At 35.0% G+C, this 72,089-nt stretch overlaps 3 protein-coding genes across 3 annotated transcripts; 2 read left to right on the forward strand and 1 right to left on the reverse strand.

Moving 5' to 3' along the window:
* Positions 1–12,709: 12,709 nt before the first annotated feature.
* Positions 12,710–29,180, reverse strand: LOC145064659 (uncharacterized). Its single transcript, XM_079012067.1, has 7 exons — positions 29,111–29,180; positions 28,496–28,610; positions 13,978–14,035; positions 13,781–13,906; positions 13,520–13,687; positions 13,192–13,242; positions 12,710–12,834 (listed from the first exon to the last, which is right to left on the reverse strand). The coding sequence occupies exons 1-7, from the start codon at positions 29,178–29,180 to the stop codon at positions 12,814–12,816; spliced, it is 609 nt and encodes a 202-aa protein (XP_078868193.1). The 3' UTR covers positions 12,710–12,813.
* Positions 29,181–29,361: 181 nt separating this feature from the next.
* Positions 29,362–30,456, forward strand: LOC145064660 (putative F-box protein At3g16210). The gene has a single exon (XM_079012068.1). The coding sequence runs from the start codon at positions 29,362–29,364 to the stop codon at positions 30,454–30,456; it is 1,095 nt and encodes a 364-aa protein (XP_078868194.1).
* Positions 30,457–46,196: 15,740 nt separating this feature from the next.
* LOC145064661 (putative F-box protein At3g16210) lies at positions 46,197–48,025 on the forward strand. The gene is made up of 2 exons (XM_079012069.1): positions 46,197–47,067; positions 48,015–48,025. The coding sequence occupies exons 1-2, from the start codon at positions 46,197–46,199 to the stop codon at positions 48,023–48,025; spliced, it is 882 nt and encodes a 293-aa protein (XP_078868195.1).
* Positions 48,026–72,089: the final 24,064 nt, after the last annotated feature.

Consider the following 72,089-nt stretch of genomic DNA (forward strand, 5'->3'; position numbering starts at 1 on the left):
TTTGATGCCCTGGGCCTAAGCCCAATTCACCCATGTATTGGGTCAGCCCTGCTCCTCACAGCCATTGAGTAGCCTGAAACTTCGACATCGACCTCTGCTAGTCCTTTGTCGGAGGGCTTTCTCCACCGTATGCCACACTGCATCTCGGGCCAGTGAGGCAACGACCTCCGTTGACATTGATTTCTATTGACATTGATCTGTAAGTTGCTCTTTTATCTCTATCTTTCTTTCCATTTCTTTCACTAACATGTTACAATATCTACGTTTTAAAGAGTACTCGTTATAAACCTGCACCACTTTTAAGAGAATTAGCTATTTAGCTAGTCTATTATGAGGCTTAAGTATTTTTATTATTATTTAGACAAAATGTAAAAATAGTTCATGTGGTATGCATTTTTATGGGGTTTTAGTCCAAACCCTGACTTTTTGGGCTTCGTGGTCATTTTGAACTAGTTTCATTGCGGATTTGGTCCCTCGGTAAACTGAAATGACTTTAATACCCTTGATTATTTATTTTGTATTTCTAAATTCATTTTTGTTAAGTTTCAATAATTATTTATTCATTTTAGTAATTAAAAAATGAAAAAACCTTGAGCTCGTCACCGCTACCAGGTCTACAAACAAGATACTCAGATTTGAAAATGAGGTCCTCAGATATGAAAGTTATCATCTCCTTGAGCTCGTCTCGGCTAAAAGAGAAGACGTACGGCGGCGGCGTTAGGGGTTGCTTTAACAGGAGGAGGAGGAGCAACACCTTCAAGAAGAAAAAATCAAATCGAGTGCATGGGTCTCCGGTCTCCTCCTCAGCTGATGAGCTCCTCCTCCTCAGATTTGATTCCGTGTGTGTGGAGAAGAAGGAGATGGTGGAGGTTACCAGAAAAATCAATTTAAAGAAAAAATGAGGTGAAGGACACGATGGTAGTGGGGGACAGTAGGTGGAGAGTGTATGTGTTCTTGAGTGTGTGTTCATGAATATGAATCTATGTTCTTGAGTTTTGTATTTGCAGAGAGAGAGAGAGAGAGAGAGAGAGAGAGAGAGAGAGAGAGAGAGAGAGAGAGAGAGAGAGAGAGAGAGAGAGAGAGAGAGAGAGAGAGAGAGAGAGAGAGAGAGAGAGAGAGAGAGAGAAGAGAGAGAGGTGGGCCCTCTTTTTATATTATTAAAAAAAATTATTAAAATAAATAAATAACTATTAGATTTTTAAAAAAATTGAAAGAAAAATGAAAAATAAATACCCCAAGCATATTAAAGTCATTTGAGTTTACCGATGGACCAAATAGGCAATAAACTAGCTCAAAATGATCACGAAGCCAAAAAAAAAAAAGTCAGAGTTTGAACTAAAACCCCCTAAAAAAAAACATACCACATGGACTATTGTTGCAATTTTGTCTATTATTTAATGTTTGTTAATCCTAAACTTATATTTATTTAAATAAAAGAATATTATAAAGTTTAAAGAAAAATTAACATTAACGAAAATAATTTGATCGGCTAATTGTCAATGTATAATTAGTAATTTTGTAAAATAATTTTTGTAAAGTTAAAATAATTAGTTGTACCGAAATATAATTATTGTTATTATATTTTACTACTTTGTTAACTATTAATAAATCATAGTCTGCGTCTAGATGGTAGAACAATGACTATTGGTTTCGGGCCTTTCAATTAAAGTGTCCATCCCGCCCACCCCTCCACCCCCCCTGCTAACTAACTACCATATGTAACCTGCTTAAGCGAACTGCCAATAAGTAGCCATGCTTATGATGACTCCAATAAGCAACTCAACCTTTACACTCAACAAATTTGTTCATTTTTACCCCTAGCCGGATTTTACATTTAAAAGACGGTCACACCTTAGCTGACGCACTCAACAAATTTGTTTATTTTTACCCCATATTAGGAGTTTACCTTTAAAGGTAGGTCACACCTTAGTTGATGCGATGAAGTTGTTAAGTTGGAAAGATGTTTTATTCAAGGGAGAAAAAACGCAAGTAATCGACGAGAAATGGAGGAAGGGCGTTCGAACTCATATATCCTCCCCAGAAAGCCAACACCTTTACTGCTAGACTAAAATAGTTTGTTTGAAAACTTTCTTAAAAGATTATACTTAATATCTAACATGCAGGTTTTATTATTATTATTATTATTATTATTATTATTATTTCATGAATTTATAAATGTATTTTTATATGTAAAAAAACGTATTTATTTATTTAAAATTGTATTTATACCTTTAAAAATAATTAAGGATACTTTATACCATATAAATAAGTTTGTAAAGGTATATAAATATAGGTATATGCTTTGTTTATTTTAAAATTGTGTACAAATATTTGTATGCTTTTTTATGTATTTATACATATTTATATGTATATATGTATATATAAATGCAATTTTATACGTATTTATATCTATAAATATGTATAAAACATTGTTACACGTATAAATATGTTAATAGGATTTTTATACGTTTTTACATCTAAATATAGATATATAACATTTTTATACGTACAATGGTACAAATACATGCACAACATTTTTATATGTGTTTTTAAAAGTTAATTATATATATATATATATATATATATATATATATATATATATATATATATATAACAAACGTTATATATGTATAAAAATATTTCTATATGTTAATTAAATATGTATAAGAATTTATTTGACAAAACTGTAAGATTGGTCCCTGTGGTATTCAAAAAACTTTGGATAGGGTACAAAAAGTTTCCATCTTGCATGGAAGGTCCAAAATCACAGTTTTTCTGGCTTTTTGGTCCTGAGACACTTGAAAAGTCGATTTTTCCCTTTTCGTTTCTTTTTTATATTTTCTTTATTTACTTTGGTATTTAAATAATTAAAAATAAAAAATAAAAATTAATCTCTCTCTCTCTCTCTCACAAAAACACAAATCGGTTTCTCTCTCAGTAAGATGCATTCCTCAACAAACTACTTGTCAGAGCTACTCTCAATACACCAGCGGTAACCACATTTCAAAATGGGAAAGAACTCGAAATTCTTCAAATCACTCCTCGGATTCAGGACCACCAAAGCCCCCACCACCCAATCTTCACGTTTAGAGCATAAATAGCCAAAGTGACGGTGGAGTTTTGCGAAATTGCACAAAGAGATTCCTCATCATCGACTCTGGGACACTTCCAAAAAAATTCCTTTTTTTTAGACCTCCGATGTTAGATCTGCGCGTTCTTGGGCCTCTCTGTAACTCAACTTTAGATTTCAACTTCTCCCATAGAGTTGCCCCGACGGATAGAATTTGGTTCAAAACTCGATTTCAGACGTTCAACCCTTCCGGATCAAAAATTGATTAAAAAAATAGATTGGAGATTTCAAGAAGATGATACTGTTGTATATTTGGCCATTGATGTTCCTAAATCGAGGTGGAGGTAGACAGAGACAAAGTTTTGTTGAGAAATCGATATCTTACCTTCAATTTTCATTTCGTTTTTAGGGTTTTGTTGAGATATAGGCTTCGCACCACCGCCTGCCATGGAGGTTATCTCCGGAATTGCAGAGCTAGGGTTTCCAGCGACGGTGAAATAGTTATGGTTTTTTTGCTTCATCTTTGTTTCCCAGTGCGGAATAAATGAACACGAGGACACCAAGGCAAAGGTTTGGATCGGAAGAGAGGAAGGTATCTTACAACCAATTACAAAGCAAATACTTACCTAAGCCGGAGTCGAGAGAGGATGTGAGCGAAGAAGATACAACAGTGTTCTTGAATGTTGAAGAGCAAAGCAATAAATGTGAGTGTTATTGGTTGCTGATGAGAGAGAGAGAGAGGGGGGGGGGTTACGGTGGGTGGAGTCAGAGGGGTAGGATGATATTTTTTATTTTTTATTTTTTTATAATTTTTTAAATTATAACACAATAAAAAATGGAAAAAAGAAATAATAAGGGTAAAACGGACATTTCAATATTTTCAGGACCAAAAGTAAAGAAAAAACCTTGATTTTGGATCATCCATGTAAGTTGGAAACTTTTGGACCCTATCCAAAGTTTTTTAAATACCACAAGGACCAATTTTACATTTCTTCAACTTTATTTGCATGTATAAAAACATTATATATATATATATATATATATATATATATATATATATATATATATATATACACACTATAGGTGACCAACCCTAGTAGGTAAAATTTGGCTAAGAGGCAAAACTAATCATATTTTCTAGCATTTGAGCATAAACGAACATTTTGTTAAGTATTAGAGGCTTTTATATCAATAACCCATAAACATAACTGAGTTTGTAGGGCCTTGAGTATAAATAGAGTTTGGGTTAGGCCTACATCCAAACATATTTAAGTCGTCTAAAGCTTTCTTCTTCGTCGTGTGATCCACAGTTGTCTTCTAATTGTTCCATGTTGAGTGGTTTTGTTAATAGTCAATTCCTCTTTAAGATTTTATTTTTTTCTCCTATTATTTTATGCGAGGATGGATACTAAAATGTTTAGATTAACCGACCTTATAATCTTGTAAGCTACATTTATTGAATATTTCTCTTTGAAATTGTATGTTATGATAACATAACTTTTTTATTACTAAAATTTAGTGTAAATATATGCAAATGTATTATTGTCTTGGATTTACTCATGCTCATGGTCGTAGCGGATGTTTATAAATTGTATTCAATGTTGAATTGAATGGTTCCAACTTCTTAATGATCGGGCTTACATCCAAACATAAAACCTATCTTTTTTGCTAAATCTTTCTCCTTCTCCATCGTGATTCGGTGCTCCTTCCTTTCTCGTATCTGTTGAGTTGTTTTCTTAATTTCCCTTTAAGATCTTTTTTTGCCTTACAGTTTATATGATTATGGCTGTAAGGATATCCAGATTCATCGACACTATAATCATGTATTGATGATATTTTTTGAAAATATATTAGATAATGTAGTTGAGCATAACGACCACCAAACTTTGGTTATTTGAATATCTATTTTGTATACATAGGACATGCGCAATTTGTTCATTGCATTTTAATAAGTTTATCCCTATCGCTTTCGTTCACAACCAATTACTTTTTTCATTATCTCAGTTTTAAGTTAATTTGTTAATTTAGATGCATGGCAATCGGAAGTACATCATATAACTGAGAACATAAATATTTTATAATTATTTTTTTTTATGTAAATATATTACTTCTATTGGAGTTGTTCATGCTCATTAGTTTCACCGTCAATCTTAGTTGATGAATATCTGGTGCATCCATGTACTTATGTAAACCATCAAGACATAAAACGGCTAGGGTTTTATATTATTATCAAATAAGATGTACAAGATACAATAAAAGGAAAATACATACTAGCTAATTACAGTTTTCTAGCTAATGGGCCAACATAAGACCCAATACAAAATAAAGTCCATAATCTTATTATCTTAATATCCCCTTCAAACTGACAATGCAACAAAGCAATATGCATTGAGAGTTTGTCATACATAAAATGAAATCGATGAACAGTCAATGGGTTTGCAAGAATATCAACAATCTGCAAAGTGGAGAGGAAACATAAGGAAGAGAGATAGTGCCATTCTGGAGACGATGTCGTGTGTAATGACAATCAATCTCAATTTGCTTTGTACGCGCATGAAACACTGAATTCTTGGCAATCATTATCACACTCTCGTTCTCATAATCCAAAGGGGTAGGCTGATAGATGTGAATGCTGATATCTGCAAGAAACCATCTCAACCAAACAATTTCTCAAGTAGCGATAGCCATGGCTCAATGCTCAAATTCTGTAGAAGATCGAGAGACAATATCTTGCTTCTTGCCTTTCCATGATATCAATGAATCTACTAGAAAAGCACAATACCCAGTAGTGGACTTACGATCATAAATATGACTATCCCAATTTGCATCACAATAGGCATATAAATCAAGAGAGGATGTTGATGGAAACACAAGAGTGGGGAACTGATTACCATGTAGATATCTCAAAATACAAAGAACGACTCCCCAATGAACAGTAGTAGGAGCAGTGACAAACTAGCTAACCACACGAACTGCATGAGCAATATCTGATCTAGTGACAGTCAGGTAAACCAAAATCCCTACAATGGCACGATAAAGGCTTGCATCTGATAATGGGACACAATCAGTTGGAGAGTACTTTGCATTACTCTATATAGGCATATCAACTGTCCGATTATCCGTGAGTCGTGCACGTTCAAACAAATCAGAAATATACTTCGTTTGAGATAAAAGATAACCATTTGGAGACTGAGCAACTTCAATCCCCCAAGAAATACCATAACAAACCCATGTTTTTCATAGCAAAATGGTGACCCAAATCACGCTTTAAAGACTTTATACTATCATGATCATCATCAGTAATAATCATGTCATCGACATATAATGAAAGAATAATCCGAACTGCATTTGTATATCGAACAAATAGAGCCGAGTCATTGTTACTTGGTTGAAAACCAAACGAAGTAATCACCATAGAAAATTTCTCAAACTAAGCACGAGGGGCTTGTTTGAGGCCATATAGTGTCTTCTGAAGCCGACAAACTTCTCCTGATTGGTAAGCAATACCAGGGGGGAGGAGACATGTATACTTTCTAATGAAAATCACCATTTTAGAACACATTCAACCATATATATGGTCTAGCTCTGCCATTGTTCACTACCTTTCATATCTGCATAAAAGTGAACCAAAGAGTAACAATCATGATAACACATAAATATTAAATATGTAACACAAGATGTGATTGAAACAAGTCGCATTAATTACTAGACAACCAAAATGTTGAAAATGTGCTAATTACATTAATATCAACCTACAATTTTGCATCTAATATGCAAGTCACGATAGCATCAACCAAAATGTAGGTATGATTATGATCAAGAAGTTTAAGCTTACAGTCTCATTGACCGAACCAACGTCTCATGTTGAACAAGGGTTTCCAAATAATTTGAAAATAATAAAATAAGTCATTTAAATACTGAATCATACTCGTCTTTTTCCTACGGAAACAAACAACAGATATTTTTCGCAAGTTGTCCCCGTGTCTATTAAATGAAGGCTTTCAACACATTTAAAATGTTTTGTATGTGAAAAGCATCATTAAAGTTCACTAGTCTTGATTATTGCACACCCGTCTTGGAATTATAAAATTGGACCCCCTCCTTATAAGTGTTGATCAACAAATCACCATTGTTGGTCAGTTGCAAAGCTCCTTTGATTGAAATCAAAGAACCATCTGTTTTCAATTTTAAAACCACAAACCAAGAAGCATCTCTCCATACCTAATTAAACAACTTTCACAAGAAATCAAAGCTAGAGAACCTTGGATGGTTGTTAGTTTGTTCAATACCCAACTCAAACCGGGTACATGCAATGTAATCATACCAAAAACATGAGTGTTCAAATCGAAGGTCAGTATACAAGAAATTCCTTTATCTTGTGATTCTGTATGATAAGCTTGTACCTCTCCAATGAAACACTCCACAGAAAGAATACGCGTGATATGACACATAAGTAGACTGAGGTTTAGGGAAGCAATTCCACACCAAATGCCACTCTTCACAGCCTAAATAAATGAATGGTCTTTGGCACACGATATCAAGACAATTTTGTAATCATTACTGATTGGATCGAATCCAAACCCAATCCCTGCCCAAGGGAGTTTGTGAACTCCGAGGACATTCAGGCACACTTAGTAAGAACCTAATTGAAGGGTTCCATAGACTCAAATGATTTTTAATCCGCAAACAGATGATTCCATTACATGAATCAACAATTCTGCCACTAGGAAACTGAACTAGTGTTATACCAATGTATCCACGTTTACTGCACAATGGTAACTGGTCTTCTCCATGTAATGTATAAAAATCTGCGTCTTCATTTCTGTAACTCTTTCCATGTCTGAATAGAATTTTTTGTGGGGATCGAAAAGTGTGCATGCCTAAGAAACTGGGGCTAGAATACAACTGCATAATGACTTAGAGAGTGACCTAAATCCGAGGAGGGATTTAGGCAGTAGTCTTGTAAATACTTGAATAATTAACTCTTCACATAGATAATCTGATATTGTTTAGTCCTGCATTTTTTTTAACAAGATAAAAATCAGCTGAAATATATCAAACTATTTGTGTTAGCTTTTCAATGAATCAAATTCTTGACTGAAATCAAACAAAATCAGTTAAGTTTAAATTTGGTTTTCCTTATTCCTTGTATAAATATGCCATATTCTTTATTGATGCAACAATACTGTTCATTTGCTACCTCTCCATGATAGAAGATAGAAAACTTGAAATTTTAGTAGCCATCATTGAATAAATTGATAGGGAAAAAGATAAGATCTTAAAAGGGGAATTGACTATTAACAAAACAAGTTACCAGAGAAACGGAAGAAGAGGAACGACGGATCATGATGAAGAAAAAAAGCTTAGACGCCTTAAATATGTTTGGATATAGGCCCAACCCAAATTTTATTAATTCTCAAACTCTTTAAAGTTTAAATTATTTTCTATCTGATATTTATTTCGTTTATAAAATTTAATTTTGTTTATTTTTTGAAGTGTTTATATATAGAATTAGTTATTTAACAGAATGATTAATGTTATTGCAAATAAGAAATTCTTATGAAATGTATATTTACTATTCAGTTTTTTCACCAAACACACATATATACTATTCCAACTTTTAAATTTAGTTAATTGTTTTAATTAATATATGTTTATTTTTTTTCTTTATTTTAGGAAAAGATTCAAAAGGAGAAGAGGAAGATGCAAGAAGAGCTCGGGAAGGGCAAACACTTAAATGAAGAACATTGTCTTCTTTGATGCCCTTGGTGAGAGCCGCGGACAAGTTCGTGGAGTTGGAAGGAAACCAAGTATCAACAATCATTTAATTCCAAATCAACATTACAAACCTTCCAAATCCAAATATCAAAATACGGATAATTCCCAAGTTGTTGGATTAACCCAACAAATGCAATTTCAAATGCAACAATACATGTAACAAATGCAACAAATGCAACAAACGTACAATAATTCATTCGTGTCCGTAATTCCTTACTTCCAACCACCAACCACCAACAGTGCCATAATTTTCATTTAATCCCAATATGTTTCAACAAAATACCTTTGAACCAACCAACGAGACCGATGAGAGCAATGAAGATTGTGATTAATCTTTTATGTTATTTTAAATAATGTTTGTTGTAGACTTTTTATTTTATTTTATTTTGTTATATAGTAGATCTTGAATTTAAACTTTGATGGTTTGTTATGTTTGTTTAGTGTTTGACATTATGTTGCATATATAATGGCTAGATTTGTTTTTAAAAATAGGTTTGGTATATATAACAAAATTTGTGAAAAACATTTAAAAAAAAGACTTTACCGACGACATGTCTTCGATATAAGTTATAAGTCAGAATTGTAAAACGATTATGACTTATACCGACGGCATGTCGTCGGTAAAGCTCAAATGAAAAAAACGGTTACCATCATTTCCCGACGATAAGTCGTTTGAATAGGTTGACCTTTCCCGATGACAAGTTGTCGATATAGGGTTGCCTCTGTATCGGCGACAAGTCGTCTGCTAAAGTATATAATAAAACTTTCTTTTTCTTGAAAATCACTTCCAACGACCATTTTCAGACGACAAGTCGTTGGGATTGATTGACCTATACCAACGACATATACCGACGATATTGTCCACTTATGTAGACGGAGCTGTATCGGCAACTTTTTCCAGAAGACTTGTCGTCGGAATAGGGTTTATCGACGACTTGTAGTCGGCATAGGGATAGAAAATATCATTGGTACAGGTTCATCCTTGTAGTTAAGTTTTAGCCAAACATGTTTTTTAAATTTTTTATTAGAAATGAAAACTTCACTCTATTTTCTTAAAACGTTTTCTAGAAAACCAGAAGTCCAAAAGTAGTTTTTAACAAACAAACACATCCTGGGTCTCTTACTTTAATTAGACGGAGACATTGAACAGTAATTAAGGAAAATTGCAAAGCCTTTTCTAATGCAAGATAAAAATACTCCGTTAATCCAAACAAAATCCACAGATCCTAAACATATCGAGATCTATCTAAAGATTTAAAAAAAAAATCTTAAAACCCTATTCTCCTTACAACGTCATGCCGTCAACACCAGACACCACCATTCCCCGTCACCGCTGCCCCTGCTATATGCAGTCCCCGGTCTTCAATGACAACGTTTGAAACCGCAATAGTCGATGCTGAATGCCATCCCTTAACTCATGCCTATCGTCAGGTTTTGTCGTCAGAACCTTAATATATCTCACGTCTTTTATTTGGCTATACGTAAAAAATTTTCATAATAAAGAGAAATGATTCTTATACAGTTCTACCCAATATCCAAATAGCCAAATAGGATACGCTAGATATGACTGAGAATTCTTCTTTTAGTTTGTTGTTATATATGTTTACTTGTATATATATCTTGTGTACTTGTTAATTATTTGGCATTGGGACCCGTAAATCTATAATGCAAAATATCTAAAATGTCATAAATTAATAGATATGATACTAACCTTAAAAATGAAATCACACCAAATGGCCTTTGAAGCCTTTTCTCATATATATGCCCTAGGCTTATATATGCCCTATGCAGACGACAATTATGAACTCTGTCCAGACGACATGTGGTCTGTAAAAAGTCGTCGGTACAGGTCCGTCGCTAAAAGTCGAAAATGTCGTCGGTACAGATGTCGTCGGTATAGCATAGCCAGTCCAGACGACACATCGTCTATAAAAGGTCGTCGGGATTGATTTTCGAGGAAATAAAGAAAAGTTTTATTCGGACCCTATACCGACTACGAGTCGTCGGTAAAAGTGCGACCCTATAGAGACGACTTGTCGTTTGGAAAAGTTGATCAATACAGACCACATGTCGTCTGCAATGGGAAAACCATTTTTACAGTTATAAAGCTATACAAACGACATGTCGTCTTTATAGCCCCTTTTTTTAAAAATATTTTCCACATGTTTTGTTATATATACCATTTAAAACAAATCCAAAAGAGATATTTGCAGAATAATATAAACATAACATAACATACCATTAAAATCCAAAAACACTTAATAAACATATCATTCATAACATACCATTAATTTAATTTGATTTTACAATTAAAAGAAATTCTTCAGTTGAATTACAACATTTGACTATTGTAGTGTTATTATGAACTACAAAATTCATACAGAAATAAAAGTGACCAAAGGGATGCTGACTAAATCCTCCAAAGGGTTGCTTTTTTTTAACCCATTTGCATTTATTATTGCTAATTGTCCAAAAGGCTGACACTTAGGAACATGGCTTCCTTCTGCAAGTCCTTCTTAGCCGATTATTATGATTACTGTTAAGAAGCATGAAAATATTAGTTAAATAGGTCAATATTGATCACTCTGTAGTTATACGGTTAGGTCTTTGGAAAAAAAATGAAAACAGATTACAAAAAAATAAGAAAAAAATGTGAAGATATAAAGTACATTGCTATTTACTGCATTTACCATCTAAATATGGAAAATGCACTAAATGGCAATGTACTTTTGCTTTTGAGTGAAGAGGTAGATAAGGTTAATAGCAGAAAATACAATAATCTTTGGGAGAGTACTGTGCCACATTCCATATTCGATTAATACTTTTTAAAGAATACTATACTATAATAAAACCAAATACACCCAACAAAAAATAAGCATATGATTTTGAAGAAAACATAATCTCAACTGACCTTCGGATCTTGTTCTCAAAGTATTTTGCTGCTTCATCATCTGGAACACCAGCAAGATTCCATTCCAAAGAACAACTGAAACATGGTATTGACTAGGGATGAGCATAACCGGATACCCGCCTATTTTAGCTGGAACCGGAACCACTCCCAGAACCGACAGTTCTGAAATTATTGGTTTTGGAACCGGAACCGCTTACAGCGGTTCCTAGAAATTTGGAACCGCTCCCGGAACCGCCAAGACCGGTTCCGGTTCCGGGTACCCGGTTTTTTGAATATTAAATTTCTTTATTTTATACATATGCCATTGAAACAAACTTATAAAAGCAATAGGAGTTCAAGATATAAACTAAATATATTAAAAAAAAAAACTTGATCTTAAAACAGAAACAAGTGGAATTTAACAAGTCAGCAATGTCTGTAGTTTCAATATGTGAAGGAAAAAGAAATTAAGAATTATCAAGAAACTAAGAATTGCAAACAAATTAACAATTGAATTAACTAACTACCTTTGCACCCTTCTCTTCATATCATCAATACTATTTCATATTCACAAAGAGACAATACCTTTAGACACTGACTGAAAATAAACCCAGGGAATATCCTTGTCACCATATCCAATTGAACGAGCAACTTTCTTAAAAGAGCAAAACTGCTTTTCAGGGACATAAATGTTTTCCTGATAAACCTGCATAATGTACATGAATGGTGTATGTCACCCTACTTAATCATGCTTTTACTAAAATGCCAATAAAAGTCTGGGGGGATTCATGTAACATTCTTTACCTCAGCTACTAGAAGAACCTGACCTTCTTTCTTGCAGAACTCAACAATGTCTCGTTGTTCTCTTCAGCAAGAACCTACACGTATTTAGAAAGAAAAAAAACTGGAAATTAATTATCATAGCATAGAGAAAACACATTTATTAGTGTTTAAAAACTAATATAGACTTACCTGGCCATTTGGGTTTCCTGGATTAATGAAAAAAAGGGCTCTCAGAGTAATACCCTTTTGTCTAGCAGTTGAGCTCAAAGACCTCAACTCCCTACCATGTTGCTTAATCAAGATAATAAGGAACCTGAAAAATCATTATGCATTGCTCTATTATCTTTCTTGTATCCAAAACGTTTTCAAAAAAGATACAGTGCATTTCCTTAAACCCTTAAACTGCACTTCCTGTTTTACCCCTGTGACTATATGTCTATATGCACCAGTAGCTCTACCAGGAGTTTGATCAAGAATCTGCCATGCTCGTTCGATGAAATCAGCATTGTAAGTTTTATATATGCAAATTAGTATACTTGAATGCATATATTGATTAAAAAGATGGAAAGTTTTCTATAAATATACTCATTATTAATTATTTCCCCGATATATACATCCCTGACATGCTTATTTAATAAGGTTTTTTAGTGAATCCAGTTCATTACATTACCTGAGCTAGAGAGACAATTTCACCACGTACAACATACTCACATTTCAAGACCTGGAAATTAAGGGGAAAAAATTAGTACAAAGGACATTCTAGCTAACCTTTCCTTGTTGGTGTTATAGAAACAGTAAAAGGGACTGGATCTACTTGAAATTAAAACCCCTAGATTAATCTTCAAAATCAAAAACAAAAATTAAACAGTTATCTTGTACCGAACTCCGATTCAGGCGTTAAGATTTAAACTGTATAAAGCTCAAGTAAGCGAACTAAAGCAAACAAGATCAAAGCGATGAACAAAGTGAAAAACATAAATGAGAAGCAAGGAAACGACCTTTGGGTTGAGGGAGTCGATAGTAAGCGGCGGTGTTGACTTGTCAGAAGCCATGGATGTGTCGGAAGGAAGAGATGTGAAGAATCGAGCAAGCCTAGCAGAAGTGTAGTACCGATTTGAAGAAGAAGACGATTGATGATGGGGATTGAGATTACAGATGAGTAGAACCTGGGAAAGGAATAGAGATTACAAGTTCCTGGTATAGAAGAAAAAACCGGACATCCAAAGAGTCGAAATCCAAAAGAGAAAGGGGGAGAAAACCTTTGTTGGGCAGCCGACTGGGATCGGCGAAGCAATTGAGAGGAAAATGTCTGGGCAGCGGACTGGAAAATGAAGACTGAAAGGGTTTTTGTTACGGTAAAACCCTATAGAGACGACATGTCGTCTCTATAGGTAAACGAAAACGGCATTAAAAAATAAAATAAAATAAAAAAACTGATCACGTGGATCGGTCCCACCTTTTCCAAACGACATGTCGTCTGGATAGCTTGACCAAAACGACATCGTATTCCATTTCTGCAAGACGGATAAAAAATATATCAAAATTAATTTTTAAGCACCCTATAGAGACGACATATCGTCTGCATAGGCTGACGAAAACGGCATCGTATTGCTTTTCTGCGACAAAGGATTAAAATAACTCGAAAATATGTTTTTAATTCCTCCTCACAACGACATGTCGTCGGTATTAAAATTCGATATACCCCCAATATTTTGCCCCTTCCCGCCGAGCCTATGCAGACGACTTGTCGTCTGTATAGCTTTTCTGGTCAACGACATATGGTCAACGTTTGAAAATTCTGTCCAGACGACATGTCGTCTCTATAGATCGATTTTTGCCGACGACATATGTCGTCTGGATAGGTGTCGTCTGCAAAGGGTTAGATCCTTGTCGTCACAACCGCAATAGTCGATGCTGAATGCCATCCCTTAACTCATGCCTATCGTCAGGTTTTGTCGTCACAACCTTAATATATCTCACGTCTTTTATTTGGCTATACGTAAAAATTTGTCATAATAAACAGAAATGATGCTTATACTGTTCTACCCAATATCCAAATAGCCAAATAGGATACGCTAGATATGACTGAGAATTCTTCTTTTAGTTTGCTGTTATATATGTTTACTTGTATATATATCTTGTGTACTTGTTAATTATTTGGCATTGGGACTCGTAAATCTATAATGCAAAATATCTAAAATGTCATAAATTAATAGATGTGATACTAACCTTAAAAATGAAATCACACCAAATAGCCTTTGAAGCCTTTTCTCATATATAGCAGATTAATTCCGGCTTTTTTATCTCTTCTCATTTGAAACCCATGGTTTGCCTGCCTGCCTGGCACCCATCTAAATTCCAATGCATCCCCTAATTAAGTGAATCAATATTCAAAGGAAGATCACAAAAGACAAAGTTGGAAGTATGGCTGTAAAGATATCCAGATTCATCAACATTATAATCATGTATTGATGATATCTTTTGAAAGTATATTAGATAATGTAGTTGATCATAACGAAGATCAAACTTTGATCATTTGAGTATCTGTTTTGTATACATAGGACATGCACAATCGGTTCATTGCATTTTAATAAGTTTATCGATTGCAAGTATGACAAACAGAACTAAATAGAATTGTATCACCAATATTTATACATAAATAAATAGGCTTATATATGCCCTATGGCTTTCATTCACAACCAATTACTTTTTTCATTTTATCTCAGTTTTGACTTTTGAGTTAATTTGTTAATTTAGATGCATGACAATTGGACCTAGATCATGTAACTGGGAACATAACTATTTTATTATAAATTTTTTGTGTAAATATATTAATTACTTCTGTTGGAGTTATTCTTGTTCATTAGTTACACCGTCAATCTTAGTTGATGAACATCTGATGCATCCATTTACAAAAAACATGAATATATATATATATATATATATATATATATATATATATATATATATATATATATATATATATATATATATATATATTGACAAGAATTCTAAACTTATTCAAACAGAGAAGAATTTTAATTGCACCCTATTACAACTGATTTTTATCTTGTTGGAAAAATGCAGATGTCAGAATATATATGCGAAGAGTTGATTGTTGAAATATTTACAAGACTACCACCCAAATCCCTCCTCGATTTAGATCACTCTCTAAATCGTTATATACTTGTATTTTTAGCCCTGGGTTCATGCGCATGCACACTTTCCGATCCCCACAAAAAATCCGCTTCACGCATGAAAATATTGACAATAATAAAATAGCAGAAGACGTTTATACATTACACGGAGAAGACGAATTGCCATTGTGTTTGTTTCCCAAACATGGATATATTGGTATAACAACAACAATTCCGTTTCCTTGTAGCAATAGGTTCAGAACTGTTGGTTCATGTAATGGAACTTTCTGTTTGAAGACTAAAAATGGTTTGACTCTATGGAACCCTTCAATCAGACGCAAAGTAAGAGTGCCTGAATGTCCTCGGAGTTCTGAACTCGCTTTGGGAGGTATTGGGTTTGGATTTGACCCAATCAGTGATGATTACAAAATTGTTTGGATATCATATGAAAAAGACACTTCATTTGTGTATGCAGTGAAAACGGGCACTTGGTGTGAAGTTGCTTCCCCTAAACCAGTTTACTTCTGTGTTATATGAGGCTTTTTTATTCAATGGAGTGTTGCATTGGGAAGTAACTCGTGATCATATCAAATCACAAGACATATACCTCCTTCCTATATACTGACATTCGATTTGAGTACTCATGTTTTTTGGTATGATTCCATTGCCTGGACCCACTTGGGATTGGTTAACAACACGAATAACAACCATCCAAGATTCTCTAGCTTTGATTTCTTATCGTATGGATGTTGATGATACTTGGATTCGGGTATGGAGAGATGCTTCTTGGTCTGTGGTTTTTAAATTGGGAACAGGTAAACTTCCAGTTGATGGAGCTTTTCAATTCCAACCACAACCGCAAACGACCAACGAGTGTAATTTGTTGCTCACTACTTATGGGGAAGGGTTCCAAATTTATAATCCCAAGACAGGGGTGCGATCAGGAGTACTTGGATTCAATGCTGCTTCTAGTTTAATAGACTTTCGGGAGTGTGTCGAAACACTTCATTTGTTAGACATAGGGGAGGTTGCTTGCAAAACAACTCAACTATGAGGAAAAAATTTACATCATATATTTGGGTTTTTGACGCATTTTGATTACCATTTTAGTCTTTATCATTGGTACAAAAGAGTTGATATTACTTACTGATTCCTTCATTCTATTAATAAAAAACCGAATATGTAATTTCCCACTTCTTTGCCAATAAAATGAGATCTTATTGGGGCTGTTTTAACGGCTAGACTTTATATAAATTGAACTTCAAGAAGCAGGAATTAAGTTGTACAATATAGAAGGTGTTGGTCCATGAGTTCCATATCAAATCCCTACACCATTTAGCTTTATTTTTAAGCCATAAAATGCTCAAAGTCTTGACCTCATAAGTTAGAGTAGACAATATCTTCACTTTGCTATTGAAAATCATACCGTGCCTGTACGTCCATATGGTAAATAATAGCACCCTTGAAATCGCTTCAAAAATATCTTGAGACCTGTTTTCACACCATAAGTAGAGTTTATCCCTAGGAAGGCATTAAATGAGTCGTTCAATATAGGAGTCCATGAAAGCATTGCAAAGCGGACACATGGTGCATGCGATGATTACCGCCTACGTGTGAGGTTGAACCAGGTGGACAATCTATCAAGTCTCAACCACTAAATGAGGACGTTTATTTTGTTGGAACTACCTTAGACCAATGAGGCTAACGTTTTTCATTGTCAACAGTCGAAAGGTAATAAAAATATGTTGCATTTGCTTATAATAATGTCTTTTTGTCATCTTGATTCTACATGCTGTTGGCCCTAATGATTTCTAAAGTATTGTGGAAATAATTGTAATTTTGCTACCTGTATTCTTGTAAATTAAATTACCAAAGAGCTTCTATCTCAACAATATCCCGTGTTGTCCTCTGTCCTTGAGGTTGAGTGTTCAAGTCTCGTTGTGGACATAGATAGAATTAAGGTGTATTTTAGGAGTAGACTTTTTTGCTACCTTAGATTTCCAACCATTAGACTTTTTTAATCCGGCCTTTCTCATTCAATTTAACGAGTACTTGATATGCATTAATGGTCTTGTTTTGATTGTATGTTATTCATGTAGGCAAGCTCGAATCTAATGTGCGTCATACAAATTAGAAATTGGATTCTCTAACTATATGACCACATGAATGACCAGTTATATCTATGACAAACATGAGAGAGAGACAGATTTATTACCTCTTGTCGTAGAAAGCTATTTCGTAAAATACATTAGGATTAAAATAAATGAGACTATTTATAGAGTGGTTGACCTAATAATAATGGGCAAAAAAATCATGGGCCGAAGTCAATGCTGGCAAAATTGGTCCTAGTGCGAGTCAAAATTTGCTCTCAAAGAAAACATGTTATGCTGCTTGAGCATTTGTTGCCCGCTTAAGGAATGTTGGCTGCTTACTCATAAATAGCCTACTCTTGCTAATAGGGGCGGAGCCTCTAAGCCAGGGGGCCATGACCCCCTGATTTTTGACCTCCTTAATACTGATTTTATATATAATAGATTGGTTTTATTTGTTGACTAAGCATTTGGCCCCATGTTCATGATATACGTATTTCTATATATTCATATAAATAACTAACTATAAAATAGAAACACAATCTTATTTGATGTTTGTTAGTTTCTAAGCTCATATTTATTTAAATAAAAGAATATTATAAAGATTTAAGAAAAATTAAAATTATTGAAAATAATTTGATCTGGTAATTGTCAATGTATAATTATTAATTCTGTAAAATAATTTTTTGTACCGAAATATAAATATTGTTATTATATTTTACTACTTTGCTAACTATTAGTAAATCATAGTCTACGTCTAAATGGTAAAACAATGACTATTGGTTTCAGCCCTTCCGATTGTCCGTGTTTCCCCGTGCTTGCTAATTGCCATACGCAACCTGCTTAAGCTGACTATCAATACGTAGCCATGCTTATGATAACTCCAATAAGCAACTCAAGCCTCTACACTCAACAAATTTGTTCATTTTTACCCCCTAGCTAGATTTTTCATTTAAAGGGAGGCCACACCTTAGCTGACACACTCAACAAGTTTGTTCATTTTTACCCTATAGCAAGAGTTTACCTTTAAAGAACGGTCACACCTTAGCTAATGGGATGAAGTTGTTGGGTCGGAGCGTTGCTTTATTCAAGGGAGAAAAACAAAAGTAATTGACTAGAAATGGAGGAGGGCGTAAAAGGTTGTTTGGCAGGATTTGAATTTATAAGAGTTGAATTTTTAAGTGGCCTGAATTTCTAAGAGGGTCTGAATTTTTAACATCTAAATTTTCAAATGTTGTTTGGTTGGAACCTCTGAATTGTAGTGCTGAATTATAAAATTGCCATTTTACCATTCTATGTTATTTTTTGCTAAATTTAACATTTTTTTTATAAAATAACTGAATAAACTTCTTGAATAATTATAAAAAATTTCCAAACACCATATAAAATCCAGATTAAACATAAATCCAAATCAAACATAACATTATCATTTCTTGATTATACCCAAAGCTCATGTTTCGTTGCTTTGTGAAATCTTTTTGAACCATCACCATCCATAACAAATCTAATGTTAATGAGCTCCGTAAACTTGTGGGTATGAAATCTCCTCTACTAATAGACACCACATTTTCAAGATATAACATTATACTTTCATTTAGTGAATCCATAACATGCTAATAATCAGATTTCATCAAGCAAAACATCAAAGCATATGATTTCATCAGCAAAATATTATCATATTTCAGAAGGAAAAAAAAAAAAGCAAAGCATATGATTTCACTAGCAACATTAACAAATTTCAAAGATCAACAACAGATGTCAACGACAATTCAACACATAATAACAAGATCCCCAACAAATTTTAGCAAATGAACAAAATCAGCAACTTATATTAGCAACAAGGAACACATTTTCAATAAAAAAAGAACAATGAGAAACTAGTAACATATTCTCAGCAATATATTTCACCAAATAAACACAATCAGAAATCAACCAATATATTTCAGAAATCAACACATTATCATAAATTAAAACTGAACCACAACTAACCTCAAAGTAAGGTTCTAGTTTGGTGGAACGACTTCAAAAGATGCTTTGAATTTAGAAAAAAAAAAAAAAAAAACTTTCACTGTAAAAAAAAAAGAGCAACAATTCTCTGATTCTCAAATTACAGGGGAAACATACTCGATTTTCAAGCATAAAACTTGAAATACATAACAATAGAAAAAGAAAATTTTACATGCAGAAGATTCCAGAGGCGAAGGCGACAAAGGTGAAGCCACCGGAGGTGGAGGCGGAGGCGGCACATGTGAAGCAACAACAAAATTTGCTTGAAAACATTCTAGAAAGATTATACTTAATATCTAACATGTTATTATGATTATAATTATTATTATTACTATTATTATTTCATGAATTTATAAATGTATTTTATATGTAAAAGAAACGCATTTGTTTATTTAAAATTGTATTTATACCTTTAAAAATAAATAAAGACACTTAATACTATATAAAAAAATTTGTAAAGGTATATAAATATAGGTATATGCATTTTTCATTTTAAAATTGTGTATAAATATTTGTATGCTTTTTATTTATATTACTTATTAATATGTATATATAATGCAATTTATACGTATTTGTATCTATAAATACGTATATAACATTTTTACATGTATAGAGATATTAATAGGATTTTTATACGTTTTTATATGTATATTTTTAGATATATAACATTTTTTTATGTATAAAGGTACAAATACATACACAATGTTTTCATCGGTAAATTATATATATATATATATATATATATATATATATATATATATATATATATATATATATATATATAGAATTTACCTACTAGGTGACCGACTCTAGCAGGTAAAATTTGGCTAATTCGACAATGCTGAGAATGAGTTTCGGAGATGAAGCTAACCTGATATCCATGCTTTCATTATTCGCGTTTTTTCGCTTCGCTCTTCAAAATATCATCGATTCATGATTTTGGAGGTTAGATTTTTGGTAGCAAAGAACACAATAACAAATATTATGAAAGGAAAAATTAGGAATCTTTTGAGCAATTCCTGAACGACATCTAGAATTTGAGCGGTAAAAGAAAAAAATGGTAGCCTAAGAAGATGACATTTCCGTATGCTAAGGAATTTCTCTTGACCGGAGTGTCGAGCCCCTGTGTCCCCTCTTTATGTGTTCCTAAAGTACTTCTCCATTGAGGTATGGGGTGTTTTATGATTGTAAACCAGCGATAGAGAGACCTACTATATGTAAGTCTTTAGTCGTCATAAATGGTGTTCTTTCGTTGTGATGCTACCATTTTCTTGAGAAGAGAAAAAGGTAGCAATGGTGGTTTTGACAAGAGAGAGAGAGAGAGAGAGGGCCAACGACTGAAGAGCGGCTGGATTAGGGTTTCAAATTGACGAGCTGCTGTCTCTCGACGATAACGAATGAATAAGAGGCACAAAGGGTTGTTTCGGAAAATTACATAAGTATTTTAGGTGGGATAAATTGTTGGGCAGGGGGGGGGGGGCTAATAAAATGCCATGTGACAAATTTGTTATTATTTATTAGAATAGGGGATAGGTTGGGAAAAATGAAAGCAATCGTTTATATACATATAATATTGGTCTTGGTGAAAAAATCAAGGGCTATGGCCCTTAAGAGGATCTGACACAATTAGCATTTAAACAAGTGTCATTGTATGTAATTATTTATTTTTGTCAAACATTCTTATAATAAATAAAAACTATAGCTTCCAACTACCTGTAACTTGCTACCTACTACCGGTTAGACGGAGACATGGAGCGGTAATTAATGAAAATTGCAAAGCCTTTTCCAATAATGCGAGATAAAAATACCCCTTTAATATAAAATTCACAAATCCTAAACCGTGATCTATCTAAAGTTTTATAAAATGCCACAAAAATAGAGGAAAGAGGAAAACATGTCTCAAAACTTACCAAAAAGAAAAGCCTTTTCTAATGCGAGATTAAAATACTCCTTTAATAGAAAATCCACAAATCCTAAACATTATCGTGTGATCTATCTAAAGGTTTATAAAATGCCACAAAAATATAGAAAAGGGGAAAACAAGTCTCAAAACTCACCAAAAAGATAAAAAAAACCTTTAAATCCTACTCTCCTTACAACGTCAGGCCGTCACCACCGGACACCACCATTCCCCGTCACCGTTGCCCCTGCTATGTGCAGCCTCCGGTCTTAGTTGACAACCGTTAAAACCCCAATAGTCGATGCTGAATGCCATCCCTGAACTTATGCCTATCGACAGGTTTCGTCTCACAACCTTAATCTATCTCACGTCTTCTATTTGGCCATACGTAAAAATTTGTGATAATAAAGAGAAATGATGCTTCTACAGTTCTACCCAATATCCAAATAGGATACGCTACATATGACTATGAGAACTCTTATCTTAGTTTGTTGTTATGTTTATTTGCATATATATCTTGTGAACTTGTTAATTATTTGGCATTGGGACTCTTAAATCTGTAATACAAAATATCTAAAATGTCATAAATAAATAGATATTCTTGTTCATTAGTTACACCGTCAATCTTAGTTGATGAACATCTGGTGCATCCATTTACAAAATAACATGAATATATATATTGACAAGAATTCTAAACTTATTCAAACAGAGAAGAATTTTAATTGCACCTTATTACAACTGACTTTTATATTGTTGGAAAAATGCAGATGTCAGATTATTTATGCCAAGAGTTGATTGTTGAAATTTTTACAAGACTACCACCCAAATCCCTCCTTCGATTTAGATCACTCTCTAAATCGTTATATACCTGTATTTCTAGTCCCGGGTTCATACGCTTGCACACATTCCGATCCCCACAAAAAAATCCGCTTCACGCATGAAAATATTGACAATAATAAAATAGCAGAAGTCGTTTATACATTACACGGAGAAGACGAATTGCCCTTGTGTTTGTGTCCCAAACGTGGATATATTGGTATAACAACAACAATTCCGTTTCCTTGTAGCAATAGGTTCGGAACTGTTGGTTCATGTAATGGAACTTTCTGTTTGAAGACTAAAAATGGTTTGACTCTATGGAACCCTTCAATCAGACGCAAAGTAAGAGTGCTTGAATGTCCTCGGAGTTCTGAACTCGCTTCGGGAGGTATTGGGTTTGGATTTGACCCAATCAGTGACGATTACAAAATTGTTTGGATATCATATGAAAAAGACACTTCATTTGTTTATGCGGTGAAGACGGGCACTTGGTGTGAGATTGCTTCCCCTAAACCTGAGTTTACTTATGTGCGACGTGAGGCCTTTTTATTCAAAGGAGTATTGCATTGCGAGGTAAATCGTTTTGACTTAGACTTTTCTTGTATACTGACATTCGATTTGAGCACTCATGTTTTTGGTATGATTCCATTTCCTGGATCGGCTCTGGACCGGTTGACAACAAGACTAACAACCATCCAAGATTCTCTAGCTTTGATTTCTTATCGTATGGATGTTGATGATACTTGGATTCGGGTATGGAGAGATGCTTCTTGGTCTGTGGTTTTTAAATTGGGAACAGGTAAACTTCCAGTTGATGGAGCTTTTCAATTCCAACCACAACCGCAAACGACCAACGAGTGTAATTTGTTGCTCATTACTTATGGGGATGGGTTCTAAATTTATAATTCCAAGACAGGGGTGCAATCAGGAGTACTTGGATTCAATGCTTCTGCTAGTTTAATAGACTTTCGGGAGTGTGTCGAAACAATTCATTTGTTAGACATGGGGGAGGCTGCTTGCGAAACAACTCAACTATGAGGAAAAAATTTACAACATTTGGGTTTTTGATGCTTTTTGATTACCATTTTAGTCTTTATCATTGGTACAAAAGAGTTGATGTTACTTACTAATTCCTTCATTCTATTAATAAAAAACCGAATATGTAATTTCCCACTTCTTTGCCAATAAAATGAGATCTTATTGAGGCTGTTTTAACGGCTAGACTTTATATAAATTGAACTTCAAGAAGCACGAATTACATTGTACAATATAGAAGGTTGTTGGCCCATGAGTTCCATATCAAATTCCTACACCTTTTAGCTTTATTTTTAAGCCATAAAATGCTCAAAGTCTTGACCTCATAACTTAGAGTAGACAATATCTACACTTTGCTATTGAAAATCATACCATGCCTATACGTCTATATGGTCAATAATAGCACCCTTGAAATCGCTTCAAAAATATATTGAGACCTGTTTTCACACCATAAGTAGAGTTTTCCCACACTATAAGTATATTATATCCCTAGGAAGACATCAAAGGAGTCGTTCAATATAAGAGTCCATGAAAGAATTGCAAAGCGGACACATGGTGCATGCGATGATTACCCCCTATGTGCGAGGTTGAACCTGGTGGACAATCTACCGAGTCCCAACCGCTAAATGAGGACATTTATTTTTTTCGGAAACTATCTTAGACCAATGAGGCAAAGTTGTTCATTGTTAACGGTCAAAAGGTAATAAAATTATGTTGCATTTGTTATAATAATGTCTTTTTGTCATCTTGATTCTAGGGGCCGTTGGCCCTAATGATTTCTAAAGTATTGTGGAAATAATTGTTTTTTTGCTACCTGTATTCTTGTAAATTAAATTACCAAATGGCTTCTAGCACAGCGGTATCCGGTATTCCCTCCCTCCTTGAGGTTAAATGTTCAAGTCTCGTCGTAGGCATAGATGGAATTAAGAGGTATTTTAGAAGTAGATAGGTTATATTATATTTTATGTTCAAAAAAGAAAAAGAAAAAAAAACTTAAAAGTAATGCAAATGATTTAGGATATTATTTCATTTTGCTACCTCATATTTCCAACCATTAGACTTTTTTAATCTGGCCTGTCTCATTCAATTTAACGAGTACTTGATGTGCATTAATGGTCTTATTTTGATTGTATGTTATTCATGCAGGCAAGCTCCAATCTAATGTGCGTCGTACAGATTAGAAGTTGGATTCTCTAACTATAGGACCACATGATTGATCGGTTATATCTATGACGAACATGAGAGAGAGATTTATTACTTCTTGTCATAAAAGGCTATTTCGTACAATACATTAGGATTACAATAAATGAGACTATTTATTGAGTGGTTGAGGGCAAAAAACGTCATGGGCCGAAGTTAGTGTTGGCAAAATTGGTCACAGTGCGAGTCAAAACTTGCTCTAAAAGAAAACATGCAATGCTGCTTGAGCATTTGTTGCACGCTTAAGGAATGTTAAGTTGGCTGCTGACTCATAAATAACCTACTCCTGCTAACAGGTGCGGAGCTTCTAAAGGGCCAGGGGGCCATGGCCCACTGATTTTGGACCTCCTTAATACTGATTTTATATATAAAAGATTGGTTTTATTTGTTGACTAACCATTTGACCCCATGTTCATGATATACGCATTTTTATATATGCATAAATAACTAATTGTAAAACAGAAACACCATCTATACAACAACGTATTTTTGCCCCAGAGACGCATCAATAATCAGAGACAAAAAATAGTAAGCTTATGTTATATTTTTTTTCAAGAATCTTTTCAAATTTCAAATTCGGGCCATATGATGTTTTTGAAAGTCAAGGGCATAATTGTAATTTGACAAATGTTAATTTTGGTTGTAGTAACGTGCAACTGACTGTTAAATCTAAATTCGAGTATAATAAAATCAAATTGTATGCTTTATTGTTATTATCCCTATTACTCTCAGTTTCTAATTGGAATTCCCCATCTTTGCAGTGAACTGATTGTGTCACATATAAATAAAAAGAAAGGTGTGTAATTTATTTGTAATTTTGATTAAATTTTCTTTTTTTATCCATTTTCGTGGAATCTCCATTGTAATTAAAGGTGTGTATTCTATTTGTAATTTTGATAAAAGTATCCTTTTAATCCATTCTAATATTAGATTTAAGTTCAGTTAATGTTTCAGGCATAAGAAACATGACATGTTTATTGAAGCCTATGGTTACATATGCTAGGTATTTTAAAAAAGAAAAAGGATTTGACGCATGACATTTTAGGGAGTAGGGTAACCCCACCATCTTGCTTTACTGTGGACATCATTTGTGGGCTGAAAGGTCAAAAGCCTTATATAAAAAAGTGTCATCCTAAAAAATAGTGGTTATGTATATCATCATTTATGTTGTTACTCTTAAAATTCGTTTATTTTTATGTAGTTTTTGTTTGTTTTCATTTAAAAAAAAAAATAGACAAATAAACATGATTCGAAGATTGATGTAATTATTGTTTTACCCTTCAAGGATGGTTCAAGGTCACACATTTTGAATCTCATTTTTTTTCAGTCTGCAACTGCTGTCGTAGGAGGTGGAATTTTGTGAAGATGGGCTAGCAATGACTATCGGTGATCTGCATATGCTGATCTTCAACATAAGCTTGTTAAGAGGTGATATTTTGAATGAACGACATGCTGCTTGAAGTGTAAGTACGTTTCCATTATCCGTAAATGAATATAAATATCTTTTTATTATGAGTAAAGAGTAAAGTAGATTGTCTATATTGGTAAAAGGAGTAAATCATGTTTTTATTTCTCACAATTTGCCCAATAGGAACTAATATTTAATGTTTGTAATTTACTGTTGAAAACATTATCATAAGTTGAAATGTTTTTTTGGGAAAGGATCCAACGATTCTTTTAGGATGAACTTCAAAATGTTTATTTTACCATTTTCTTTATTTTCTCTAGATTGCACAATAACCTTTTTGTGCCTCTTTTTGCATTTAAACGACTAAACTATTTTATGTTGTTATCAGTATCCTATTTGCTTCAAAAGTGAACATATTTTACTTTTAATTGAGGAACTAATGCATTGTTTTTCGGCTTCAAGGTATGATATTTAAAGTTGATTTTAAAAAAGACGAGAAATCCTTTCAACTTAAGGAAGGTCATTGGATGACCATAACCACAAATTACATAAATAAGGAGATGTAGAGACTGTATCAACGAGCTACAAAAAAAAGTTCAAGTGACTTTTAAAGCTAGGAAACAACATTGAACCATCCTCAAATGGTAGCCCTTCACTTGATTAGCGTTGCATTTTTCATCAAGATATGTGTAGTCAAGTAAAGATGGGTAGAGTTAGCATGATCCTTCATTTTCACTGCAAAATCAGTTGATTTTTGTTAACTTTCTTGAAAAATGTTAAGTTTATGATGTTGATCCTATGTGACAAAATGGAACAATTTAAAAAATTACTTCATGAGACTTTTATATTAGAATCTTAGCATATGTTTGGTTGATCATAATATCTCAATTGTCGCAAACAGGCTCAAGAGATCTCAACTGGTTTATGTCAACCTAATGTTTAGCATATGTAACTATGTCTAGGCATCTGAACATAGTTAAATTAATTTTCTCACTCCCATTAATTTTAAGACAATATGTATATGGTCATAGCATTTACATATAATTAAGCCATATATGTCCATATGCATATATGATGCATGCAGTTGCAATTATGAATATAATCCTGATTTATAAATCATATATGCTTCATTTAAAAGATAGCAAACAAGAAAATTGAATGGATTTTTATTTTTATTTTTATTTTTTGTTTTCATGTTAGTGTTAGGGTTGTATACTTCTAACCTAGCAGAACACAAAATCTAAAAATTATTGGCAAATGATGACATCAAATGGAATTTGACATTTCTTGTATTTAACCCATGATTTTTAGAAAATTCAACCAATGTTTTTTACACAACCTAAAAAGGTATGTACGATTCATTAGAATTGTGTAGACTTGCGTAAATATGGATGGTAGTTTAACTTTGTTATCTAACCATTTTTTATTTTTTATTTTTTATTTTTTTATTTTTTTTTATTTTTTTTGCTTTTTACTATTTTTTTAGAAATTTTAAAATACTTGAATTATTCCTTTATTTTTAGACAATATGATGTTTTTATATAGTTAACAAAATCAAAGACATTTTTGTAATTTTTAAAATTAACGACAATTTTTCATCTTTATAATAAAGGAAGCTCAATATGCGAAAAAGAAATTAGTGACCATTTCGTTTAAGATGAAAAAGAAGTTACATAACAATAAAATTTAGGCTTTAGTTATGTATTTATGCGACCTAACAATTTTTTATTAAGTTATATAAAAAAGTAGGGTTCTTAACAATTTATTCAGTCGTTCTAATTTGCTTTCCGTTTATACCATAAAAACATATTTCTTATAAAATAAAGATAACATCTTAACATAAATAAATTAATCTCAATAGTAAAAGCTAAAATATTTCAACTAACTCACATACCCCAACATATACGTCTACAATCCAAATATGTCAAAAAAAAAAAATACTGTTCAGCCTTAAAATCTCAAGATTCGCTTCATTTTATTACGTGTTTATATTTTCCGAATATGACATGTTTTTGAAAAAAAAAATGAATGAAAGAAAACTAATGGTCGTCCGCTGCTGTCCGTGAGTGTCCTGCTAGTGTGTGTGTATATATATATATATATATGTATATATATATATATATATATATATATATATATATATATATATATATATATATATATATATATATCATTTGCATTTAAAGCAAAATCATCTGTTATATAACTAATTTTAAATAACAAACGAAACAAAAATATATACGAAGTAAATATGAAATAGATACAAGTTATAGGGCCCTTGAGGAATTGGTCTTATATCCCTACATAAAACTAAAAATATATACGAAGGAAATATGAAATAGATACGAGTTATAGGGCCCTTGAGGAATTGGTCTTACATCCCAACATAAAACCTATCTTTTCTTGCTAAATCTTTTTCCTTCTTCGTCGTGATCCGGTGCTCCTCTTCTTCCTTTTCTCTGGTGAGTGGCTTTGTTAATTCCCCATTAAGATCTTTTTTTTTTTTTTTTTTTTTTTTTTTTTTTTTTTTGCTTTCAAGTTTATGTATTGATGGCTGTAAAGATATTCATATTTACCGACATTATGATCACATATGGAAGATATTTCTTTTGAAAGTTTATTAGATAATGTAGTTAATCATAACGACGATCAAAGTTTGGTAATTTGAATCTGTTTTGTATACATAGGACATGAGCAATCGGTTCATTGCATTTTAATAAATTTATCGATTGCAAATATGACGAACAAAATTAAATCGAATTGTATCTCGGTTATAAATACGACAAATCAAATTAAATCCAATATATATATATATATATACATAAATAAATATGCATATAATTGCCCTGTGGCTTTCCTTCACAACCAATTACTTTTTCCATTTTCTCTCAGTTTTGAGTGAGTTTGTTAATATAGATGCATGACAATTGGACCTAGATCATGTAACATAACTCTATTATTATTAATTTTTTTATTGTAAATATATTAATTACTTGTGATGGAGTTATTCTTGCTCATTAGTAACACCGTCAATCTTAGTTGATGAACATCTGGTGCATCCATTTACAAAAACATGAATATATATATATATATATATATATATATATATATATATATATATATATATATATATATATATATATATATATATATATTTATTGACAAGAATTCTAAACTTATTCAAACAGAGAAGAATTTTAATTAACTGCACCCTATTACAACTGACTTTTATATTGTTGGAAAAATGCAGATGACAGATTATCTATGCGAAGAGTTGATTGTTGAAATATTTACAAGACTACCACCCAAATCCCTCCTCCGATTTAGATCACTCTCTAAATCGTTATATACTTGTATTTCTAGTCCCCAGTTCATACGCTTGCACACATTCCGATCCCCACAAAAAATCCGCTTCACGCATGAAAATATTGACAATAATAAAATAGCAGAAGTCGTTTATACATTACACGGAGAAGACGAATTGCCATTGTGTTTGTGTCCCAAACGCGGATATATTGGTATAACAACAAGAATTCCGTTTCCTTGTAGCAATTGGTTCAGAACTGTTGGTTCATGTAATGGAACTTTCTGTTTGAAGACTAAAAATGGTTTGACTCTATGGAACCCTTCAATCAGACGCAAAGTAAGAGTGCCTGAATGTCCTCGGAGTTCTGAACTCGCTTTGGGAGGTATTGGGTTTGGATTTGACCCAATCAGTGATGATTACAAAATTGTTTGGATATCATATGAAAAAGACACTTCATTTGTTTATGCGGTGAAGACAGGCACTTGGTGTGAGATTGCTTCCCCTAAACCTGAGTTTACTTATGTGCGACGTGAGGCGTTTTTATTTAAAGGAGTATTGCATTGGGAGGTAAATCATTTTGACTTAGACTTTTCTTGTATACTGACATTCGATTTGAGCACTCATGTTTTTGGTATGATTCCATTTCCTGGATTGGCTCCGGACTGGTTGACGACAAGACTAACAACCATCCAAGATTCTCTAGCTTTGATTTGTTATCGCATGAATATTGATGATAGTTGGATTCTGGTATGGAGAGATGCTTCTTGGTCTGTGGTTTTTAAATTGGGAACAGGTAAACTTCCAGTTGATGGAGCTTTTCAATTCCAACCACAACCACAAACGACCAACGAGTGTAATTTGTTGCTCACTACTTATGGGGAAGGGTTCCAAATTTATAATCCCAAGACAGGGTTGCGATCAGGAGTACTTGGATTCAATGCTTCTTCTAGTTTAATAGACTTTTGGGAGTGTGTCGAAACACTTCATTTGTTAGACATGGGCGAGGCTGCTTGCGAAACAACTCAACTATGAGGAAATTTTTTACAACATTTGGGTTTTTGACGCATTTTGATTACCATTTTAGTCTTTATCATTGATACAAAAGAGTTGATGTTACTGATTCCTTCATTCTATTAATAAAAAACCGAATATGTAATTTCCCACTTCTTTGCCAATAAAATGAGATCTTATTGGGGCTGTTTTAACGGCTAGACTTTAATTAAATTGAACTTCAAGAAGCAGGAATTACATTGTACAATATAGAAGGTTGTTGGCCCATGAGTTCCATATCAAATTCCTACACCATTTAGCTTTACTTTTAAGCCATAAAATGCTCAAAGTCTTGACCTCATAAGTTAGAGTAGAAAATATCTTCACTTTGCTATTGAAAATCATACCGTGCTAGTACGTCTATATGGTCAATAATAGCACCCTTGAAATCTCTTCAAAAATATATTGAGACCTGTTTTCACACCATAAGTAGAGTTTATCCCTAGGAAGGCATTAAATGAGTCGTTCAATATAGGAGTCCATGAAAACATTGCAAAGCGGACACATGGTGCATGCGATGATGACCCCCTACGTGCGAGGTTGAACCAGGTGGACAATCTATCGAGTCTCAACTGCTAAATGAGGACGTTTATTTTGTTCATAACTACCTTAGACCAATGAGGCTAAAGTTATTCATTGTCAACAGTCGAAAGGTAATAAAATTATGCTGCATTTGTTTATAATAATGTCTTTTTGTCTTCTTGATTCCACGGGCTGTTGGCCCTAATGATTTCTAAAGTATTGTGGAAATAATATTAATTTTGCTACCTGTATTCTTGTAAATAATATTACTAAAAGGCTTCTATCTCAACGATATCCAGTGTTGTCCTTTCCTTGAGGTTGAGTGTTCATGTCTCGTCGTGGACATAGATGGAATTAAGGAGTATTTTAGGAGTAAAATAGAAACACAATCTTATTGTAAAATAGAAACACAATCCATGGAGGTTGAATGTTAACTAACAATTTGGCCCCATGTTCATGATATATGCATTTCTATTATTCTATATATGCATAAATATCTAATTGTAAACTAGAAACACAATCTTATTTGATATTTGATATTTGATAATCTTATAGAAATAGCAAGCCTAACAAACTTGGAAGGTAAATAAATAATTAACAGATTCCACTAAATACTAAAAACATCAAAAGGAATTATGAGTAAATTTAGGATTTTGATAAATTAGGAAACGAGAATTCTATAAAAAAAAAAAAAAAAAAAACATCCAATCTATTAACATATACCTTGGGATTTGAGAAGATACACAACCCTAGACTAAAACTCACCGCTGCCGGAAAAAAATAATTTCTCACTGGAAACATAACAACCGTCGGACTTCCAACTAGAATATATCGCCGCCGCCGGAGTGCTCACCACCATCTCTCTTGTGTCCGCCTCTATTGGTCCATGTCTCTCCTCTCAGCCATTGAGTAGCCTGAAACTTCGACATCGACCACCGCTAGTCCTTTGTCGGAGGGCTTTCTCCACCGTATGCCACACTGCATCTCGGACCAGTGAGGCAACGACCTCCGTTGACATTGATTTCTATTGACATTGATCTGTAAGTTGCTCTTTTGTCTCTATCTTTCTTTCCATTTATTTCACGAGCATGTTACAATATCTATGTTTTAAAGAGTACTCGTTATAAACCTGCATCATTTTTAAGAGAATTATCTATTTAGCTAGTCTATTATGAGGCTTAAGTATTTTTAATATTATTTAGACAAAATTGTAAAAATAGTTCATGTGGTATGCATTTTTTACGGGGTTTTAGTCCGAATCCCGACTTTTTGGGCTTCGTGGTCATTTTGAGCTAGTTTCATTGCGGATTTGGTCCTCGGTAAACTGAAATGACTTTAATACTCTTGATTATTTATTTTCTATTTCTAAATTCATCTTTGTTAAGTTTTAATAATTATTTATTCATTTTAGTAATAAAAAAATGAAAAAACCTTGAGCTCGTCACCGCTACCAGATCTGCAAACAGGATACTTGGATTTGAAAACGAGGTCCTCAGATATGAAAGTTATCATCTCCTTGAGCTCGTCTCGGCTAAAAGAGAAGACCTACGGCGGCGGCGTTAGGGCTTGCTTTAACTGGAGGAGGAGGAGCTCGTTAGCTGAGGAGGAGATCGGAGGCCCATGCACTCGATTTGATTTTTTCTTCTTGAAGGTGTTCATCCGAAATTCATTCATCGGATTTGAGTCCGTGTGTGTGGAGAAGAAGGAGATGGTGGAGGTTACCAGAAAAATCAATTTAAAGAAAAAATGAGGTGAAGGACACGGTGGTAGTGGGGGACGGTAGGTGGAGAGTGTATGTGTTCTTGAGTGTGTGTTCATGAATATGAATATATGTTCTTGAGTTTTGTATTGAGAGAGAGAGAGAGAGAGAGAGAGAGAAGAGAGAGAGAGAGAGAGAGAGAGAGAGGTGGGCCCCTCTTTTTATATTATTAAAAAATTATTAAAATAAATAAATAACAATTAGATTTTTAGAAAATTTGAAAGAAAAATGAAAAATAAATACCCCAAGCGTATTAAAGTCATTTCAGTTTACCGAGGGACCAAATAGGCAATAAAACTAGTTCAAAAGGACCACGAAGCCAAAAAAGTCAGAGTTTGGACTAAAACCCCCTAAAAAAAACCATACTACAGGGACCATTTTTACAATTTTGTCTATTATTTAATGTTTGTTAGTCCTAAACTCCTATTTATTTAAATAAAAGAATATTATAATGTTTAAAGAAAAATTAACATTAATGAAAATAATTTGATCGGCTAATTGTCAATGTATAATTAGTAATTTTGTAAAATAATTTTTCGTAAAGTTAAAATAATTAGTTGTACTGAAATATAATTATTGTTATTATATTTTACTACTTTGTTAACTATTAATAAATCATAGTCTGCGTCTATAAAGTGTCCATCCCGCCCTCCCCTCCCCCCCCCCCCACCCCCCGGTCTGCTAACTAACTAGCATATGTAACCTGCTTAAGCAAACTGCCAATAAGTAGCCATGCTTATGATGACTCCAATAAGCAACTCAGCCTTTACACTCAACAAATTTATTCATTTTTACCCCTAGCCGGATTTTACATTTAAAGGATGGTCACACCTTAGCTGACGCACTCAACAAATTTGTTCATTTTTACCCCATATTAGGAGTTTACCTTTAAAGGTAGGTCACACCTTAGTTGATGAGATGAAGTTGTTAGGTTGGAAAGATGCTTTATTCAAGGGAAAAAACGCAAGTAATCGACGAGAAATGGAGGAAGGGCGTTCGAACCCATATATCCTCCCCAGAAAGCCAACATCTTTACTGCTAGACTAAATGAGTTTGTTTGAAAATTTTCCTAAAAGATTATACTTAATATCTAACATGCAGGTTTATTATTATTATTATTATTATTATTATTATTATTATTATTATTATTATTATTATTATTATTTCATGAATTTATAAACGTATTTTTATATGTAAAAGAACGTATTTATTTATTTAAAATTGTATTTCTACCTTTAAAAATAATTAAAGATACTTTATACCATATAAATAAGTTTGTAAATGTATATAAATATAGGTATATGCTTTGTTTATTTTAAAATTGTGTAGAAATATTTGTATGCTTTTTTATGTATTTATACATATTTATATGTATATATGTATATATATAAATGCAATTTTATACGTATTTATATCTATAAATATGCATATAACATTTTTACATGTATAAATATATTAAAAGGATTTTTTTACGTTTTTATATCTAAAAATAGATATATAATATTTTTATACGTACAATGGTACAAATACATGCACAACATTTTTATATGTGTTTTGAAAGGTTAATTATATATATATATATATATATATATATATATATATATATATATATATATATATATATGTATAATAACGTTATATATGTATAAAAATATTTCTATATGTTAATTAAATATGTATAAGAATTTATTTGACAAAACTGTAAGATTGGTCCCTGTGGTATTCAAAAAATTTTGGATAGGATACAAAAAGTTTCCAACTTGCATGGAAGGTCTAAAATCAAAATTTTTATGGCTTTTTGGTCCTAAGACACTTGAAAAGGCGATTTTGCCCTTTTCGTTTCTTTTTTCTATTTTCTTTATTTACTTTGGTATTTAAATAATTAAAAATAAAAAATAAAAAGTAAAAAGTAATCTCTCTCTCTCACACAAAAACACAAATTGGTTTCTCTCTCAATAAGATGCATTCCTCAACAAACTACTTGTCGGAGCTACTCTCAATACACCACCGTTAACCACATTTCAAAATGGGAAAGAACTCGAAATTCTTCAAATCACTCCTCGGATTCAAGACCACCAAAGCCCCCCCCCCACCCAATCTTCACGTTCAGAGCATAAACAACCAAAGTGACGGTGGAGTTTTGCGAAATTGCACAAAGAGATTCCTCACCGTCGACTCTGGGACACTTCCAAAAAATTCCCTTTTTTTTTTTTACCTCCGATGTTAGATCTGCGCGTTCTTAGGCCTCTGATTGTGCTCTGTAACTCAACTTTAGATTTCATCTTCTCCCATAGAGTTGCCCCGACAGATAGAATTTGGTTCAAAACTCGATTTCAGACGTTCAACCCTTCCAGATCAAAAATTGATTAAAAAAATAGATTGGAGATTTCAAGAAGATGATACTGTTGTATATTTGCCCATTGATGTTCCTAAATCGAGGTGGAGGTAGATAGAGACAAAGTTTTGTTGAGAAATCGATATCTTACCTTCGATTTTCATTTCGTTTTTAGGGTTTTGTTGAGATATAGGCTTCGCACCGCCGCCTGCCATGGAGGTTTACTCCGGAATTGCAACGTTAGGGTTTCCAACGATGGTGAAATAGTTATGGTTTTTTTGCTTCATCTTTGTTTCCCAGTGCGAAATAAATGAACACGAGTACGACAAGGCAAAGGTGTGGATCGGAAGAGAGGAATGTATCTTACAACCAATTACAAAGCAAATACTTACCTGAGCTGGAGTCGAGAGAGAATGTGAGCGAAGAAGATACAACGGTGTTCTTGAATGTTGAAGAACAAAGCAATAAATGTGAGTGTTATTGGTTGCTGACGAGAGAGAGAGAGAGAGAGAGAGAGAGAGAGAGGGGTACGGTGGGTGGAGTCAGAGGGGTAGGATGATATTTTTTATTTTTTATTTTTTTATAATTTTTTAAATTATAACACAATAAAAAAATGGAAGAAAGAAATAATAAGGGTAAAACGGACATTTCAATATTTTCAGGACCAAAAGTAAAGAAAAAACCTTGATTTTGGACCATCCATGCAAGTTGGAAACTTTTTGGACCCTATCGAAAGTTTTTTGAATACCACAAGGACCAATTTTGCAGTTTTGTCACCTTTATTTTACATGTATAAAAACGTTATATATATATATATATATATATATATATATATATATATATATATATATATATATATATATAGACGTAGGTTCAAATATTTTCGCTATCTATTGTGTGCATATATGATTAATTCTAGACCAATCATTTTAGTTATTTTAAGAAAGTAATTAATGCATATTAAATGCTGAAGATGTAATTAATATCAATTATATCTTCAACATGTAATATGCATTAATTACTTTCTTAAAATAACTAAAATGATTGGTCCACAATCAATCATACATGCACACAATAGATAGTGAAAACAAAATAACTTAACCATATATATATATATATATATATATATATATATATATATAGGGTTAGGTTAAAGTGCTTCTTACATTTATTGTGTGTTAGAATACATCAATAGGAATTTAGTAAAATTATATTATTATTTAATAAAATAATTTATAGATATTAAATGGTTTCCATAATTGTATGTATATTAAATGGTATCCATAATTATAATTTTCTCTTTATGTAAACTAATTAAATTCGTCATTAATGTCAGCAATAATATTCTTTCAGAATGAATTCGTATCTAGGTTTTTATGTCAGCAATAACATTCTTTCAAGACTCACTCACTTAATATACAATAAAGTTGTATGGAATATGAAAAATGAGGGTGTATTCTAGTAGAATATACTCTCGTTCTGCTAGAATACACTCATTATTCTATATATGAATTCATTATGAAAGAATATTATTATTGACATTAACGACGAATTAAATTAGTTTCTATAAAAAAGAATTATAGTTATGGATATCATTTAATATACATTTAATGTTTACTCAATTCTTATTGGTGCATTCTAGCACACAATAGATGTGAAAAACATTTGAACCTACCTCTCAATATATATATATATATATATATATACACACACACACACACACACACACTAGGTGACCGACCCTAGTAGGTAAAATTTGGCTAAGAGTAATCATATTTTCTAGCATTTGAGACATTAACATACAAAAATCCAATTTTGGGCATAAACGAACATTTTGTTAAATATTAGAGGCTTTTATATCAATAACCCATATATATAACTGAGTTTGTAGGGCCTTGAGTATAAATAGAGTTTGGGTTAGGCCTACACCCAAACATATTTAAGTCGTCTAAAGCTTTCTTCTTCGTCGTGTGATCCACGGTTGTCTTTGATTGTTCTATGTTAGGTGGTTTTGTTAATAGTCAATTCCTCTCTAAGATTTTATTTTTTTCTCCTATTATTTTATGCGAGGATGGATACTAAAATGTTTAGATTAACCGACCTTATAATCTTGTAAGCTACATTTATTGAATATTTCTCTTTGAAATTATATGTTATGATAACATAACTTTTTTATTACTAAAATTTAGTGTAAATATATGCAAATGTATTATTGTCTTGGATTTACTCATGCTCATGGTCGTAGCGGATGTTTATAAATTGTATTCAATGTTGAATTGAATGGTTCCAACTTCTTAATGAATGGGCTTACATCCAAACATAAAACCTATCTTTTTTTGCTAAATCTTTCTCCTTCTCCATCGTGATTCAGTGCTCCTTCCTTTCTCTTATCTGTTGAGTTGTTTTCTTAATTTCCCTTTAAGATCTTTTTTTGCCTTATAGTTTATATGATTATGGCTGTAAAGATATCCAGATTCATCGACATTATAATCATTTATTGATGATATTTTTTGAAAATATATTAGATAATGTAGTTGAGCATAACGACCATCAAACTTTGGTTATTTAAATATCTATTTTGTATACATAGGACATGCGCAATTAGTTCATTGCATTTTAATAAGTTTATCCCTATCGCTTTCGTTCACAACCAATTACTTTTTTCATTATCTCAGTTTTGAGTTAATTTGTTAATTTAGATGCATGGCAATCGGAACTACATCATATAACTGACAACATAACTATTTTATTATTATTTTTTTATTTAAAGATGTTACTTCTATTGGAGTTGCTCATGCTCATTAGTTTCACCGTCAATCTTAGTTGATGAATATCTTGTGCATCCATTTACTTATGTAAACTATCAAGACATAAAACGGCTAGGGTTTTATATTATTATCAAATGAGAAATACAAGATATAATGAAATGAAAATACATACTAGCTAATTTCAGTTTTCTAGCTAATGGGCCAACATAAGACCCAACACAAAATAAAGTCCATAATCTTATTATCTTAATATCCCCTTCAAACTCACAATGTAACAAAGCAATATGCATTGAGAGTTTGTCAGATATAAAATGAAATCGATGAGCAGTCAATGGCTTTGCAAGAATATCAACAATCTGCAAAGTGGAGGAAACATAAGGAAGAGTGATAGTGCCATTCTGGAGACGATGTCGTGTGAAATGACAATCAATCTCAATTTGCTTTGTACGCGCATGAAACACTGAATTCTTGGCAATGATTATCGCACTCTCGTTGTCATAATACAAAGTGGTAGGCTGAGAGATGTGAATGCTGATATCTGCAAGAAACCATTTCAAACAATTTCTCAAGTAGCGATAGCCATAGCTCGATGCTCAAATTCTGTAGAAGATCGAGAGACAATATCTTGTTTCTTGCCTTTCCATGATATCAATGAATCTACAAGAAAAGCACAATACCCAGTAGTGGACTTACGATCATAAATATGACTATCCCAATTTGCATCACTATAGGCATATAAATCAAGAGAGGATGTAGATGGAAACACAAGAGTGCGGAATTGAGTACAACGTAGATATCTCAAAATACAAAGAACGATTCCCCAATGAACAGTAGTAGGAGCAGTGACAAACTAGCTAACCACACGAACTGCATGAGCAATATCTGATCTAGTGATAGTCAGGTAAACCAAAATCCCTACAATGGTACCATAAAGGCTTGGATCTGATAATGGGACACCATCAGTTGGAGAGTACTTTTCATTACTCTATATAGGCATATCAACTGTCCGATTATCCGTGAGTCGTGCACGTTCAAACAAATCAGAAATATACTTCGTCTGAGATAAAAGATAACCATTTGGAGACTGAGCAACTTCAATCCCCAAGAACTACCGTAGCAAACCCATGTTTTTCATAGCAAAACGGTGAGCCAAATCACGCTTTAAAGACTCTATACTATCATGATCATCATCAGTAATAATCATGTCATCGACATATAAGGAAAGAATAATCCGAACTGCATTCGTATATCGAACAAATAAAGCCGAGTCATTGTTACTTGGTTGAAAACCAAACGAAGTAATCACCATAGAAAATTTCTCAAACCAAGCACAAGGGGCTTGATTGAGGCCATATAATGTCTTCTGAAGCCGACAAACTTCACCTGATTGGTAAGCAATACCAGGGGGGAGGAGACATGTATACTTTCTAATGAAGATCACCATTTAAGAACACATTCAACCATATATATGGTCTAGCTCTGCCATTGTTCACTACCTTTCATATTTGCATAAAAGTGAACCAAAGAGTAACAATCATGATAAAACATAAATATTAAATATGTAACACAAGATGTGGCTGAAACAAGTCGCATTAATTACTAGACAAACAAAATGTTGAAAATGTGCTAATTACATTAATATAAACCTACAATTGTGCATCTAATATGTAAGTCACGATAGAATCAACCAAAATGTAGGTATGATTATGATCACGAAGTTTAAGCTTATAGTCTCATTGACCGAACCAACGTCTCATGGTGAACAAGGGTTTCCAAATAATTTGAAAATAATAAATATAAATCATTTAAATACTGAATCATACTCGTCTTTTTCCTACGGAAACAAACAACGGTTATTTTTCGAAAGCAGTCCCTGTGTCTATTAAATGAAGGCTTTCAACACATTTAAAAATGTTTTGTATGTGAAAAGCATCATTGAAGTTCACTAGTCTTGATTATTGCACACCCGTCTTGGAATTATAAACTTGGACCCCTCCTTATAAGTGTTGATCAACAAATCACCATTGTTGGTCAGTTGCACAGCTCCTTTGATTGAAATCAAAGAACCATTTGTTTTCAATTTTAAAACCACAAACCAAGAAGCATCTCTCCATACCTAATTAAACAACTTTCACAAGAAATCAAAGCTAGAGAACCATGGATGGTTGTTAGCCTGTTCACTACCCAACTCAAACCGGGTACAGGCAATGGAATCATACCAAAAACATGAGTGTTCAAATTGAAGGTCAGTATACAAGAAATGCCTTTGTCTTGTGATTCTGTATGATAACCTTGTAACTCCCAATGAAACTCTCCACAGAAAAAAATAGGCCTGATGTGACACATAAGTAGACTGAGGTTTAGGGGAAGCAATTCCACACCAAATGCCACTCTTCACAGCATAAACAAATGAATGGGCTTTGGCACATGATATCAAGACAATTTTTTTTATCATTACTGATTGGATCGAATCCAAACCCAATACCTCCCAAAGGGAGTTCAGAACTCCGAGGACATTCATGCATACTTAGTAAGAACCTAATTGAAGGGTTCCATAGACTCAAATGATTTTTAATCCGCAAACATATGATTCCATTACCTGAATCAACAATTCTGCCATTAGGAAACTGAACTGGTGTTATACCAATGTATCCACGTTTAGTGCACAATGGCAACTGGTCTTCTCCATGTAATGTATAAAAATATGTGTCTTCATTTCTGTAACTCTTTCCATGTCTGAATAGAATTTTTTGTGGGGATCGAAAAGTGTGCATGCCTAAGAAACTGGGGCTAGAATACAACTACATAACGACTTAGAGAGTGACCTAAATCCGAGGAGAGATTTAGGAAGTAGTCTTGTAAATACTTAAATAATTAACTCTTCACATAGATAATCTGACACTGTTTAGTCCTGCATTTTTTTTAACAAGATAAAACTCAGCTGAAATATATAAAACTATTTGTGTTAGCTTTTCAATGAATCAAATTCTTGACTGAAATCAAACAAAATCAGTTAAGTTTAAATTTGGTTTTCCTTATTCCTTGTATAAATATGCCATATTCTTTATTGATGCAACAATACTGTTCATTTGCTACCTCTCCATGACAGAAGATAGAAAACTTGAAATTTTAATAGCCATCATCGAATAAATTGATATGGAAAAAGCTAAGATCTTAAAAGGGGAATTGACTATTAACAAAAGAAGTTACCAGAGAAACGGAAGAAGAGGAACGTCAGATCATGATGAAGAAAAAAAGCTTAGACGCCTTAAATATGTTTGGATATAGGCCCAACCCAAATTTTATTAATTCTTAAACTCTTTAAAGTTTAAATTATTTTCTATCTGATATTTATTTCGTTTATAAAATTTAATTTTGTTTATTTTTTGAAGTGTTTATATATAGAATTACTTATTTAAGAGAATGATTAATGTTATTGCAAATAAGAAATTCTTATGAAATGTATATTTACTATTTAGTTTTTCACCAAACACACATATATACTATTCCAACGTTTAAATTTAGTTAATTGTTTTAATTAATATATGTTTATTTTTTTTCTTTATTTTAGGAAAAGATTCAAAGGGAGAAGAGGAAGACGCAAGAAGCGCTCGGGAAGGGCAAACACTTAAATGAAGAACATTGTTTCCTTCATGCCCTTAGTGAGAGTCGCGTACAAGTTCGTGGAGTTGGAAGGAAACCAAGCATCAACAATCATTTAATTCCAAATCCACATTACAAACCTTTTATAACACCCCAAATTCTAGTATGTTATTTAAATAATTATTTTTCAAGTTTTCAAGTGGAACTCAACGAGTCAGTAGCCAGACTCGTCGAGTAGAGTCGGGATATTGAGCACGTTTAAGTTGGCTACTCGGCGAGTCCTTATTCTGGACTCGGCGAGTCCGCCAGTCTGGATGAAACCCTAATTTCAAGGGTTTGCACCCTATTTAAACAACTTTTTAGGACCCCAAGTCAGCCCCCAACACCCCCAGAGCATCCTTCTCGAAACCCTAGAACTCTCTTAGCATTTTTGTGTGTTTTGGTGTGATTCTTTGAAGATCTTGAGAGAAGAAGGAAGGTAGATCAAGAGGAGAAGAAGGAGATCCAAGATCTTTGTGGCATTTCAGAGTATAGTGAGGTATAACTCGACCCTTTTCTGTCGCTATGCTTTAATCCCCTTTGGAACGCCATTAAAGCTATTCTTGAACCATTTCTTGGCTTGGTAGTAGCATAGAGGACTCATTGAGATGAATAGCCTTCGGATTTAGCTAGGTTTGAGTTCCAGAAGCTTAGATCTAGTAACTTTATGGAGCCATTTTGCATGAAAGCTCTAGATCTACTCTTATAGTGTGCTTTGAGCCTTAAAACCTTCATTTGATGTTATTTACACGTAAAGTTGGAAACTTTACGTGTTAATCAAGCCCTAAGAACCCATATCTATGAATGGAATGAACTGGGTTCAAGCAGAATCGAGTATATAGTGTTTGCATGTATACGACTCGGCGAGTCGTTCTTCAAACTCGGCGAGTCGAGTCGCGAGTCCCCTGTTTTCCCCATTTTCGAGTTATTCTGAGTGGAACCAGTGAGTGAGAGATGGAATCAGTGAGCTAGAGGTTAGACTCATTCGTGGAAGAACTCGACGAGTCAATTCCCTGACTCGGCGAGTCCAAGGCAATCTGCATGCCTCAAGAACAGACTCGACGAGTTGTTCATACAACTCGGTGAGTCACAGTCAGAGTGTTCATATGTTGAAGGAGAACTCGACGAGTTGTTCATACAACTCGGCGAGTCGGATGCAGATTGACTGAGTGTTAGTTTCGAAGAGGAACTCGTCGAGTCTATGCTAAACTCGACGAGTAGTAACGGGCTGAAGCAAGAAAGTGAGAGTAAGGACTCGACGAGTTGGTGACCCAACTCGACGAGTCAGATCAACTGAATGTTGACTTTGACCGATAGGTTGACTTTGACTGAGGGTAAGATAGCCTTTTCACCCTCAGTATTATTATCAGTATTTGATTGAGGGTACTTATGGAAATTGTAGCCGGGGTGAAGCCGGAGCCGCAGCCGACAGATTCCGGAGTAGTTCTTTCAGCAGCTAGGCTACGAGGTGAGTTTCCTTCCAGTTGGAACGAGTCTAAGGCCATAATTCCGGCCCGATTAATTAGTAGTAGTTTCCGGACTTCGGTCCGATGCAGTAGTTAGAATGTTTGATGCCTTCGTGGCCCAGACAGGTTTTGTGTGTTATGTGTTTCGGGTATGGCCCGACTCAATATGTAGTCCATGTTGTTATGCTAGTTGATATGTGCGTGCTATGTTATGTTCAGTAGTTCCGGACTTCAGTCCGATGCAGTCAAATCCGAGCTTAGGCCTGATGCAGTTAGTTCCAGACTTCGGTCCGATGCAGCTAGTTCCGGACTTTGGTCCGAGGCAGTTAGTTCCGAACTTAGGTCCGATGCAGAGGGTAGGGCCCTGGTTAGTTACTGACTTCGGTCCGATGCAGTTTCCGGGCTTCGGTCCGATGCAGTGGGCGGGGGCCCAGTAGTTGTTTATATGTTTGTTTGGTATGAGGTAGTTTGGGGGAGCTCACTAAGCTTTGTGCTTACAGTTTCAGTTTTGGTTTCAGGTACTTCCGCAAGTAAAAGGAAGAGCTCGGGATGATGGCATCGCACACACCACAGCTTCAGCTTTATTCCTAGGAGTTTTGTTCAGATACTTAGACATGATTTGAGACAGTTTTTGATATGACATTTTATTATGTCTTTTGAGATACCCGACGTATGGTTTTTATTATATGACATTTAGTGTTATGACGTTATTATATGTAAAAACAAAAAAAAAAAAATTGGGTCGTGTTTTTGGGATGTTTCACCTTCCAAATCCAAATATCAAAATACGGATAATTCCCAAGTTGTTGGATTAACCCAACAAATGCAATTTCAAATGCAACAATACATGTAACAAATGCAACAAACGTACAATAATTCATTCGTGTCCGTAATTCCTTACTTCCAACCACCAACCACCAACAGTGCCATAATTTTCATTTAATCCCAATATGTTTCAACAAATTACCTTTGAACCAACCAACAAGACCGATGAGAGCAATGAAGATTGTGATTAATCTTTTATGTTATTTTAAATAATGTTTGTTGTAGACTTTTTATTTTATTTTATTTTGTTATATAGTAGATCTTGAATTTAAACTTTGATGGTTTGTTATGTTTGTTTAGTGTTTGACATTATGTTGCATATATAATGGCTAGATTTGTTTTTAAAAATAGGTTTGGTATATATAACAATATTTGTGAAAAACATTTAAAAAAAAAGACTTTACCGACGACATGTCTTCGGTATAAGTTATAAGTCAGAATTGTAAAAACGATTATGACTTATACCGATGGCATGTCGTCGGTAAAGCTCAAATGAAAAAAAAACGGTTAGCATCATTTCCCGACGATAAGTCATCTGAATAGGTTGACCTTTCCCGATGACAAGTTGTCGATACAGGGTTGCCTATACCGGCGACAAGTCGTCTGCTAAAGTATATAATAAAACTTTCTTTGTCTTGAAAATCACTTCCAACGACCATTTTCAGACGACAAGTCGTTGGGATTGGTTGACCTATACCAACGACATCTATACCGACGATATTGTCCACTTATGTAGACGGAGTTGTACAGACAACTTTTTCCAGAAGACTTGTCGTCAGAATAGGGTTTACCGACGACTTGTAGTCGGCATAGGGATAGAAAATATCATTGGTACATGCTACATCCTTGTAGTTAAGTTTTAGCAAAACATGTTTTTAAAATTTTTTTTATTAAAAATAAAAGCTTCACTCTATTTTCTCTATTTTCTTAAAACGTTTTCTAGAAAACAAAAAGTACAAAAGTAATGTTTAACAAAAAGTACAAAAGTAATGTTTAACAAGCAAACACATCCTGGGTCTCTCACTTTAATTAGACGGAGACATTGAACAGTAATTAAGGAAAATTGCAAAGTCTTTTCTAATGCAAGATAAAAATACTCCGTTAATCCAAACAAAATCCACAGATCGTAAACATATCGAGATCTATCTAAAGATTAAAAAAAAAAAAATCTTAAAACCCTACTCTCCTTACAACGTCATGCCGTCAACACCAGACACCACCATTCCCCGTCACCGCTGCCCCTGCTATATGCAGTCCCCGGTCTTCGATGACAACGTTTGAAACCGCAATAGTCGATGCTGAATGCCATCCCTTAACTCATGCCTCTCGTCAGGTTTTGTCGTCACAACCTTAATCTATCTTATGTCTTTTATTTGGTTATACGTAAAAATCTGTGATAATAAAGAAAAATAATCCTTATACAGTTCTACCCAATATCCAAATAGCCAAATAGGATACGCTAGATATGACTGAGAATTCTTCTTTTAGTTTGCTGTTATATGTGTTTATTTGTATATATATCTTGTGAACTTGTTAATTATTTGGCATTGGGACTCATAAATCTATAATACAAAATATCTAAAATGTCATAAATAAATAGATATGATACTAACGTTAAAAATGAATTCACACCAAGTAGCCTTTGAAGCCTTTATTCATATATAGCAGATTCATTCCGGCTTTTTTTTATCTCTTCTCATTTGAAACCCATGGTTTGCCTGCCTGCCTGGCACCCATCTAAATCCCAATGCATCCCCTTATTAAGTGAATCGATCTAAGGAAGATCACAAAAGACAAAGTTGGGATTATGGCTGAAAAGATATTCAGATTCATCGACATTTTAATCATGTATTGATGATATGTTTTTGAAACGATATTAGATGATTTAGTTGATCAAAACGAAGATCAGACTTTGGTCATTTGAATATCTGTTTTGTATATATAGGACGAGTGCAATCGGTTCATTGCATTTGTTCATTGCATTTTAATAACTTTATCGATTGCAAATATCACAAAAGAAAACTAAATAAAATTGTATCACCAGTATATGTACATAAATAAATAGGAATATAAATGCCATATCGCTTTCATTCACAAGTCACAACCAATTACTTTTTTCATTTTATCTCAGTTTTGAGTTAATTTTTAATTTACAATTGGACCTAGATCATGTAACTTAGAACATAACTCTTTTATTATAATTTTTTTTTTTGTAAATATATTACTTGTGTTGGAGTTATTCTTGTTCACTAGTTACACCGTCAATCTTAGTTGATGAACATCTGGTGCATCCATTTACAAAAAACATGAATATATATTGACAAGAATTCTAAACTTATTCAAACAGAGAAGTATTTTAATTGCACCCTATTGCAACTGACTTTTATATTGTTGGAAAAATGCAGATGTCAGATTATCTATGCGAAGAGTTGATTGCTGAAATATTTACAAGACTACCACCGAAATCCCTCCTCCGATTTAGATCACTCTCTAAATCGTTATATACTTGTATTTCTAGTCCCCAGTTCATAGGCTTGCATACTTTCCGATCCCCACAAAAAATCCGCTTCACACATGAAAATAATGACAATAATAAAAATGCAAATGACTTTTATACATTACACGGAGAAGACGAATTGCCATTGTGTTTGTGTCCCAAACGTGGATATATTGGTATAACAACCAGAATTCCGTTTCCTTGTAGCAATAAATATTTCAGAACAGTTGGTTCATGTAATGGAACTTTCTGTTTGAAGACTAAAAATGTTTTGACTCTATGGAACCCTTCAATCAGACGCAAAGTAAGAGTGCTTGAATGTCCTCGGAGTTCTGAACTCCCTTTGGGAGGTATTGGGTTTGGATTTGACCCAATCAGTGATGATTACAAAATTGTCTGGATATCATGTGAAAAAGACACTTCATTTGTTTATGCGGTGAAGACGGGAACTTGGTGTGAGATTGCTTCCCCTAAACCTGAGTTTACTTCTGTGTTATATGAGGCTTTTTTATTCAATGGAGTGTTGCATTGGGAAGTAACTCGTGATAATATCAAATCACAAGACATATACCCTCCTTCCTATATACTGACATTCGATTTGAGTACTCATGTTTTTGGTATGATTCCATTGCCTGGACCCACTTGGGAATGGCTAACAACAAGAATAACAACCATCCAAGATTCTCTAGCTTTGATTTCTTATGGTATGGATGTTGATGATACTTGGATTCGGGTATGGAGAGATGCTTCTTGGTCTGTGGTTTTTAAATTGGGAACAGGTAAACTTCCAGTTGATGGAGCTTTGCAATTCCAACCACAACCGCAAACAACCAATGAGTGTAATTTGTTGCTCAGAACTTATGGGGAGGGGGTCCAAGTTTATAATCCCAAGACGGGGATGCGATCAAGAGTACCCGACTTCAATGTTGCTTCTAGTTTAATAGCCTTTCGGCAGTGTGTCGAAACACTTCATTTGTTAGACATGGGAGTGACTGCTTGTGAAACGAAACAACTATGAAGAAAAATAATAACATTTTGATTTTTGTCGCATTTTAATTACCATTTTCGTCTTTGTCATTGATACAAAAAAGTTGATGCTGTTAGATTCTTTTATTCTATTAATAAAAAAATTAAATATGTAATTTCCGGCTTGTTGGCCAATAAAAGGAGATCTTTTTGAGGCTAAAGTTGTTGATGGTCAATTGTCGAAAGGTAATAAAATGATGTTGCCTTTGACCTTTGTTTATAGTAATTTGTCTTTTCATCATCTTGATTCTACAGGTCTAACTCGGATTCCTTGGCCCAATGATTTCCAAAGTATAAAGTATAGTGGACATTATATTCTCATTTTGCTACCTGTGGTCTTGTAAATTAGTAGACCTGACAACTTAAAAATGATGTAATGATTTAGAAATCTTCTATTTATAATAAGACTAAATTACATAAATTGCCCTTTACAAAAATATCACAGATCTGAACCCCCTTGTTTTTTTTTTGGTGGTGCCTAAGTTCACGAGCAGTTAAGATGGCTTGGACTATCCAAGCTCCAGCCATGAGACCATTTGCTTGATCAAGGGTATCGCAAGCATTTGTAGTTGTTGGAGATTCAAAGATTCCTCAAATTTCCTCTCCAGCATCAAATTTTATTTTAATTCTTGTAAGAGCATCTACAAGAATCTACTTTTTTTTTTTTTTTTTTTTTTTTTTTTTTTTTTTTTTTTTTAAGTTTTTTACTAATTGAATAAATGGAAAAACATTTTTTGATGTAGGCGTAATTCAGGGAAAAGCCCACAGAGGCATTTTAGGAAAGTTGCCTTTATTAATTTTGGTTCCCAGTTTTAGAGTATGAATCAAAGTCTTTTTGTTTTAGTATAAATATGTTATTCAGAATCAAGTATTCAGCAATAAAAGTTTCTTTTCCAGCAACTAATTCACAGCTTTCGTTTTTCTTTCTCCCCTTGTTACTTCTTCACTGTGCTGATTTTTTCTTTCATCCTTTCTGTGTTGTTTTTCTTAAGCACCAATATATCATCCAATAGATACCTTACACTTGGTATCAAAGCTTAGAAAAAGCCAATCGATCACAGCCCCACCATGGAAGGACCGAAGATGCAAATATGCAATATCATGTCTTGACCAGAACCATCTAGTTGCCTGGGTGATTAAGTAGAAGGTGTTCATGCAAGCACAAGAGGTTTCAGATACTATTGAACCTAAGAATCCCCACAAAGTGGTTGGTGTCAAGAAGGATAATATGGCTATGGCAGTGATTTACCAAGCCATCCCGAAAGAAATCCTTTTGTCGATAGTGGAGAAGCAAACCGCAAAAAAAAGTATGGGAAACACTCAAGACTATGTATATGGGTGCAGATCGAGTTCAAACACCAAAGGTTCAGTCAATAGAGGCTAAATTCGAGATTCTTAGCATGAAAGAATCTGAGACGGTTGGTGATTTTTCAGCAAAAAAAGCAACATTGTGAGAAACATCCGGCCATTAGATGATATCATGAACGAAGTGTACGTGGTCAAGAACATTCTATGAGTCGTGCCCTCTAAGTTTGTTCAAATTGCATCGACAATCAAGCAACTTGATGATCTAGATACAATGATAGTTGAAGAAGTCGTTGGTAGGCTCAAAGCACATGAAGTGTGCATTCAAGCACATCAAGAAGTAGACGAGAAGAAATTGCTCTTAATCCATGAAGGTCAGAAAGAAACAAGAAGCGATCGAATGAGCAAGAGTCAAAGAACAATCAAGCAACCCTGAAGGACGAGGAAGAGGTCGTGGAAGAGGAAACCGGAAACCAGAACAATTCAGGTTGTGGAAGAGGCGGAAATCATCGGAATAGAGGACATCATGGGCAAAACCAAACTCAAAACCCCGACAAAAGCAAGATTCAATGCTATAATTGCCAAGACTACGAGCATTATGCTTCCGAATTCAAGAACCCACGGAGAGAAAGGAATCAAGAAGCAAATATAATTCGGGAAGTCAATGATGTCAAATTGTTACTTGCAGTCGTGAAGAGTAAAGACGATAAAGATGAGACCATGCTAAACGAAGAAAATGTAAATCCAACCCAAAGACATTAGTAATAAGTATACCATCAGTTACTTACAGTTGCGAAAGTGAAGATGATAAAGATGAGATCATGCTAAATGAAGAAAAAGTAAATCCAACCTTGACAATGGAGCTAGCAACCACATAACGACTGAAAGTGGTAAATTTCAAAAACTTGATACCTCGGTCAAAGGTTTTGTCAAATTTGGGGATGCATCTAGAGTTCGAATAGAAGGAAGGGTTCTATCATTTTTAAATGCAAGAATGGTGAACATCGAGAACTCAAGGAAGTATACTTTATACCAAGACTTTGTAACAACATTATTAGCTTAAGACTTTTGGCTCAAAATGGTGACATAATTGTTATGTATGGTACTTATATTTGGGTTGAAGATGAAAAAGGAAGATTATTAATAAAAGTATTGCAATCTAAAAATCGTGTGTGCAAAATCATGCTTGAAGAAGAAGAGACCATGTGTCTACTTGGCGAAACGATACAACCAACATGGTTATGGCATAATCACTTAGACCATGTAAGTTTTTCAGCCCTTAAACATATGTCTGATGCAAATATTATGGGATGATTACCCAATATCGATAACCCCACCGGCCCGTATGAAGGATGTTTGGCTAGAAAACAAACACGGAAACAGTACCCCACGCAAACAACCTTTAGATCAAAAATGAGACTTGAACTCATGCATGGTGATCTTTGTGGTCCCATCTCGCCACCTACACCACGCGGAAATAGGCATTTCATGTAGCTAGTTGATTATTGTACAAGAGTTATGTGAGCGTATTTAATGAAGAGTAAAGATGAGGCCTTGCAAGTATTTAAAGAATTTAACGTTAAAATTGAGGTGGAGACCGGTTAGAAGATTTTAACACTTCGTACGGATCGGGGTGAGTTTATTTAAAATCAATTCGCCTCTTTTTGCAAGGAAAATGGCATAAACATGCACTACACGACACTCTACTCTCCACAACAAAATGGGGTCATAGAAAGGCGTAATTACCCTGTTGTGGAGATGGTAATAAGTAATTTGAAAAACATGAAAGTACCTAATGTGTTATAGGGTGAGGCAGTGAGCCAAGCAATATACATTCTTAATCGTGTAACCACAAAGCTCTTAAGGATGTTACACCATACAAAGCTTGGACCGGTAGAAAACCACAAATTGATCATTTAAAAATTTTTGGCTGCATTGCACATATGTGAATAACTGGAAGGTATTTAAATAAATTAGAAGACCACAGCAAGAAACTAGTTCACTTGGGAGTAGAAATATGTACGCAAGGTTACAGAATCGTTGATCATGAAACTGGATCAATTCAAGTTACCAGAGATGTGAATTTCGAAATAGGAATGGGGAAAGCAATGATGTTCAAAGAAACATCAAACAAAATCTTCACCTTCGACATATTACATCTCAATGAAAACACCCCCCGTGATAACAAACAAAATGTTGAAAAATCAAATGAAGACAATGCAAATTGGGATAAATATGTACCTAAAGGCCCTCATAATATTACCTCAGATCTCATATCTTCTCATGAAAGTGCAACTAGCTCGACCTCATCTACAAGTGAAGCTCCACCTAAACTTCCCACCTTGGCTGATATATATGAAGATTGTAGTGAACTATTGTTCTTACAAGATGACAATGAACCCACATCTTATTCCACGGAAAAGGGAATTGTTGAATGGGGAGATGAAAAGAAGAGTGAGCTAAGCGTAATCGAGAAAAATAAAACCTTCCGGCAGAGTTGCTAAAAGGAAGAAAACCCATTGGGTAAGATATTCCAACCCGTTTAAATAAACGGATTGACACGACATGATACAAAAATGAAATAAGTAAGGTTAAGGTTGAAAATTTCAACTCAAATATGACCCGTTTATTTTTAAGCGAGTTTTTTGAATTCTTTAACTAAACTAGAAAGATCCAAAACCAAAAACAGAAGTAAAGAAAACCTTTGGATTGAATCGTTTTGTAATCTGTATATCACTTAGCCGTCTAGATTAAGACTTCATTTTAGTTTTTTCATTCTCTCCCAAACTACAAAATCTCATCCTCATGATTCTATCTTCTGCCACCTCATATCCTACTTTTTCCATTTTGTCACATGAAAGTTGCTATGACTTTATCTATTTCGCCTCCTAACTATTACTTTTTCCTATCATTTTGGATACCAAACTCCAACTCCTTAACATGTTTAGTGTTTCAACCTCAAATGACAGGACATATTTCAAGGTATACCACTAACACAAAAATAAACGGGTTGACTCAAAATGACACATCAATTAAACGGGTCGGGTTAGGTTGAAGCACTTTCAACCGGTTTACTATTTCGACACGACACGGTTGCCACTTCTAATTTAGGTTACCGGATAATGTACCAAGCTAAATGATTGTTACCCACTAACAAAAATGAAAAAGATAAATGCACAAAAGAATTGCAGTAACTTTGCTAACATTCTCATCCAAGGTCTTCTAGACAGTATATGCAATTTCCATACCAAATTTTCCATCAACCGAAGAAAAAAAAATGCAGTAACTTTGGTAACATTCTCATCCAAAATCTTCAAGGCTGTATAAGCAAGCAGTCTTCTTACCAAATTTTTCATCAAAAGAAAAAAAATAAAGGCAGCAACTCTCCTAGCATTCACATCTAAATTCTTCATGACTGTATTTGCAATTTTTCAAGGATTCTTTTTGTAAGAAAAACCGCAAGAGCTTTCCCTATGAGCTTTCCTTTTACTTTTCTCTTCCTCTGTTTCAGCAGGGTTGACCTCAGGAGCAACATCTATCTTGACTTCTCCTATCATTGCAGTGTCAGTTTTCTTTCCTTTTTGCTCCTCAGGAACCACATCCTTAGTATCTTCACCAACATCTATCTTAACTTCTCCTACCATTGCAATGTCAGTTTGCTTTCCTTTCTGCTCATAGCAACCACATCCTTTGTTCTTCATTAACATCTATCTTGACTTCCACCATTATAGTTTCAGTTTGCTTTCCTTTCTTCTCATCAGTAACCACATCCTTAGTTTCTTCACCAACATCTATCATGACTCTTACCATTGTAGTGTCAGTTTTCTTTCCTGTCTCGTCCTTAACAATCACATCCCTAGTTTCTTCACCAACATCCATCTTGACTTCTCTCACCATTGCAGTTTCAGTTTCATTCTCAACATCTTCATCCTCGGTTTCTTCAGTAGTCTTATCCTCAGCAGTTCCTTCAACTTTTCTTTTCTTATTTGAAGGCTCAACATCAACTACATCTACTGGTTTCTTTGGTGAGAAAGTCTCCACAAAAACACTATAGCATAACTTACGATGAAGTTGGAAAGCTTCTCCCTTAGTCTTGAAGCTTTCTTGCAGATATTTAAGGAGGTCCTCCAGCTTTGTATAGGAATATGGACATTTCTCATCCTCCATGCCCATACACTTACTTATTTGTGTTGCTATTGCAAACCAATGAGCATCTTTAAATGATTCCAGAAACACCTTAATTTTTGCCCTTACCATTATCACAAACTTGAGCAAGAACTCATCGTTGATTGGAGGAATGTCTACCATTTGAATTTGCCTACAAAAACACATCAAGTAGTATTACCTTTATGGTCCTCCGTGTTATATACTATTTTCTATTTTAACCCTTTCAGCAAGGGCAGTCCTTAACATTTAAAATGTGGTTAAACTAAACATATTCGATTCAGATTAATAGCATACACAAGCGAAATAAAATCAATTATGATTATGACAACTAAAATCCAGAAGCATACACCTAATACATGTGATTAGCTATTAATCTAATTACCTTCAAAACGTCAATGAGTTCTTACAACTCAAATCCAAATTGTGTTATATGTAATGTTAAAGATCATCACTAGCCCAATAGAGCCAATATTGTTATCTAGAAGAAGTTATCTTGTTTTAGAACAATCTGGAAGATTCTAGAGCATTATGAAAGAATATGGAAGACTCCGAAATATACCGGAAGAGCCTATAAAACTCTAGTACGACATGGAAGACCCTGGAAGATTATGGATCATTCTAGAAGACATTGGAGCATCCTAAACCTCTCCAAAACATGGTAGAACAATCTAGAAATATATGGAAACTGATAGAGTATGTTAGATAGTTCTAGAGTTATCTAGTAACTTGTAAGTGTATACTAGAATCTAGAACCTTTCTAAGAGGCCTATAAATAGGTGTGGAACTCATTTTCTCCAAACCATCCAAGAAAAGCCTCGAAGAAAGCAAAGAGTGTGGTAGTCTCTAAAATTGTAAGTTCTTCTTAAGTGTCTTAATAAAAGTATTGTTGTTTCCCATATAAAGAGTTGTGTTCAACATGTAAACCATCAACAAGAAAAAAACCTGGAAAAGAAACATATCAAGACTACATGCAAGGCTTTAGCAATTGTGCATTCAAATGGTTCAATGACATTAGAGCTATATTAGGCAATTAGGTTTATGCAATGAGAGTTAGGGCTTTACCAATTAGGCATTAGAATCATCAAATGGTTGAATCACATTACCGAATAGGCATTCAAATGGAGAGAAACATTACTAATTGGGCATTAGCAATTTTGAAGAATGAAAACTCACATTACCAAGCAATTTTGTCCAACTGTTTATTCTAAATTAAACTCAGATTAAGTATTAATCTGGCATAACAAGAAACTATTGCTTTCAGATTGATAACTTAGTGGTAGTTGTGTTGGATGAAGCTAAATCTGAAGCCATAAGCTAAATATAGACGAAGATGCAGCAGAAATCTTAGTAGAAACCGATTTACGCTCTACACAAGCAACATAGAGTCATAAACTGTTCTTGTGGTGTGTGAACTGTCTACATTGGAGATGCACTTTGTTACTCTAAAGATAGACGAAGATGGAGGTCGAGTACTCACTTGCGCGCTGTGAATGCTGACACGAAATTAAAAAGAGATGGAGATGTTGCAGATGAAACTCACTTCAATCTTCACTTCATGGATTCATCATAGAACACATAGCTTAATCGCATTCTTGCTTATGGTTCGCCGAGAGGGAGAAGACTAGGGCACTGTATCATGAAAGACACAAACAAAAGGGGATTCGGATCGGGTACTTGGGTTACTATCGGGCGTATAGCCATTCTTCTGTATTGTTAGGTGTTTAATTTTTGATAAAATTACAAAAATGTTCCTTGTGATTTGTCCAGAAATCTAAAAAATTCTAGACTTGAACCACTAGTCCAAAATAGGATATTTATCAAATTTGAAAGTGCTTGAAATCACATTTTTACCTTTTCTATTTTTTTTTCTTTTTATTTATTTTACTATTTATTTGAATAAAAAAAAAATAAAAGACAAAACAAAGCATACCCCACCCATATCACTCTTTTAACACACTTCATTCCTCTCCCCTTCTACATATGTCTGTCGGAGAATTCACTGGCCACCGACATCAACATGTGTGGATGTGTTTCATTTATTGTCGACAATCGTCGTTAGTCATATTCATATCTTCCTTATGATTATAAATTAATTCTATCCCTACCCTTGCTTTTATTCTTTGGTTTTTTTTTATTTAGAACATTTTTTCTTTGTACTTTTGATAGCTTTATCCATTTTCCCTTACATGGTTGTTCTTTTTACTTTTGATAGATTTATCTATTTTTATTTGAGATGTTTGGAATGTGGCTTAAGTTCCTCCTAGTTCGTTTTTCTTTGAAGTGTTATGTGTTTATGGCATTCATTTGACACAGTTGTGCCCTAACGTTGTATCAAAAATCGTTGTCTTTGAAGTCTTATGTGTATTGTCTAGTATTCCCCTTGATGTTTTTTTGGTACTTTTATCGTTTGAAGAAGTACTCTGATTGGTTTGCCTTTTCTAGTCATCATTTTCCTTTAGTGAACGATCTTCCCGATACGAACAATATTTGGAAGATCAAGTTTTGCTTTGTGGATGCATCAAGTCTTTGTTTGGCACTCGTATTTAACTCATTGTCGATTGTGGATGATGAACTCAAGTTAGATTCTTGTTTGCGTGTGTTTCTATGACGGTTCAACTGTTTATGTATTAAGACTTGTTGCTTTCCTGAGATAGTTCTTTCCATTTGCGATATGAGCCTTTATTGGAAAGCTAAATGTGAAGTTCCAATGGTGTCACTAGCTTCTCCGGGTGAAATGACTTTAGTTGTAACACGCACGAACTAGGGTTAGATTTGTAACACTTGGATTTTTAGGTATGTTCCTTTTAGCCCTTCTATATTTAATTAATCGTATTTTGGTCGTTGGAGTAGTACGCAGGGCGTACCACATGGTACGTTTCGCGTACTAGCTGAGAAGCTAGTACGCGAGGCGTACTACATGGTACGCTTAGCGTACTAAGGTGGTCTGATGGGTTTTGAGGAATACAACAATCCTATGGTGCACATGCAAACCCTAAAGTTTTGGATCTAGGTTTCTTTATTGTACATGAAAAATTATGCAAAGCTTTTAAACTCTAGATCTAGCATACCAAATCCGAAAATAACAAATAAAACAAGTTTAGATGATTACCTTTGATTGTTGCAAGAATCTTCAAGCTTTGAGAACCTAGTATCACAAATGTAATACCTTTAATCGATCATAAACACCTAGGCAAGAAGGATGATCTTGGAGAGAGAGGATGAGAGGCTCAAAAATCGGCTCTAAGACTTCTTACGGTTTCTGGGTGCCGATTTTTGAAGCCCTAGGGGTCCTTATATAGTTGTGCTGCTAAGGTTTCAGTCAAAACCCTAATTGGATAGCTTAGGCCTTAAGCAGTCCAAAGGAACCTTCTGGAATAAGGGCTTGGACGATTTCAAGGTGGCCTTCCACCCTAATTCGTCCACCCATTGATCCATAAGATCTACAACCCAAAATCCAATTATCTTATAATTGCAATTCTAGTCCCCTAAGTTTAATTAATATCTTTTGATCACAAAATCAATTTCTTAATTAATTCTTGACCAATATTAATTAATAAATATGATTTCTCTTTTAAAATATTATTCATATAATATATTAATAAAACATAATATCCTCTTTCTCTATTAATCATCCAGTCAAGTTGCTCTCGTGAAGGCAGCCCAAAAGGACCATACTACAACTGGGTCAAGTACATACCAAATATAGTTATGCTCTTAGACACTAATCCAACAGTGTCCCATTTGGATAAGTCTAATAACTATAAATGCAAGTATGACTTCAGGATTCGATTAGCAATCGTAGCTCTCAAAAGCCACTGTTGAACTCTGACTCGTCCTTTAGATAAGGGATCGTATAGTCCTTTGTTCTCAAGATATTGTGCGCACAATTACATGGAACATAGGCATACTAATTGTCCAATAGTTTGTTTCTCGATCTCTGATTTGTGTGACATAGAACTTAATTGAACACATCAACTTAGTCCTGACCGGGCCCGACACATAAGTCAAACCAAATCATCGAGGGCCCCATATATCGCTTTTACCCTCTTAGGATAAAAGGAACATATAAATTTCGACTTATATGCATTTACTATTCACTCATCAAATCATACACAACAATGCGTTTTATAACATAAGTTACTGATACGTTTACGCATTATCAATGCACAACCAACTCGCAAGCAATAAACCATATATCTAGGTTTAAAGACTATATGATATTATTGTCTTACGATCACTCGTGAATGAATCCCATGAAGTGATACAAGTAAGCGTGGGTTTAATCCAATGCTCAAATCTTATTTCATAAGCACTCATGAATGTTGCAACAAGCCTTTGCTATGTCTAATATAGTTTAGACAATCTACAACCCAATTCATGACAGTCTTCTTTCATATCTACTTCCAACATATGAACGAATGTGGACTGTTCGAATAATCTTATTATTCAGGAAGTCAAAACATGCAAAGTGAAATAATAGGTAAAAAATTAACACAAGACATTAACTTTACTTATAAATTAATAATACCCTTTTATTTAATCATCAAATGTTAATTACAATTTATCTATTACATGTTTCAAAACTATCTAATCACTAAAAATTATATTGTCCTTCAGCCCAATGCTCCTAGCATGCGGCAAGTGCTTAACCCTACTCAGTCCCTTCATAAGGGGATCTGCTGGGTTATCCTCTGACGATAACCTCTTCACTATGAGGAGTCCCTCTTCTACCTGATGTCTAATAAAGTGATATTCCCTGTGGATATGCCTGAATCTGCCATGATCCCTTGGTTCCTTAGTTAAGGCAACTGCACCTTTATTATCACAGAAAATCTCCATAGGCTCCTTTATGGCTGGTACAACTCCAAGGTCTCCGATGAAATTCTTTAACCATATCGCCTCCTTCGACGCTTCACTCTCTGCTATGTACTCTGATTCGCACGTTGAATCAGCCACGATCTCTTGCTTGGAACTTTTCCATGTCACTGCTCCTCCATTCAGGGTAAAGACCCAGCCTGACTGAGATCATCTCGGTCTGTCTGAAAACTAGCGTCACTATGCCTTCGTACCCTTAAGTCATCACTCCCACCGAGGATAACAAACCATTCCTTGGTCCTCCGAATGTACTTCAGAATATTCTTGACTATGGTCCAATGCACTCTACCAGGGTTCCCTTGATATCTGTTGAACATGCTCAAAGTGAAGGCCACATCAGGGCGAGTATAAGTCATAGCATACATGATCGAGCCGACTATGAAAACATAAGGTACTCGACTCATTTCTGCCATCTTGACCTTAGTACTCGGGCTTTGAGTCTTACTCAACTTGGTATTGCTTTGGATTGGTAACTCCCCTTTCTTGGAATTCTCCATACTAAAATGTTTTAGTACCTTATCCAAGTAAGTATTCTGACTAAGTCCTATTAGCCTTTTACTCCTGTTTCTCATTATCCTTATTCCCAGAATATAGGCATCCTCTCTAAGGTCCTTCATAGCGAAGCACTTCCCATGCCAGGACATAAACTTCTGCAGGGTCGGGATGTCGTTTTCTATGAGCAGTACGTCATCGACATACAATACAAGGAAGCTAACTATACTCCCACTGGCTTTGACATATACACATGACTTATCCTCGCTTCGCAGGAAGCCAAACTCTTTGACTTTCTCATCAAAACAAAGATTCCATTTGTGAGATGCTTGTTTCAATCCATAAATGGATTTCTCAAGCTTACACACTCTATTAGGCTGCTTCGCATCGACAAAACCCTCTAGCTGACTCATGTAAACATCCTCAGCCAACTTCCCATTAAGGAAAACGGTTTTGACATCCATTTGCTATATTTCACAGTCATGAAATGCAGCAATGGCTAGCACTACCCTAATAGACTTTATCTTCGCAACTAATGAGAAGGTCTCATCATATTCAAATCCAGGAGTTTGAATAAAGCCCTTCGCAACCAATCATGCCATATAAGTGTGTACCTTCCCATCCATGTCAGTCTTCTTCTTGAAGATCCATTTGCACCCGGCCGTCTTACAACCTGGTACATTGTCAACCAAATTCCAAACTTGGTTGTCATACATGGACTGAATCTCACTATCCATAGCCTCTTTCCGTTTGGCAGACTCCGGGCTTGCCATGGCTTCCTTGTAGCTGTTAGGTTCATCCAAATTTACTAGTGTACTATCACTAATAAACGTATCACCTTCAGTAGTAATATGAAAACCATAAAACTCCAGTGGAACACTAACTCTACTGGAACATCTAAGAGGGAGGGACTCATCAATCGGTTCAGCAGGAGTTTCCTCCTCCGGTTTACCACCTGTGTTAGAGGTTCCTTCATCGCTTGATTCTTGAATCTCTTCAAGATCAATTTGCCTCCCACTATCCTCTTGGCTTATGAGTTCTCTTTCTCGGAAAACCCCTCTCCTCGCAATGAAGACAACATTGTCCTTCAGTCCATTTAAAAGATATCCAAAAGACTTCTATGGGTAGCCGATAAAAATACATCGCTCACTACGAGGTTCGAGCTTGTCGTGAGTCTCTCGTCTTTTGAAAGCCTCACTACCCCAAACCTTTATATGTGCCAACGAGGGAGCTTTCCCTATCCACATCTCGTGAGGAGTTTTGGCAACCTTCTTGGTAGGGACTAGGTTAAGGATATGGGTGGCAGTCTCTAAGGCGTACCCCCAGAATGTGATAGACAACGAAGCCTGACTCATCATGGAACGAACCATGTCTAACAAGGTCCGATTGCGCCTTTCTGCCACACCATTTAATTGGGGTGTCCTAAGAGGCCTCAATTGTGAAACAATTCCACATTCCCTTAGATAGTCGTGGAATTCAGCATTAAGATACTCTCCTCCTTGATCAAATCTTAGCATCTTAATTTTCCTACCCAACTGATTCTTCACTTCTGACTTAAACTCCTTGAATTTTTCAAAGGTTTTTGACTTTTGCTTGATCAAGTAGATATACCCATATTTGCTATAATCATCAGTAAAAGTCACATAGATGCGATATGCATCCTTTGTGGTGGATCTAAAGGGTCCACATACATCAGTATGTATGAGATCCAATAAACCCTCGTCCCTTTCACAAGTACCAGTGAAGGGTGACTTGGTCATCTTTCCAAGTAAACAAGATTCGCACACGTCATCGTCCCTAAGGTCGAAAGACTCCAACACTCCACAATTTTGGAGTTGGGCTATGCATTTCTTGTTGACATGTCCAAGACGACAATGCCACAAACATGCTTTGTCCAAACTATTGGAAGAATCGATATGTAAAACATTATTTCCTAAATTATCAACAACCATCACAGTTTCATAGATTCCATTACAAGGCAATGCTTCAAAATAGAAAACACCATTAAAGAAAGCATTAATAGAACCCTTTTCATTATCAAACGAAAATCTAAATCCATGTTTATATAAACCATGAAAAGAAATGATGTTTCTTTCCATTTTTGGCGAATAGCAACAATTATTCAAATCTAGTCCTAACCCATTACTAAGCACTAAAGAGTAAAATCCAATCTTGGTGACATGCGCCGCTCTTTTGTTTCCCATGATCAAGTTTATCTTCGCATGCTCCACATCCCTACTTCTTCTTAGGCCCTGCAAATCAGAACAAATGTGAAAACCACACCCTGTATCGAGAACCTAAGAAATAGCATGTGATGGGTTATTAGATTAAATAGTATAAATACCTGCGAAGGATGGTTTTATCTTTCCATCATTGATGTCCTGCAGATACTTCGGCCAACTTCGTTTACAATTCCCTTTCTCGTGGCAGTAGTAGCACTCTGCATCCTTCAGGTTGGAGGAGGGTGCAATAGAACTAGCTTTGGTCCCACTTGAAGAGGTGCCATATCGGGACTTTCCTTTATGGTGGATCTTGGAAGGGCCCTTCCTCTTCTTACCCTTCCCCTGCCCAATTGCCAAGACTCGGGGCAGCAGTAGGAGTTGATGCAATGGATTTGTCCTTGAGGTTACTCTCAGCAGTCCTCAGTAGACCTTGAACCTTGCTCAAGGTGACCTCTTCCTTGTTCATGTGGTAGGTCATCCAGAATTGGTTGTAGCAAGGAGGCAAGGAGTGAAGAATGATATCAATCGTCGGCTCCTCATCGAAGTTAACATTTAACTTCAATAGGCGGTCTACATATCTCTGCATCTTCTGCAGATGGGCCACGACGGACTCTCCGTCCTTCATCTTGGTAGTGATCATCGAAGTGATGATCTTGTACCTCTCATGCCTGACACTTTGGTGGTACATGTCCAGTAAATCCTGATGCATCTCATAGGGGTAGTAGTCCTCGTAATACTTTTGGAGTTCGTCAATCATGGTTGCGAGCATGATGGAATGGACTTTTGTAGCATCTCGCTCGTGGGCCTCAAAGGCAGCGATCTCCTCGGGAGTAGAAGCGTTGACATTCACTTCTTTCATATCCTTGTCGAGGACATACTCCTTGTCCTCGTAGCGGGTAGCCATTCGAATGTTTTGGATCCAATCATTGAAATGGGACCCATCGAAAATCACCCTCCCACACAAATTCATGAGTGAGAATGAGCCGGAAGAGTTCGAGCCAGAAGCGTTGTTGTTGTTTGGCGTAGACATCTGAAAAGAAAAGAGACAAAGTTTGATTGGATAAGAATCCCCAATTAAACACCCAAATGAGAAATTAGGGCTAGGATCCAACAACATTATTCACAATTTAGAAGAGAGATGTTGTAATCTAAATCGCAAATAATTTGAAGGTAAGTGAATGACGATTCACTAATTTCCACCATGAAAAACAAAAAGAGATTAAGTTTTAGTTGTATTGAAACTCCTAGATATTTTGAGATTCATTGAACTTTTCAATGGCATATTTAAATCTCGATATGCCCTTCAAGTTTGTGACTGGGATACCGAGGATTACAAATAAGGTGTGAATAACCATGCAAATGTACTTGGTGCCCTCAATGTTACAGTCACCTAATCAGTGTGCCGATTAGCCCCACACGCTCCTTAGATCTATGACAAACATCAAGTCACCCTTTGTCACCTTTTCTAGACCCAAATTAGTGTGCCGGTTAACCACACACGCTCCACTAATGTCTTGGCAAGGCTACAAAGTGTAATTTCATGGAATAGCATCATTTTCGCATTTTTCCTAAAGTAACTAAGAATGAAAATTTTATAAAAAACATTTAGTTACTTTAATAAATTCATTAAACTTATTAATGAAGCAGTTGCCCTATCCTACCCGTTCGGCTAATGACCCTCCACCAATCAAGGAAGCGGTGGGTGAGAATGGACACCCATTAAACGACTATTTTATAGGTCATAACCTTATACCCCCCTTATAGACTGGATTCGTGAATGAGGCCTACTAACGGTAAGACTAGCCATGTTCTTATATATATATATATATATATATATATATATATATATATATATATATATATATATATATATATATATATATATATATATATATATATATATCTATATAATCATTATTCTTATAATATTGTAATAGGATAAGGTTTGAATTTTAAACTTGTAAAATTCTAGGGTTTAGAATTTAACTATTTCAAAATTAAACTTTTTAATCAAAATTTAAAATTTCAAAACTTGATGGCAAGTTTTGAAACTTTTCAAAACTATCTAGATCAAAATTCAAATAATTTAATTAAACAATTAATTGGTGATTATCTAATTTTGACCTAATCTAATTCCATGCAAGATATTTCAAACAAATAATTCAAATAATTAAAGATTATCATATAAGGCAATAATTATCTAATTAATTGAAAAATGTCTTTTATTTTGATAAGGATAATCACATCATATTAATAAAATTTCGATTTTATCAATCAAAAACATTTTTGGTGACTATCACAAGTCAAAATATGCCAAAATCCTGAAATTCCCTATGTCTGACTCTCCGACTCGCCGAGTAACCATCTGGACTCGTCGAGTTCATCTGACTCGTCGAGTTCATCAGGTGACTCGACGAGTTGGTCAGGCAGAGAGCAAAAATTTCGATTGTAAGAAATGAATAATCATACAATGCATCAAATACAATAGAAACCAAGCAAGGCTCTGATACCACTGATAGGTTTTGAGCAATACAACAATCATATGGTGCACATGTAAACCCTAAAGCTTCGGATATAGGTTTCTCTATTGTACATGCAAAATTATCCAAAGCTTATATACCCTAGATCTAGCATACCAAATCCGAAAATAACAAATAAAACAAGCTTAGATGATTACCTTTGATTGTTTCAAGAATCTTCAAGCTTTGAGAGCTTAGTATCCCAAATGTAATACCTCTAATCGATCACAAACACCAAGGCAAGAAGGATGATATTGGAGAGAGAGGATGAGAGGCTCAAAAATCGGCTCTAAAACTTCTTAGGGTTTCTAGGTGCCGATTTCTGAAACCCTAGATGTCCTTATATAGTTGTGCTGCTAGGGTTTCAGTCAAAACCCTAACTGGATAGTTTAGGCCTAAAGCAGTTCAAAGGAACCTTCTGGAATAAGGCCTTGGACGATTTCAACGTGGCCTTCCACCCTAATTTCGTCCACCCTTTGATCCATATGATCCTCAGCCCAAAATCCAAGAATCTTATAATTGCAATTCCAGTCCCCTAAGTTTAATTAATGTATTTTGATCACAAAATCAATTTATTAATTAATTCTTGACCAAGATTAATTATTCAAGATGATTTCTCTTTTAATATATTATTCATATAATATATTAATAAACCACAATATCCTATTTCTCTACTAATCATCCAGTCACGTTGCTCCGGTAAAGGAAACCCAAAAGGACCATACTACAACCGGGTTAAGTACATACCAAATATAGTTATGGACTTAGACACTAATCCAACAGTAGTGTCGCAGATCCGATGCCTCGTATGTTGGGCGTACGAGGAGTACGCTTGGCGTACGAGGAGATTAAGAAATCCTATTTTTAGGGTGTTGTAGCCTATATAAAGACCTTAAGTCCCTAGGGTTGGCCTCTTTTCCAGTCCCCATATCTTCTAAACCCTAAAATTGACCCATAAGACTTCATTGTGGTGTTTTTAAGCTCTTAAGAAGAATTTGGCGGTTATTTTGCTCTTTGTGAAGGAAGTAAAGAATATTGAAGGTGCTTTGCTTTGTGAGAAGTTTTAGATCTTGAATCCTTTGCAAGTCTTTTGAGGTATCAAGTTCATACATTGTCTTCTCCTTTCTTAGATCTATTCATATCTTGGTTTTGTTATGCTTTTTTTTTCCCTTTTTGGGTTAGTTAGCTTGATGGGTTAAGTAATTTGAGCGACTTATCCTTTTAGATCTGAGCATGTTATGAGGTTCTCAAGCATAAAGGTGCAAGATTTGTGGGGTTTATGGTCACATACATGAATTAAGTGTAACATCCATAAAATTCATGAAAATTTTAAACTTTTAAAACAACCCGAAAATCATCATTGTTTACAAATAGTTTCCAAAACAGGTTCAATATCAGAGTAGTCCCAAAATCATGAAACAAAATATGAGGAGGTGCACGGTCATGCCTTCACCTTCCCACGATCCTCTGAGCTACCAGAAACATAATCCAAAACTATAAGCCCAAAGCTTAGTGAGTTCCCCAAAGTACCAATACGCACAAATAACACAAATATAATGACAACATGAAATGGGTCCACAGCTAACAGACTGGATTACCCCTGAGGCGACATCATAAGTTTGGCTTACCCCTGGGCCCACAGCTTATGTCTGGCTTGCTCCCCGGTTGGTTCAGTCCTCAAACTGAATACCGCTAAGCCCTCGGTACGAGTCTGACATGCTCTTCCTAGCCGTCAACTCGTATCTAGAATGCTCATGAGCCCTCAGCATGAGTCTGGCATGCCCTCCCTGGCCCTCAGCTCATATCTGCTATGATACATGGTTTGTTAAGCCCAAACTTCAGATCCATGGTCCGAATTCACCTTAGAGTCATAAAGTATCTAACTTTATGACTTTAGACATCCAAAAAGTCCTTAATACATGGTCTTAATCCATTAAAATCTTCCATAAGAAGCATGGACCCAAACTAGCTAAAGGGACCTCATTTTTATGGCATAAAACCCTTTCTAGGGTCTGAAAGGACAGCCCAAAACGTCCAACACCAAGCATGTACAGCAATAGGAATTTTAGGACAAAAGAACACTATAAAGCTACCAAGATGAGATCTAAGAAACCAAGCATAAAGGTAGCAACTTTTTACCTCTTGGAGCTTCCTAAGAGGATGATGGTCCAACATCCATAGGCTTGTTTTCACTTCTAGACTCCTTGATGCACTTCCTTCTCCTTTAAGCACACAAATAACACACTTTAAGCTCAAAACACTCTCTTATGGGGTTAGGGTTTTCTAAGAACAACTCAAGGGCTTGGAGGCTGAAAGGGTGAGGCTAAATGATCCATAAAGGTGTTTAAATACTCCTCAAACCCTAAAAATTAGGGTTTCAACCGAACATTAGTACGCCGACCATAGATATGTGTACGTCCAGCGTACTAGGGGGCGCCCTAGTACGCTTAGCGTACTCACATGTACGCCCATCATACTACTCCTACTCTGAAAATTACCATTTTGCCACTATGGCATCTTAGGGCTACATCTTTACAATCCAAGGACCCAAAAATGACATATTTAAAAAACAAAGGAAAGGATTTGAAAATACCTGAAACCCGAGATGTTACAACTCTCCCCCACTTTAACTAGACTTCGTCCTCAAAGTATGCTATCGCGAACAAATCCAAATAATGCTCCTGCATCTCTGCCTCTGGCTCCGAGGTCAACTCGGAGCCCCTCCGATGCCGCCATCATACCTTTACCAAAGGTACTTCCTTGATGCACAAAACCTTCACCTTCCTCTCTAAAATAGCCATTGGCCTCTTAACATAGTTCAAGCGCTCATCAGTCCGAATATCATCCAAAGACACCACTACATCCCCATCCAATATACACTTTCGTAACTGTGAAACATGGAAAGTGTTGTGAATCTGGTTGAGCTCCTAAGGAAGATCCAACCTATACGCCACCTTGCCAACCCTGGCAATAATCCGGAATAACCCAATATATCGAGGACCCAACTTTCCCATCTTCTGGAATTTCTTTACACCTTTCCAAGGTGAGACCTTCAGTAACACCCTGTTGCCAACGTGAAACTCCAACTCAGATCGATGCCTGTCGGCATAGCTTTTCTGCCGACTCTAGGCAGTCTGCAATCTCTGCCTGATCTACTGAATCATCTTTATAGTCTGAAGGACTACCTCGATCCTCCCCATAACCCTGTGACCAACTTCTCCCCAACAGACTGGAGTACGACATCTCCGTCCATACAAGAGCTCAAAAGGCAGAGCACAAATGCTGGAGTGAAACATGTTGTTCTTGGAGAACTCCGCAAAAGGTAGGTAGGAGTCCCAGCTCCTACCAAAATGAATGAAACAGACCCGCAACATGTCCTCAAGGGTCTATATCGTCCGCTCACTCTGACCGTCGGTATGTGGATGATAAGTCGTGCTGAAGTGGAACCTCATGCCTAGTTCCTCATGGAACTTTTACAAAAGACGATAGGGTGAACCAAACATCATAGTCTGAAACAATCGAAACAAAAACCCCATGGCGACCAACTATCTCGCGAATATAAACATTAGCCAATTTCTCGGCTGAAGAACTCTCCCGAATTTCCAGGAAATGAGCACTCTTCTTCAAGCGATCCACGATGACCCAAATAGCATCGAAACCTTTTGCCGTCCTCGGCACATGGGAACCTCTAGAGGCTGCAGCTTGCCATACAGCCTCTAATGGTAAGCCTTGACCATCCTGTAGGTCATGCATCTCTCCACATACCATGCAATCTCCCTCTTCATACACGGCCACCAATAACTCAATCTCAAATCCCGATACATCTTAGTGGCCCCTGGATGGATAAAAATCAAGACTTATGATCCTCCTCCAACACAATTTATGTAACCTCACCAGACATAGGAACCCATACCCGACCACATCGGTTTAACAATCCATGGCTATCCGGAACAAATCTGGTGATGTCACCCCTTGTCCTCTCAATCTTCCAGTTCTCCTACCGAATACCCTCGGCGTGAGTCTTCGTAATCAATCCCAAAATCGGGGAATCCACTGATATCCTCATACATGATACCCCATCTGAATAATCAGCTAACTTGTGGCTCAAAGCATCCGTCACCACATTCGCTTTAAGTGGATGGTAAATGATCTCACAATAGAATAGCATACCTTTAGTTGTAGTTGAAGCCTTGAGTCTTTAAGAACCTAGCACCAATAATGCGAATGCCTCAAATGGAACCACAAATCACCACCAACAATTAGAAGACTAGAGAGAGGTTACTTTGCTCACAAAATTGACAATAGCTCTCACAAGAACACTTCGGTGCTGATTTCATGCACACATGGGTTCTTTATATAGTGTGGCTACATTTGGGTTACACCATGAAAGCCCTAATGTGCATGACTTTTCATTTCCCTCATGCTCCATGGGTTAAAACCTCCATGGAGTATCCATGGATCACACCATGTAAGGAATCATGAATCATTAGCCCATTATACAAGAATGAATGATTTCACCAATCAAGCCCATATATTTAATTAGTCTCTTTTGATCACAAAATTAATTCCAAATTAATTCTTGATCAGTACTAATTAAATAATATGCTTTCGTATTAATATATTAGAACTTGTAATATAGTAATAAATCATAAATAAACTCTTCTCAAAAGTCCATCCTACAAATTGTCCCAGTGAGCTGCAACCTAAATGTACCATGCTACTCTCGGGTCGAGTACATACCAAATATATTTATGGACTTAGACACCTTATCTAACAGTCTCCCACTTGGATAAGTCTAATAACTATAGTTGCAAGTATAACATCAGGACCCAACTAGCAATCGTGGCTCTTAAATTCCTTTGTCGAACTTAGACGTACCATTTTAGATAAGTGATCATGGAATCCTCTGTTTTCAATATATCAGCCGGACAGACACATGGAACACAGTCGATGTTATTGTCCAGCAGTTTGTTTTGCGATTTTTGATTTATTTGACATAGAGCTTAATCGAACACATCAATTTAGTTCTGACTGGGCCCGACACATAAGTGAAAAAAATCATTGAGGGGCCCAAGATATCACCTTTAATCCTCCAAGGACTAAAAGAAACAGATATACTTCGACAGTATATGCTTGTGCTAACTATTCATTAAGCCATACATAACAACACATTTTATAACATCGATTTACCGATGCGGTTTCGTACTATCAATGTACAACCAACTTATAGTCAACAACTCATCTATATAGGTTTTAAGATTATATGATATTATCGTCTCACGATCACTCAAGATAAATTCCATGAAGTGATGCAAGTGAGTGTGGGTTAAATCCAATACTCAGACCTTATGAACACTCATGAATGTTGTATAAATCTGTTGCTATGTCTAACCACCTTAGACAATCTACAAGCCCAATTCATGACACAATACCTACTTCCAAAGTATGATTGACTGTGGATAGTTTGAATAATTGAATTATTCTGGAAGTCAAAGCATGCAAAATGATATAATAGTAAACAACTGACATAAGACAGTACCATACTAGTAAATAAAAACACCGTTTATTTAATCATTAAATGTCAATTAAAAATTATCTATTACAAGCTTCCATAAGCTATCTAATCACTAAAAAATAATATCATCCCTCAGCCCAATGCGCATCGCATGATGTAAATGCTTAACCCTACTCAGTCCCTTCGTGAGGGGATCTGTCGGGTTCTCATATGATGATACCCTCCTTTATAGTTGGTATAAATCCAAGGTCTCCGATGAAGTTCTTTAGCCATATCACCTCCTTTATTGCTTCGCTCGCTGCTATGTACTCTGATTCGCACATTGAATCAGCTATTGTCTCCTGCTTGGAACTTTTCCAAGTAATTGCTCCTCCATTCAGGGTAAACACCCAACCTGACTGAGAGCGGAAATTATCCCTGTCGATCTGAAAGCTGGCATCGCTATACCCCACTACTCTTAAGTCATCACTCCCACCGAGGGTAAGGACCCAGTCCTTAGTCTTCCGTAGGTACTTGAGAATGTTCTTCACCACAGTCTAGTGAGCCTTAACAGGTATCTCTTGATATCTATTGACCATGCTCAAAGCCAAAGCCACATCAGGGCGAGTACAACTCATAACATACATGATCGAGCCAACGGGGGAAGGATATGGTAATCGACTCATCTCAACTATCTCAGCCTCTGTACTCTGACTCTGAGCTTTACTCAGTTTGGCATTGCTCTGGATCAGTAAGTCACCTTTCTTGGAATTATGCATGTTGAACCTCTTCAACACCTTATCCACATAGGTACTTTGACTAAGTCCAATTAGTCTCTTACTCTTGTCTCTCAATATCCTAATCCCAAGAATATAGGCAGCCTCTCTGAGGTCCTTGATAGCGAAACACTTCCCGAGCCAGGATTTCACCTCCTGCAGGGTCGGGATGTCATTTCCTATGATTAGTATGTCATCCACATACAACACCAGAAAGCTAACTATACTCCTACTGCCTTTGACATATACACAGGACTGATAAGTCTAATTTATGAATGTACTAAATTGTCATAAATTTGTTGAATTGATGTATAATTGTCCAAGAATGGCACTACTTTGATGAGTTGTTGAACTTCATATGTAGGTAAATATTTATTGCTAAAGTGGGTGGAACCTGCAATAAAAACGAGAAAAAGGAAGCTAACAAGCATGGGAGACAAATTGCTAAAAGAATGAAGAAAAATGGTGCGGAGAAATTTGACCACTCTTCCATGTTTTGATCATATCTCAAGATCTAGAGCTCCGATTGACATGAATGAAGAAGTTATGGAAACTAGACAAAATTTCCTACAACTTTCATGTTTTGCGTTTTTACTCATTCTATCGTTTTCATCAACAAAAATGGGATACAAAGATGATGGACGTCCTAGAATGCGTCAAAGACGCCCCCTAGGATGCCAATGCGTTTTAGGCTATTTTTAAGTGCAAGTCAAGGATGAAAGAAGGCATGTTAAATGCTACAAAGGATTCCCTAGCTTCCTACATGACTTCTAAGATGCCTACTAGGATGCCGACGCGGAAAAAGACCCGAAAATCAGTTTTTTAGCACCTATTTAAGGGAGATTAAACCCTAATTGACTTTGGACTTCTTCCTTGTGATTTTCCACAGTTTTGGAGGGTTCCAAACACATTCAAAGCTTCTACAAACAAGTTTTTGATCATTAACTTCCAAATCCAAGACGAGAAATCACCAAATTCATTATCATTCAACGTCTAAAGATCATTTAAACGACGGATCTACATCAACTCAATCATGCTCCAAATTTGATTATTTCATCCCCAAGGTTTCATCGTTCCATAGTTGATTGATCATTATACTTCATTGATTTTATGATTATAAGTTGGTTTGTGAATTTTTAGCATTAATTCAATTGTTTATATTGAAGTTGTGTGTTTTGTTAATCATATGGAAGGCTAAACGACCTAGGTTACTTCCGGGAATGTTGGAGGATGTTAGGATGAACACGTTTTGATTATTACTTCTATTCTAGTCAATTTCAGTTATTGTTTCATTCTTAAAGTTATGATTTTTACTTATAGTAATTGGAGTTGGGTTTTCTTATTGTGTGATATTGCAACTAAGATAGTGTATTGTTATTTCACTAATCATTCTGAATTCAAGTAGTTTAGGAACTAAGATGATCAGTTGAACCCACATACATTATTCCGAATTTGTAGTATCAGTGGCGAATCTAGAACCAAAATCAACGTGGTTCCTTATATAAATGAAATGGAAAAAAGTATGAAAATGTAGGGCTTTTGGCAAAAATAAGGTAGTTCTTTCTGTTTTTTATATAGAATTATTGTATTAAAAAAGAATAAATGTAGGTCCTAGGACCTACCTTGAGTGTATGTAGCTACGCCCCTATGTAGTATTATATACTCAACATTGTTATAGGTATCGTAAGACACATTATCGCCAAACCACTAGTTGTTCCTAATCCAATTAGACATAGGGAGTATGACAACTAGTTTGTGTGCTCAAAATTATTTGTTGCAAGTTAATCAATCTTAGTTATGTCTAGGTAATTAAATTGGAATTTAAGGGAAGAGAAACATGTAAGTCCAACCATCTTAACAACTGAATCGGAAGTATCTTGTTTTTTTGTCATTGATAATAGTTTTTTTTAGTAGTTCTTGCATTACCAAGTTTTTTGCTTTTTCAACAAATTTTAGTTCACATAATTTCATGACAATTGCTAGTAGTTTTTCTTTGACTATTTTAACACAAAGTCTGATGACAAACTCCTCGTGGATTCGACCCTTACATACCCTAGCTATCTAGTGGTTTTTGAGGTTACTTTTGATTGATACAACGACCTCGATCAAGGACTCATCCTCACTTTTCAAAAAACCAAACTCTTTGACCTTCTCATCGAAATAAAGAATCCATCTGCGAGATGTTTGTTTCAATCCATAAATGGATTTCTCAAGCTTACACACTCTATTAGGGTGTTTCGCATCGATAAAACCTTCTGCTGACACATGTAAACATCGTCAACCAACTTCCCATTAGGGAAAGTGGTTTTGACATCCATCTGTCATATTTCATAGTTATGAAATGTAGCAATGGCCAGCATAGTCAACTCCCAGAGTTTGATTATTAAATCCCTTCGCAACCAATCGCGCCTTATATGTGTGTACATTCCCATCCATGTCGGTCTTCTTCTTGAAGATCCATTTGCACCCGACTGACTTACGACCCGGTACATTATCAACCAAGTTCCAAACTTGATTGTCATACATGGACTGAATCTCGCTGTCCATAGCCTCTTTCCATTTACTAGACTTGGGGCCTACCATGGCTTCCTTTTAGTTGTTGCGTTCATCCAAATTTACCAGTGTGTTATCACTGATAAATGTATCACTTTCTGTAGTAATATGGAACCCATACAACTCAGGTGGAACCCTAACTCTACCTGAATGCCTCAGAGGTATGGACTCGTCAATCGGCTCAACAGAAGTTTCCTCCTCAAGTTGATCGCTAGTGTTTGAGGTTCCTTCATCGTTCAACTCTTTAAGTTCTTCATAGTCAATTTGCCTCCCAATGTCCCCATGGTTTATGAGTTCCCTCTCTCGGAAAACCCATCTCCTCGCAACGAAGACAACATTGTCACTCGGTCTGTAGAAGAGATAACCAAAGGA

This window comes from Lactuca serriola, chromosome 7 (genome assembly GCF_051521515.1).
Source record: "Lactuca serriola cultivar US96UC23 chromosome 7, Lser_US96UC23_V15, whole genome shotgun sequence".
Taxonomy (NCBI): Eukaryota; Viridiplantae; Streptophyta; class Magnoliopsida; order Asterales; family Asteraceae; genus Lactuca; species Lactuca serriola.

Excerpts from the sequence above, each read along its gene's own strand:
- LOC145064659 (XM_079012067.1), bottom strand. The coding sequence starts at position 29,180 with ATGGATGCACCAGATGTTCATCAACTAAGATTGACGGTGTTACTAATG. Across the intron at positions 13,688-13,780 it reads CAGTCGGCTGCCCAACAAAG|GTTCTACTCATCTGTAATCT; the intron begins GTTTTCTCCCCC and ends TTCCTTTCCCAG. Across the intron at positions 13,243-13,519 it reads TCGACTCCCTCAACCCAAAG|GTCTTGAAATGTGAGTATGT; the intron begins GTCGTTTCCTTG and ends CTTAATTTCCAG.
- LOC145064660 (XM_079012068.1), top strand. The coding sequence starts at position 29,362 with ATGCAGATGACAGATTATCTATGCGAAGAGTTGATTGTTGAAATATTT.
- LOC145064661 (XM_079012069.1), top strand. The coding sequence starts at position 46,197 with ATGTCAGATTATCTATGCGAAGAGTTGATTGCTGAAATATTTACAAGA.